Source organism: Lactuca serriola, chromosome 8 (assembly GCF_051521515.1).
Source record: "Lactuca serriola cultivar US96UC23 chromosome 8, Lser_US96UC23_V15, whole genome shotgun sequence".
Classification (NCBI taxonomy): domain Eukaryota; kingdom Viridiplantae; phylum Streptophyta; class Magnoliopsida; order Asterales; family Asteraceae; genus Lactuca; species Lactuca serriola.
Genome location: NC_136415.1, coordinates 119,099,593 through 119,171,681, shown reverse-complemented (window position 1 = coordinate 119,171,681; position 72,089 = coordinate 119,099,593). Strand labels below are relative to the sequence as shown.

The window sequence follows — 72,089 nt, the reverse complement described above, 5'->3', positions numbered from 1 at the left end:
GGAACATAAGCAACAACAAGGTAAATTATTCTATCTTTCATTCAAGTTAAAATTGTTCCCCATGTATGCTAGATAGGAATATAACCTTGGAAATTCAACTTTGCATGATAATTAGACAAACATAGATCCAAGGTTATTAGGGTTGCATGTACACTTAGGAAGTGTTAGAATGCTCAAAATCCATCAGTGGTATCAGAGCCTAGGCTTGTTTGTTTGTTATTTGTGCTAAAAAGTTGAAGAAAGTTGAAAAACTTGTTGTCTGACTGCTGGACTCGTCGAGTCCATGGGGGGACTCGTCGAGTTCACTTGTATCTTCAACCTACCCGTCGAGTAGGTTAATGCACTCGGCGAGTAGGGTCGACAGAGTGCAGATTTTCGACTTTAGTTGCTGGAAATGGATTAGAAACATTACCCTAAACTGTTTTGGTACTTGAAAACTTGTTTTAGATGGTGTAATGTCTTGCTAATTCATTTACAACAACTAGTTATCAAAATTAAAAAGTTTTAAGTGTAGTTTTGATTCATGAAAGTGCTTATGTTCTTGTTCTTGTTCTTATGATGTTTAGATGATCATAGGAATTATTTGTAACCTATGTGGTAGTTTAATTCTTGATCATAATGTGTTTTAATGGTATCCATAACTGGTCCTCAAGTTATGGAAAACCAAAAGTCACTTGGATTAAAAACCATTAAAAGAACACAAGAGTTAGAAAAATGAAGAGTCTTCATTTTATTACTGTATTAAACTCATAAGTTACAAGAAGTGAAAAGTTTTGAAAGTTTACAAAACTTACCCTCAAGTTTTGGAACAAGTAAAGTCAAGCTAAAAAACTTTAGTTCCAACCCTTAGAATTTTAAAAGTTAAAATTCAACCCTTATATTTATATTATTATGATTTAATAATTTTATATATATATATATATATATGTGTGTGTGTGTGTGTGTGTGTGTGTGTGTCTGTGTATTAGAACAAAGTCGTCTTACCGCTAGTACGCCTCATTCACGAAACCGGTCTATAAGGTGGGTATAAGGTTGTTGCCTATAAAATGGCAACTTAATGGGTGTCCACTCTCACCCACCGCTTGCTTGACCGGTGGAGGGTCGTTAGTCGAACGGGTAAGACAAGGACTTATAAATTCTCATTAAAAGTATGATGACTATTATAAAGTAACTAAATGTTTTATTAAATTCCCAATCTTAGTTACTTTAGGAAAAATGTGAATAAGGTGCTAATCCATGAAATTACACTTTACACTTTGTTTAAGTCGTTGGTGGAGCGTGTGTGGCTAACCGGCACACTAACTTGGACTTAACAAGGTAGGTAAAGGGTGACTTAAGGTTTATTATAGTATCGATGGAGCGTGTGTGGTTAACCGGCACATCGATTGAGTGATAAACTTTAAGGGTACCAAGTGATTTGCATGGTTACTTCACACCTCGTTTTGTGATCCTCGGTATCCCAGTCACAAAACTTGGAGGGCACACTCGAGATTGAAACATGCCTTTGAAAAGTTCATTGAATCTCAAAGAATCTAGGAATTTCTAAGAACCAATCAAAAACCTAATATCTAATATTTCGGTTTTCGTGGTGGAAATTGGTGAATCGTCATTCACCTACCTTTCAAATATATTATAACTTGGATTACGGCATACCTCTTCCAAGTTATAATATATTGTGATTGGATCCTAGCCTTAATATTACATTTGGGTGTTTTATTAAGGATTCTCTTAATATCTAAACTAATCTTGTCCTTTTCTTTCAGATGTCTTCAAACAATGCTGCTTCTGGCTCTAACCCTAATAGCTCCTTTACCCTTATGAACTTGTGTGGGAAAGTCACTTTTGATGGATCCAACTTCAATGAGTGGATCAGAAACATCAAGATGATTACCTGCTACGAGGACAAGGAGCTTAAGGAGATTGATGAGACCACTGCAACTCCCCAGGAGACCGCTGACTTTCAGGCACATGAAAGGGATGCTATGAAATTGGCTTGCATCATGATGGCCACGATGACAGCGGAACTCCAAAAGTCTTATGAGGATTTCTACCCTTATGAAATGCACCAAGATTTGATGGAAAGATACCATCAAAGTGCACGACAAGAGAGGTATGAAATCATCTGCTCCATGATAACAACCATGATGAAGGACGGGGAATCCGTCACGAGCCACATGCAGAAAATGCAAAGGTATGTGGATCGTTTGCTAAAGCTTAATGTGAACTTCCCTGAGGAGCTTGCAATAGATATCATTTTGCACTCCTTACCATCGTGCTATGATCAATTCCGCATGACATATCACATGAATAAATAAGAGATCACACTCAGCAAACTTCAGGGACTTCTCAAGACCGCAGAAACAGGTCTTAAGGGGAAGTCGGTTGTTAGCACTCCTACTCCAAACTCTACTCCGGTTTTGGCAATCGGGAAAAGTCGAGGGAAGAAGAGAAAGAGCTCTTAGAAGGGTACCAAGGCTCGGACCCTTGATGGCTCTTCTTCAAGTGGAACCAAGAAAGGTTTCATCACTCCTTCTTCTGACCCAAAAGAGGCTGAATGCTTCTATTGCCATGAAAAATCACATTAGAAGCGGAACTGCCCAAAATACCAACAAGATGTGAAGGAGGGGAAAGTTAAACCCAACCATGCAGGTATTTACACTATCATTTCTAATAACTCACCCCATTCAAAATCTTGGGTCCTTGATACCGGTTGTGGTATTCATATTTGTTGTGACTTGCAGGGACTAAGAAGAAGTGAGAATATGGAGCAAGGAAGAATAAACTTAATCATGGGGAATAGGAAAGCTTTACCTGTTACCAAGATTGGAGTTTATACTTTATCGCTAAGTAGTGGGTTTAATTTAGATTTGAATAAATGTTGTTATTCGCCAGGAATGGCAAGAAATATTATTTCCTTTCATGCTTTGTACAAACAAGGGTTTACCTTTTCGTTTAATAATGAAGTTGGTTGTATTGATGCTTTCTTTAATAATGTTCTTTATTTTAAAGCATTACCTTGTGATGGTGTGTATGAAGCTGTATCTGTTGTAGATAACTTAGGAAATAATGTTTTGTGTATTGATTCTATTAATAATAATAACTTGGATAAAGCATCATTATGGCATTGTCGTCTTGGACATATAAGCAAGAAACGCATAGGCCAACTCCAAAAGGATGGAGTCTTGGAGTCATTTGACCTAAAGTCAGATGATAGTTGCGAATCATGCTTACTTGGAAAAATGATAAAGTCACCCTTCACAGGTTCTTGTGAGAGGGGTGAAGGTTTGTTGGACCTTGTACACACGGATGTGTGTGGACCATTCAAACATGCCACAAGGGATGCTAATCGTTATTATTTGACTTTTACTGATGATTACAGTAGATATGGATATGTCTACTTGATCAAGCATAAGTCAGAGACTTTCGAAAGGTTTAAGGAATTTAAACAGGAAGCCGAGAATCAATTGGGCAGGAACATTAAGATGCTTCGATCCGATCGTGGTGGTGAGTATCTTAGTTCAGAGTTCCTTGACTATCTAAGGGAATGTGGGATAGTCTCACAATTGACACCTCCCAGGACACCACAGTTGAATGGTGTGGCTGGGAGGCGTAATCGAACCTTGTTGGATATGGTTCGTTCCATGATGAGTCGAGCTTCGCTACCAATCTCATTCTGGGGGTATGCCTTAGAGACTGCCGCCCATATCCTTAATCTATTCCCTACAAATAAAGTTGCCAAAACTCCTCACGAGATGTGGACTGGTAAAGTACCCAAACTAGACCACATCAAGATTTGGGGTTGAGAGGCTTTCGTGAGACGCGAGACTCATGATAAGCTCGAACCCCGAAGCGAGAGGTGTATTTTCATCGGCTACCAACAGCAATCCTTTGGTTACCTCTTCTACAGACCTAGTGAAAATGTGGTCTTTGTAGCTAGGAGGGCTTTCTTCAGAGAGAGAGAGAGAGAGTTCATAAGCCAAGGAAACAGTGGGAGGCAAGTTGATCTTGAAGAAATTCAAGAGTCAAGCGATGAAGAAACTTCAAACCCTAGCACTCAACTTGAGGAGGAAACTCCTGTTGAGCCAATTGACAAGTCTATACCTCTGAGGCGTTCCATAAGGATTAGGAATGCTCCTGAGCATTACTATGGATTCCATATTACTGCAGAAGGAGATACACTTATCAGTGATGAGACACTGATAGGTCTGGATGAACCTTACAGTTATGCGGAAGCCATGGCAGGCCCTGAGTCAGCCAAGTGGAAAGAGACAATGGACAGCGAAATATTGTCCATGTATGACAATCAAGTTTGGAACTTGGTTGAGAATGTACCAGGTCGTAAGACAGTAGGGTGCAAATGAGTCTTCAAGAAGAAGACCGACATGGATGGTAAAGTACACACTTATAAGGCTAGACTGGTTGCAAAGGGCTTCTCTCAAATTCCTGGAGTGGACTATGATGAGACCTTTTCTCCAGTAGTCAAGATTAAGTCTATTCGGGTTCTGTTAGCCATAGCTGCATTTCATGACTATGAAATATGGCAAATGGATGTCAAAACCGCTTTCCTTAATGGAAAGTTGGCTGAAGATGTTTACATGAGTCAGCCAGAGGGTTTTGTCAGCAACGAGTACCCTAATAGAGTGTGTAAGCTTGAGAAATCCATTTATGGATTGAAGCAAGCACCTCGCAGATGGAATCTTTGCTTTGATGAAGAGGTCAAGGAATTTGGCTTTTCTAGGAGTGAAGATGAGTCTTGCGTGTATGTCAAGGCTAGTGGGAGTATAGTTAGCTTTTTAGTGTTATATGTGGATGACATACTACTCATAGGAAATGACATCCCAACTCTGCAGGAAGTTAAGTCCTGGCTTGGGAAGTGTTTCTCTATGAAGGACCTAGGAGAAGCTACCTATATTCTAGGGATAAGGATCTTGAGAGATCGGAGTAAAAGACTAATTGGACTTAGTCAGAGTACCTACTTGGATAAGGTGCTAAAGAGATTCAGCATGCAGGACTCCATGAAAGGAGAGTTACCCATCCAGAGCAACACCAGATTGAGTAAGACACAAAGCCCTAGCACTGAGGCTGTGATAGCAGAAATGAGTCGAATACCTTATGCTTCGGCTGTAGGATCGATCATGTATGCTATGACGTGTACTCGACCTGATGTAGCCTTTGCCCTGAGCATGCTTAGCAGGTATCAGGCAAACCCTGGCAAGACACACTGGACTGCGGTAAAGAATATCCTCAAGTACCTACGGAGGACTAAGGACTGGGTCCTTACTCTCGGTGGGAGTGATGACTTGAGAGTTGTAGGGTATAGTGATGCTAGCTTCCAGACTGATAGGGATAATTTCCGCTCTCAGTCGGGCTGGGTCTTTACCCTAAATGGAGAAGCAATTTCTTGGAAGAGTTCCAAGCAAGAGACAGTGGCTGATTCAACTTGTGAATCAGAGTATATTGCAGCTAGCGAGGCAGCAAAGGAGGCGATATGGCTGAAGAACTTCATTGGAGACCTTGGAGTTGTACCAGCTATTAAAGAGCCAATGGAGATTTTCTGTGATAGTGAAAGTGTTGTTGCCTTAGCCAAGGAACCAAGGGATCACAGGAGATCCAGACACATCGACAGAAAATACCAGTTTATCAGACATCGAATAGAAGAAGGACTCCTCGTGGCAAAGAGGGTATCATCGGATGAGAACCCAGCAGATCCCCTCACGAAGGGACTGACTCGGGTTAAGCATCTCCAGCATGCTCGGAGCATAGGGCTGAAGGATGATATTAGATTTAGTAGTCAGATAACCTCGAAATTTGTAAAGTGTAATTGACTTAGATGATGAATAAAAGGTGTTTTATTTATGAGTAAAGTGTTGCTATCTCTTGTCGATCGTTTACTATATTTCTTTTGCATGTTTTGACTTCCAGAATACTTTTGTTTGGTATAACATATTATTAAAACCTCCACAGTCAGTCATATGTCGGAAGTGTTGGATTAGTGTCTAAGTCCATAACTATTTTGGTATGTACTTGACCCGATGGTGCATGGTCCTTTTGGGTTGCCTTCACCGAAGCAACTTGATAGGATGAATTATGGAGAGAAAGGATTAAATATGATTTATTAATATATTATGAGAATAATATATTAAAGGAGAAATCATATTGTTTAATTAATATTAGTCAATAATTAATTGGTAATTAGTTTTGTGACTAAAAGAGATTAATTAAACTTAAGGGACTGGAATTGTAATTATAAGATAATTGCAATTTGGGCCATGGATTGCCTTTTATTATAAGGTGGACGAATTCTATGGGGAAAGCCCATATGAAGTCGTCCAAGGCTTTAAGAAAGGGCTCCATGGGTTGTTAGGGCTTAAGCATCCAAATTAGGGTTTCCTTGTTAGATAACCCTAATTGTCTCACTATATATAGAACCCTTAAGGCTCAAAAACGTGGACAAGCAACCTTCTAGGGTTTTCACACGTTTTGGGCAGCCTCCATCCTCTCTCCTCTTCATCCTCTTGCTTATGGTGTTTGTGAACCATTAGAGGAGTGACACTTGTGACTCTAAGCCTTCCAAAGTCAATTCAAGGAGGAATTGGGATTGTTATTACTACATAACAATCAAGGTAATATCTTAAACCTAATTATATGTTAATATTGATTTCCATATGCTAGAATTAGGGTTTATAGTCTTGGATTCAAAGCATGTACAATAGAGAAATCTAGATCCGAGCATTAGGGTTTGTATGAGCACATAGGATGTATTATGACCAAAACCCATCAGTGGTATCAGAGCCTAGCTTGGTTTCAATTGTATTGATGCATTAGATATCTGGAAAATTCGTTTTTTGGGTTTCTGGAGGCTGGACTCGCCGAGTCCATAGCTGAACTCGCCGAGTCCAAGGTGACTCGACGAGTCCAAGCCTGACTCGACGGGTCAACTCGTCAGATGGAGGTTATCTCGGGATTTCTTGCTGTTTTTGCATTGGGATAGTTACCTTATCATGTTAGATCAATATTAATCCGATTATATGATATATTTGTCCATAATTTTGATCTAATTGAAGATATTTATCAATTAATAAGATAATTATTTCCTTATAAGATAATTGATTAATTATTTTGACTAAATTGATAAATTGTTTTGCAAGAAATCATTAAACAAATCAAATATGGATATTTATGTGATTAAATGTTAATTTGAATTATTTGTTATTTGATGCTTGTTGTTATGAAAAGTTTCATATTTTTCCCTTTAGGTTTTATAGTTTAAATTTGAACCCAAAAGTTTTGTTGTTTTTGAAATTTAAATAGTTAAAACCCCAATGTTTTGAAAAAGGTTTCAAAACATGCCCTCAAGTTTTGGAATTTAAATTTTGATTAATTGTTTAATTTTGATATATATTTAAATTCTAAACCCTAATGTGTTGAAATGTTTCAAAACTTGCTCTCAAGTTTTGGAATTTAAAAGTTGATTAAAAGCTTAATTAGGAATGTTAAATTCTAAAACTCTAGTATGGTTTTGAAAAAGTTCAAATCACACCCTTATGGTTTTATTAATTAATTAAGGTGTATAATTAAAAGAGATTTAATAAATCCATAAAATTTTAGGTTTACAATTTAATTGAATTAAAGGTATAATTGTTAAATTTAACCACATAGTATTTTAAAAGTATTAAAATACACCCTATACTATATATAACATTAAAAGTCTAACATTATATATATATATATATATATATATATATATATATATATATATATATATGTATGAGTAAAAGTCAGTCTTACAGTTAGTAGGCCTCATTCACAAAGCTGGTCTATAAGGGGTGTTTAAGGAAATTGCCTATAAAATGGCGATTGAATGGGTATCCACTCTTACCCACCGCACTCTTGACTAGTGGAGAGTCGTTAGCCGAACGGGTAGGATAGGACGAAACCTTCCATTATAAGTATAATGAAGTATAAAAGTAACTAAATGTTTTCATAAATTCCCAATCTTAGTTACTTAGGCAAAAGTGAATTGATGCAATTCCATGAAATTACACTTTGTGCCCTTGCGAAGACGTTAGTGGAGCGTGTGTGGTTAACCGGCACACTAAATGGTTCTAAGCAAAGGTAGCAACGGGTGACTCAATGTTTGTCATAGTTCGGTGGAGCGTGTGTTGTTTACCGGCACATCGAATAGGTGACTGTAACATGTGAGGGCACCATGTAAGTTTGCATGGTTATTCACACCCGCTTTGTGATCCTCGGCATCCCAGTCACAAACAAGAGGGGCATATCGAGATTTAAACATGCCATTGAAAAGTTCAATGAATCTCAAAAGATCTAGGAATTTTCAATAGATTTAAAACTGAAATTTCTTTTTCGTTTTTCATGGTGGAAATTAGTGAATCGTCATTCACTTACCTTCAAATATTCTGCAATTAGGGTTACAGCATCCCTCTCCCGAGTTGTAGAATATTGTGTTGGGTCCTAGCCTTAGTATTTCATTTGGGTGATTTACTGAGGACTCAATAAATCAACTAACTTGAATTCGTTTTCTCCCGTATTGTAGATGTCAAAGTTTGACAACTATGGTCTTCCCAAATCCCGTGGAACAAGCATTCCACATGAAGATGATATTCCACGATTCGATCGAGGAACAAGAGATCATGCTTCACTTCCTCCTCCTCCTCCGATTATTCTCCCTAACCCACAAGTTCAAAGGCTTGAAAAGTTCAAGATCACTCAAACCCGTTTGGCAAGTAAACATAAAGAAGGAAAGTCGGTGTGTGCACACGTCCTAGGGATGAAGTCACACATTGATAGGTTAAGAATGTTGGGATCCGTTGTCTGTAAGGAAATGGCTGTTGATTGGGTTCTTCAGTCACTTCCTAACTCATATAGTGAGTTCGTAAGAGAGTACTATATGATGAAATACGACGTGACCCTTATAGATCTCACCTACATGCTTATTGCTGCTGAATCAGCAATGATTTGGCGCAATAGAAAAAGCAAAGTTGATTGGTGAATCTGCCTTCGAGACCTCTATGGATATAGACAATGGCAACAAAAGACATGCTATGATCGAAAAGTTTGATCATAAGAAAGGCAATATCTGAAGTGGTTCCATGTCCTGTTCCAAAAGAGTCAATTTGCTTTTATTGCCAAGAGAAAGGGCATTGGAGACGAAGCAGCCCCATTTACCTAAGAGATCTAAGAGATGGGAGAGACGAAACGTATGGCTCTAATATAGGTAAAATCCATTGACTAACTCTTTTAAGCTTCATTCTAGATTCTTAATACATAATGTGATAAGATTACAATTGATGTTTTGTAGAATCGAAGAAAAGAAAGGGAGCTTAAAGGAAGAAGTGAGCAGAATCTAACCATGAAGGAATGGATTTCAATCGTATTTCTCAAAGATTAGATTCTTAAGCTACTACTTAGAGTTAGAATTAGATTGCTAAGAAAGATGTATTAGCATAAGTTTTTCAATGAAATGCATTGTAAGGACAAATTTTTCCGCAATAAAATAAGTTTTGATTTTAAATTTTATTTATTTATCCTTGCAATGGCATGTATGAAAAATTGATGTTAAAATGTTTCTATTATTAGCAATAATGGATTTAGTTCTTATTATGTTATTTATGGAAAGTTGAGAATTTACCAAATAGGGAGAGTTTCTCATCGCCCAAAGTTTCAATTGGACAGAAATTTAGAATCACGCAACTTGGTTGCACGATGAATGAGAAATTTCATATTTGGAAATTAGACAAATTCATTGACAAAGTGTCAAGTGAAGGACTAAGAGATCGAGCACACAATGTTGCGTGTTGATCAAGTCCACCATAAGAGTAACAATGATATTCGTCATGATTTACTAAAGGTTTAGTAAATATGATTATACTTACAAGATTAAGTGTAATTCTGCATTGATTAAAGGGTTTAGATCAATAGCAGAACAAATAAGAAGAATCAAGTAGGCAGAAAGATAAAAGTTTCTCCATTCTAAGAAGAAGGAAGAGTACCTTTTATGCTTTATGATAGGTCTTAATGATTAAGAACCATATTTCAATTGATCCTCTAAGTACAATTGTATGTTTAAGAAGAGGAATCAAGAATTGAAGAAATGGTTAAATCAAAAAGTCAATCATACTTCGTTCCAAAACAAGTCTTAAAGTTAAGATTGTGACATTGAGTGAATAGTATTAAGAAGGTTTATAACATTCATCAATTGTGGAAAGTTGTGATGTCTTGGATAAGACAAAGACCAACTAAGACCAAAATTATGAAGTGTTTTGTTTTGATAAAAGCTACACTAACTCTTGAATATTTGTTTGTCAAGAAATGTTTTGACAAGAGAATCGTATATGTCAAGGAGTCAGTGGGAGTCTTTATAGTCTTGAAAAGTTCCAAGAACAAATTAGATAAACCTTATCGATCATCACTAGCACACGAGTTGAGGTTTACAACCTATCATGATGACATTATTTGGTTTCTGTGCCAATCCAATCGAGTTAATTATGCATGTGAGTTCTATGAGTTCTCATTTTGAACGCATAAAAGGCAAAGCACCTTAATCAATGAAAGGTACATTGATAGGAAAGGGTGAGATGCTTAACTACTTGGAAGACGTGGTGGGCAGCTGTGCTACCATAAGGCAAGAAATCAAGATTAAGAAAGTTCGGTCCATATGAGTTTGAATTTGTCGTAAACTTTGGTTTTAACAAATTCACATGGATAGGAACAAATACACCGTTTAAATCTAAGTGTCATAAGATTTCCTCCTTCATGAAAATGATTGTGAGGAAATGCTTTCACTAAGAGAGATTTCAAGAAGATAGTGATTGTAAAATTGCATTCTCGAATTCAATTATGGTTACGGTATCCCTTTCCATAATTTGAATTGTGGGTTTGACAATTAGTCTTAATTGTTTAGACACACATATGATCTATCGATGGCAAAGGTGTATAAGTTCAAAAAGCTTTGATAAAAGATTATCAAAGCATTAAGTATTAGAAACATGAACTTAAAAAATTCAATAAGTATTGATTTTTGAAAGTTAAGATGTTTATGAATACATGTCGAAGCTAGTGGGAGCATAAGTATTATGTTTTATAATAATCATCATGATAGTGGGAGCATAAATGTTATGATTGTATGATTATTAAGGCACGTATTGCAAGATAGCAATATTAATTATAGAAAACAAGAGTCATACTTTGCAAAGTCGCAATAGTTGAAGAGTTGTTTTGCTATAATTAAGGGAGAGAATATTATGCTTCATTTCAAATCTAAAGGTTTAGGTTGAGAAATGTTAATAAAATTTAGTCAAAGGTACAAAGTGTGTTCTTAAAATTTCGATTATGATTAAGGCATCCCTCTTCACAATTCGAATTTTGAGAACATAGCAAATAAAACATTATGCGTCATGTCCCATACGCTTCGGGTATAGGATCGATTGCAAATGCTTTAATGTTTGACCATTCTAAAATTTTCCAAATGTCGAGCACATTTAGAGGGAAAAAGGACTAGAATCGGTTTAGACTAAAATAATTAAACAACTATCAAAGGACAATCCAAGTTCGACGAGGATTGGTCGCTTGTGAGTAGTTGGAAGCATGGTATTGGATGGACCATATCGACATTACTATGAATAAAAAAGATTCTATTAAGAATGAGTTGTCATATGGAAATTATGGAAATGTTTCCATACCGGATGGACCATGTTGACATCATTACGAATAGATAAGATTCTATTAAGAATGAGTTGTCATATGGAAAATATTGAAGCGTGTCCATATTGGGAATTGAATATTGAAAATCTATGTCTAGATTAGAAACTTTTATGCAAAAAGATGTTCAAAGGAATGTACTTTGAGTGAGAGACATCATATCTAAGGAATTGTCTTGTAACAATCTCCAATAGAAGACTTTGTAATATCATTGACAATAGTCTTTGTGACTTTGGTGCAGTGACATTACGAAAGGATAAATTGCATAGAATGTTAGAATCTAGCATATTCTATAAGTAACAAGAATTTGATATTCTTTCACTTATGGAAAAAGGATTTGGAGTTGTGAAATGAGAATGATTGGAAATGTGTTCAATGTGATCTATTTCACAAAGTAAGAACCATAGGTAAACATTGTGTGCATGCTAGGAGCATGGGACAAGTGTTGTGATTCAAGTAAGAGTTGATTACCCGAAACGACAAATAATGAGTAATCAATATGGTGATAAATAAAAGGTGTTTTATTTATGCTCAAAGGTTTGAGGCCATATGGGATTAGTATTATTCTTGTGTTTCACTTTTCATGTTTTGACTTCCTGAATAATTTAATTGGTTAAGAACAATCAAATTATTCGAACGGGCCACAGTCATTCATATGTTGGAAGTAGGTATGAATGAAGATTGTCATGAATTGGTGTATGGATTGTCTAAAGAGCATTAGACATAAGCAAATGTTTGCTGCAACGTTCATGAGTGCTTATGAATATGATTTGAGCATTGGATTAAACCCACGCTCACTTGGATCGCTCCATGAAATTGTATCACGAGTGATTGGTGAGACGATAACATCTTATATTCTTGAAACTGAGATGTGTGAGTTGTATCTTGCGAATCGGTTGCACATTGATAATATGTAAACGCACTAGTAACTTGGTGTTATAGAACATATTGTTGTGTGTGATTCGGTGCGTGAGTGTAAGCGAGCATTGTATCAAAGTTTATCCATTCCTTTTATTCAAAGTAGGATAAAGGTGATATCTTTGGGCCCCTCGATGGTTTAGTGATGACAAACGTAAATGCTCGGCCGGGCTAGGGCTAATTTGATTTGTTCAATTAGTCAGTCGTCATAAATCAGAAATTGAGAAGTAGTACAAAGAGAATGATTTGAAATCATATCTCATATGATATCTAGAATGGAGGAATATATGATCCCTTATCTAAGGACACGCGTATCTGATAGGATCAGAGTTGACAGCGGCTTTGGAAAGCTACGATTGCAGATCAGGATCTGAAGTCATACGCATAATAGTTGTTAGACTTATCCAAGTGGGAGACTGTTCGATTAGTGTCTAAGTCCATAACTATTTTGGTATGTACTTGACCCGATGGTGCATGGTCCTTTTGGGTTGCCTTCACCGAAGCAACTTGATAGGATGAATTATGGAGAGAAAGGATTAAATATGATTTATTAATATATTATGAGAATAATATATTAAAGGAGAAATCATATTGTTTAATTAATATTAGTCAATAATTAATTGGTAATTAGTTTTGTGACTAAAAGAGATTAATTAAACTTAAGGGACTGGAATTGTAATTATAAGATAATTGCAATTTGGGCCATGGATTGCCTTTTATTATAAGGTGGACGAATTCTATGGGGAAAGCCCATATGAAGTCGTCCAAGGCTTTAAGAAAGGGCTCCATGGGTTGCTTAGGGCTTAAGCATCCAAATTAGGGTTTCCTTGTTAGATAACCCTAATTGCCTCACTATATATAGAACCCTTAAGGCTCAAAAACGTGGACAAGCAACCTTCTAGGGTTTTCACATGTTTTGGGCAGCCTCCGTCCTCTCTCCTCTTCATCCTCTTGCTTATGGTGTTTGTGAACCATTAGAGGAGTGACACTTGTGACTCTAAGCCTTCCAAAGTCAATTCAAGGAGGAATTGGGATTGTTATTACTACATAACAATCAAGATAATATCTTAAACCTAATTATATGTTAATATTGATTTCCATATGCTAGAATTAGGGTTTATAGTCTTGGATTCAAAGCATGTACAATAGAGAAACCTAGATCTGAGCATTAGGGTTTGTATGAGCACATAGGATGTATTATGACCAAAACCCATTAGGAAGTAGGTATGAATCAAGACTGTCATGATTGGTTGTAGAGGTCTAAGGTGTTGGACAAGGCTACAACAATCATGAGTGCTCATAAGTTCTGAGCATTGGAGTCAACCCACGCTCACTGGAATCACTTCATGGAATTCTATCTCGAGTGATCGTGAGACGGTAATATCATATAAGTCTTCAAACCTAGAGATATGATTTGTTACTTACAAGTTGGTTATGCATTGATTGTACGAAAACGCATTGGTAACTCGATGTTATAAAACGTGCTTTTGTGTGTAATTCAATGAGTGGTAGAACAAACATATGAGTCGAAGTTTATCTGTTCCTTCTTGGATTAGAAGCTGATATCTGGGCCCCTCGATGATTTTGTTTTGACCTATGTACCGGGCCCGGTCAGAACTAAGTTGATGTGTTCAATTAAGTTCTTTGTCAAACAAATCGGAAATCGAGAAACAAACTGCTGGACAATAAGTAAGACATTGTTCCATGTATTTGTCCGGCTGATATCTAGAACAGAGGATTATATGATCCCTTATCTTAAATGGCGTACCATCATCTTCTCAGTTCCGAGAGACCTTGAAAGAGCTACGATTGCCGGTCGATTCCTGAAGTACTAGAGTTATAGTTATTAGACTTATCCAAGTGGGAGACTGTTGGATAAGGTGTCTAAGTCCATAACTATTTCGGGTGTACTTGACCCGACCCGGCATGGTCCATTTGGGTTGCATGGCACCATGCAATTGGATAGACTAAATGAGAGAAATAACACTTGGAGATTATTAATATATTATAAGTTCTAATATATTAATAATATTATTTGATTAGTTTGATCAAGAATTAATTTAGAATTAATTAAGTGATCAAAGGATAACTAATTAAATATATGGGTTGATTATGTAAATCATTCATATCTTGTATAGTGGGCTAAGAGGCTCCATGGATTATCAAGTTGGGTTCTACCCATAGGATGCTCCATGGGAGTTACAAACCCATGGGTCATGGAAATGAAGAGTCATGACACATTAGGGTTTACATGGTGTAACCCTAGATGTGTCAACACTATATAAGAGTCCCATTCTCGACTAAAATCGGCTACACATAAGAAACTAGAGGGCTAGGCCGATTTCAAGAAGTGTGTATTCTCTCAAAAGTCTTTCCAAGAGCATTTGGTGTTGTGTGAAGCATTTGAGGCATCACACTTGGGGTGCTAGGCTTACAAGGTTTCAAGGAACATAAGCAACAACAAGGTAAGTTATTCTATCTTTCATTCAAGTTAAAATTGTTCCCCATGTATGCTAGATAGGAATATAACCTTGGAAATTCAACTTTGCATGATAATTAGACAAACATAGATCCAAGGTTATTAGGGTTGCATGTACACTTAGGAAGTGTTAGAATGCTCAAAATCCATCACTTCTTTCATAGATATTAGACTAATCTAATATTTTATTTTTACACTTATTTTTATTCTTAATTCATCTAAGCCACACAATTAAGCATAAAACACATAATACTCAAATAATACATTCTTATTATTTCAAAATGAGTTACAAAGGTTAACCTAGACTGTTACACCATTATTAATGCCTAGTCTAGAAACTCGGGCGTTACAGGGCCCGATGCAGCAGGCGGGGGCCCAATATGTGGTTATGTGTATGTGATTATGCGTATGTGGTAGTTTGGGAAACTCACTAAGCTTCGTGCTTACGGTTTTCAGTTTTGGTTTCAGGTACCTCCGGTAGTAGAGATAAGAGCTCGGGATGATCGCATGACACACACCAAGAAGTTTTAGCCTGGGATGTTACTCTGATAAAAAGAATATGTTTTGAGATGATACCTTAACTTGATATAAACCTTTGTTTATGAATGAAATGACTTGATACTCATGACTTATTTAATGTTTTTAAGAGAAATTTTTGGTCATGATTTTTGGAATATTACACAGTACCTCCCAAGATCAATGACATAAAATCAGGATGTGTACGGTCATGCCTTCTCTTTGCCATGAATCTTTGAAACACCTAAAACCATAAACCCAAAACTGTAAACACAAAGCTTAGTGAGTTTCCCCTAAAGTACCAACACACAACATATAACATATACAATAAACAACATAGTATGGGTCCAATTAACCATCGGGTTGGAATACCCCCAGGCCCTTTAACCATCGGGTTGGATTGCCACATACTAAGGGTCCAATCAACCATCAGGTTGGAATACCCCAGGCCCCTCAACCATCGGGTTAGAATGCCAACATACTATGGGTCTAGTCAACCATCAGGTTGGAATGCCAACATACTATGAGTCCAATCATCATCGGGATGGAATACCCTCAGGCCCAATTAACCATCGGGTTGGAATTCCCCGACTTGTTGGCTTATGCACAAAGCAGAGAATCCTCAGCCACCAATCAAACATGTGCACATATAACAAATAATCATATAACAGTCTACACCTAGTCAAACAGAATTATAGATCACTAAGCATAACAACATCCTATCTACCAGGATACCGATCTAACATATCAGAACAACATAGCAACATCCTATCTACCAGGACACCGATCTAACAGATCATAACAACATAACAACATCCTATCTACCAGGACACTGATCTAACAGATCATAACTGTACGGTAGCATGCAAAACATGATATCAATCCAATGGGTCGACATTAGTGCCTTCGACCCGCAAGTACAGTGAGGACAACTCACTTGCACTGCTGAAACACACAGACGATCCCTGGCTGCTGGCTGACAGATTCCAAGAACTGTCAAAATCAAAACAACACCCAATTATCAATTGGGTTTCAAACCATAACCATAAATCCATACTCAGGGTAAAAAGACCATTTTACCCCAAACCTAGCTTGGTCCAAGACCAAGGTCCAACTCACAACCTGAAAAGGCCCAAAAGCCAAATAACCAACCAAGGCCCAATTATGGCCTAATTTTCCAAATTGGGCCTAAAACCCTTATATGGGCCTTACTCTAAATCCCAAACAAAATTCATAGTCCAAGACACTTATACTCAGATGGCCCATTAAGAACTTAAACACCCAAGACAAAAAGGAAGCCCAACATGAAGCCCAAAAGCCCAAACCCTCCTGACTGAGTATGTGGGGTGTACTCAGCTATACGCTAAGCGTACATGTAATTTGGCTTATACGTTGTGCGTATTGACTTGTATGCCCATGTAATCATCCATTAAGCTAAAACTCCATTAAGCACTTAATGCTCAAGACCAGAAGTCCATACCACAGATCTACTTCTTAAAGAACGTCTAGAACCATAAAGTCATTGTCTTGATGACTTTGCATGCCCCAAAAGAACCCAACATCAAAATAAAACACTATATTTTCACCAAATGGACACCATGTCATGCATAGGGGATTCCAAACCCTAAAAGAGACAACTTTAAGCATATAGAACCTCAGAAACACCAAGAGTGGCAACTCATAGCTCCTGTAGTGGTACCAAACCACTATATCTCATTCTTGGGACCAAAAACTCATACAAACTAGATCTAAGCCAACAATGAACAAGATCAAAACTTTTTAACTCAAACAAGCTAGAAATGAATCACATAATCCAAATCCATAAGCTCATCCTTGATTCACAACCTTGCATCAAGCTTCATCTTCTTGGAAATGACCCAAAAACACCAAAATACACATCATGAGCTCAAAAGTACAACCATGTAGGCTTAGAGATGATTTATAGGGTTTTGGGAACTTGGAGGCTGGTGTAGGGACCAACCCAAAAAGACTTAATGAGATTATATAGGGTACAACTCCTAGAATTAGGGTTTTTCACCTTTCCTTCGTATGGTCCGCGTACTCCTCATACGCCCAACATATGAGATCTCGCAAACCCGATCTGACCCTCGCAGTACGCTAAGCGTACTCAACATTACGCACAACATAATGCCCTTGATATGCGCACACTCCGCGTACTCCCTAGGTACGCCCTACGTATTAGGGTTTTTCCACAAACCCTAACATAGTCCAAATACCATAACTTCTTCGTTATAAATTCGATTCCGTCGATCCTTATATCCATGAAAAGGTAACGAGAATCTCTACACTTCCATCAACTCGTACCTGCCTTACCAAATCCTGAACAAACATCCATTTCCATAGAAGCCCGAGCTGAAACATTACTGAAATACCCTTTGACTCCAAAACACAAACCAAATACCTGAATCATCCAAATTACATTTTCCAACCCCAGATAATTCCAAATCTCAATTCTTTAAGGCTCCCAAGCCCGCTAATACCTAATCCCTTATCACTACTCCAAAATAGGAACCAATTCGAAACAGGGTGTTACAGTTTGTCTTTAAGATCTGTTGCAATCATGAGTACATCGTTTAGATTGATTGTTAGGAAATCAAGATCCAAGATTGTGAGTTGCTTCCAGGTATTTCGAGTGATGTGGTAGTTGCGTAGAAGGTAATCTTGTCTAAACTTACTCAATACCTTCACTCCAAATCCACTGACTTGAGTGATTCGTCATTTCGACCACACTTGTTTTTCTAGAAGAGCGTTTGTGGTGTAGAAAGTACTTAGTCGTTCTCTTTATTCGGATGAGAATTTCCTGATCATTGTCCGGATGCAGTAGAGGGAACTTGACATAAAATCTTGCATAGGGAGATCTTGGCAAGTCAAGTTGGTTAGACTCCGAGACAGGAATATCATAACTCATACATGGAACCATGTGATGTTCGTGCAAGATTCTTTATGTAAGAGTCCTTCTGGACAGAGTGTTGAGATTCTGAGAAAAGGGCTTGGAGAACCCTTTTGAGCTTGAATTCGAAGATTTCTTCAATAGCTATGTTGATTTAATTCAGTGGCCAACCCTCAAACTTTCGCGACGACTTCATTGGGTTAATCGGACCAAAGGAGATTCCCTTGCCCTTTTCTTTGACTGGACCTCTAGGAGAGATTTGAATGAACTATTGAGCAACTGGAGTCACGCTCACTTCGGAAATTGGTAGGATTCACTGTTGAATCGATTGCTAGTTATGGTCAAGATAATCAAATGGATAAAGCCCTTTCTTTCTTCAAGAAAAAAGAACATTAGCACATAATCACTCAAAATTACTTAATTTTGAGTGTTACCCATAACGAGTTTTACATTGATGCATTCAAGCATTTCAAATTAATGCTACGAAATGGTTATACATCATATAAATCTACATTCACTTCAAATTTTATTGGTGTGTGGCCGTGGTGGTTTGGTTGATGAAGTGTTTAGTGTTAAAAATAGGAGAGACAAGAGATATGGGGCTATCGGGTTAGGATTATTTTATTTATTTATTTATTTTAATTAAAATGAATTTAGTTAAATAAAAAAGATAAAAGAAATTAAAATGACAAATAAATCATTTCATGTGGTTCAAGGACCAACCATGTAACTTTTAGAAACCAATGAGACTATTTCTGTTAAAAAACTTTAGAGTGATTGAAGTTGTAATTTTTGGTAAATCATAGAGATCATTTTTGTAGTTTTGTCTTGAAATTGGAAAAATGTTGGGTTGGATGATGATTAAAATCAAAATATGTATTGTGAGCTCAAACCTTTGATACCATTAGAACTTGTAGATTTGTCATTGCCTTGGTTTCAATTTCTCGGTGATGACTCCATGGTAATAAAGAAGAAAAATCTAGATTAAGATATCGAAAAAAGTTGGAAGAGAAGTGTGTAAAATATGAAGATAAAAAGAATATTTATATAATTAAAAAAAAATCGAGGACGAGTGTAAAGAAGGCATGAGATGGGTTTAAAATTAATTTTGACCCATCTTAAATTTTATGATGAATGACTCTATCTTAGTTTTGTTTCACAACAAAAATTAAATATAAATCAAGACATCTAAGGTTCATCTTTTATACTTCACTGGCCGAAATATTTAGTTCTCTTGACATTTATACTCATAAAGATATAACCCTATAAGATTAAATTAAATACTTGATAAAGAAACACAAATCATGAATAATTCATATGTATTTGTTCTCATCGTTAGTTACGCACGCAAACATATCATGCAAGGTAGGGATGAGATTTAGAACCGGAAAACCGGACCGGAACCGGAACCGAATCGGAACCGGACCCGTTAGAACCGGAATATATAGAACCGGGTCCGGTTCCGGGTTTAAAAATTGGCTTTATCCGGGTTCCGGGTAATCCGGGTTTGGGTCCATTGGGTCCGGGTAAACCGGGTCTAAAATCCGGAACCGGTTTTTGGAACCAGAACCACTTTTAGGGCCGGAACCACTTTTTGTGAAACGTTTACAAGATGCATATCTTATTCGTTTCAACTCCAATTGACATACGGTTTTTTCCAACATGTAGTTTAGAGTTTGTACATGATTCTAGACTATAAATTTTTCATTTTTAGTTTTATATTCATTGACTTACAGTCCTCAAAAGTTGAGATACCAAAGCTGAAAGTTTTTAGTTTTTTAGTTTTTTTGTATTCGGTGAAAGTTTTAAAGCATGCATATCTAATTCGTTTGAAGTCGGATTGACATGTGATTTTTTTCAACTTCTAGTTTACAGTTTGTACATGAGTTTAGACTATAATTTTGTCATTTTTGGTTTAACATTCAATGATTTACAGTCCTCCGAAATCGGGATATCAAAACTGAAAATTTTCAACTTTTTAGTTATTTGTTTTTGTACTTTGTATTATGTGAAAATATTAACACAAGTATATCTCATTCGTTTAAATTCGGATTGACATGCGGGTTTTTCCAGAGTGTATTTTAGAGTTTGTACATGATTTTAGACTCTAATTTGGTTAATTGTGGTTTCGTATTCAATAAGTTACAGCCCCCCAAAGTGGGGATATCAATATGAAAATTTTCAAAGTTCAACCCACTAAGTTGTAAGTAATTACCAAAAAATTCCGGTTTTTTCGGGTCTAAACCCACTTTATCCGGTTCCAACCTACCCACTTTGATATTTCCGGGTTTTCCGGTTCTAGACCCACTTTACCCGGAACCGAACCGGAACCGGTTCCTATATACCGGTCCGGTTTCCGGTTCTATAAAATCTCGTTAACCGGTTTCGGGTTTTCCGGGTCCGGGTCCATCGGGTCCGGATTTGGACCCACTTTCATCCCTAATGCAAGGGGTATATCTTTTTTACAATTTTTTTAATATGACCTGATTTGTTTATTAGTAACTAGGTGTAAAATCCGTGTAATACACGATTAAAAAAAAGATTAAATATCAAAATATAAACAATACATATTTTTTAAAATAAAATTTTAAAATAAGGAATGAAAAACATATTAATCGCAATTTATTATCACATCTATTACATTTAATACTTCACACATATACACATAAGTATTATATGACTTTAATTTCAATAATTGAAAATTCTAGAAATTGACTTGTGAATTTTATTTTATTTTAAAAATATCACAAAATGACAAATATCAAAATTTATGAGATTGACATGTGATAAAATTGATCTAGTAGATTTTTTGATTATTTTATTTCTATTCGTTTTGTTTAAATACTAATAATGTTGATTTCTGTTTTCTAGACTCACACTGAAGAATAAAAAAAAAACTAAACTTAGCCATCGTTAGGGAGAACGGAATGGTAGCGGTTTAGTTGAGCGGCTTTGACCAGAAAAGAGAAGAGGGAGCACTGGGAGGAGAGCAAGAGAGAAAAAGAGGGTGTTGAACGGGTTCAAGAAACTGCTGGAGGGTTGAATCACAGTGAAAAATTCGGAAGATGGATTGGGAGGGATGCAGTTTAGGCGGGTTCGACTCCCTCCACAAAAGGTTTGGCAGGTAACAGGAAGGACATAGACGATTCCGTCCTCCCTTAAATGTTAGGGTAAAAACGGACATAAAATTCAACTTTGGACAAAACTGACAAAACCCTAAAACCTTGAGGGTTTTTATGACATTAGCCCTTACAAAAAGGTTGTCATCTTCTTCTCCTTTATTATATATAGAAAACAAGTATAGGATTTAATACAACATCTATTTTTTTTTTTTTTCACTTTGACTTTTATTTTTTTGAAAAATATCAATTGATCTAAGTTTTTAGCGGTATAATATCTCTTTTTGATGTAAGTATATTATTTGAAAATCTGTATGGCAACAAAAAATTTAACAAAATATATTATTATGTTGAAAATTAATTATAATTTTTGTAAAATATAAGAATAATGCCACATAGGGATGTTTAGATCTGACAAAACATAACCCAATACGAAATTAGCAGGTTAGGATCAGAGATTTCAACACGTTTATGTAAACGGGTTGACACGACACGATACGATAATTAATCAGGTAGGGTTAGCGTCAAGACTTTCAACTCGAAGATGACTCGAATATGACCCGTTTAATTATATATTATTTATTATAAATTTCATATTTTTATTATATATATTATATGTTATAGACTTACACTACAAGAAAAATCATAAATAGCTATGGAAAATTACTATGGAATCAAATCCGTTGCTATTTTACTACCTAATATGCTACGGAATGACTTGTCGTAGCTATTTTGCTACATAAATGGTTACGAAATTGTATTATGTAGCTAAATCTTAAGTAGCTACGTAAAATTGTTACATAATCCAAATTTATAGTTATTTACTACGGAATATGTTACAAAATGGTTGATTGTAACTAATTTGCTACGAAAGTGGCTACAAAATTATATTCCATAGCTAAATCTTGAAAGTTGCTACGGAATTAAAATCCGTAGCTAGTTTACTACAAATAATGCTACAAATTTTTTGGTTGTACCTAGTTCTCTATGAAACTTGTTACAAAATACATGTATGTAGCTAGTTTACTACATAATTGGCTACGAAATAAAAATGTGTAGCTAGTTAGCTATGAAATTGGGATCCGTAGCTATTTTGCTAGGAAAATTTGCTACAAAATAAAATTTTGTAGCTAATCTATTATGGAACTTGTTACAAAAAGGTGAATTTGCAAAATAGCTACGAAATCAAAATCCATAGGTAAATACGGAATATTCCGTAGTCAAGTAGTTACGAAATATGTTTCCGTACCAAAATATATAAAATTATTGAAAAAAATATATTAAAAATACACAATTATCTTTGAAAACTCAACAACAAAAACAAAATATTATTTTTAATTGTTTTGAAAATTTAATTATAATATAATGTCTATATTATAAATATTTTAGGCGATTTTTAGATTTTGATGACTAATTAAAAATAATGCATATATTTTTCTAAATATTACCATACACGTATTAGCATATTTCTAATAAACTAGGATAATATAGAAATTTTTTAAAAGTCGATAAAGTATAAGGTGAAATATGAACATTGTGTATTAATAAAGGGATTAATGAGAATTTATATAATAACATTTTTACGAGAGATTGTCATGTTTTCAAACTTTAACGCACAAATACTAAAACAATTACACGACTCTTTTCGTGCAAATAGGAGGACCCATAATATAAATTTTTTGACCAGTCTTATTAAGGGAAAATGGGTAAAATAAGCCTTTTTCCCCAAATCAGAGGTATTCGGATCAAAATTGTCAATCACATGACATGTTGCCGATCGTATTCCTCATTCCTCAGATCACTTACGCCATTATCAATCGCAGCTCCTCTCACTCTCATTTGCTTTGTTGTTCGCCGCCTGCTCCATCAACCGGTAGATTTTTCTCGATCGACTTCATCCCTACCAGGTAACATTCTTCTCTCTTCTTTTTGCTCCATTTTCTCTTTCTATCATCCAATGACTTGAAGGATATTGATCTCTCCATTGAATCTTTCTTCTTCACACATCGTTGCTATCTGGTCGTCGCCGTCGACTGCTGCTTCTTCCGGTCATCTTTCTCATTGACCATGTGCAGGTACTATCCTCGATCCTCCCTAAACCCCTTCCCCAGTTCCTCCTTCTTCACTCTTCTGTGAACTTAGCCGATCATGATTTTGTTTCAGAACTTCTAAATCTTCCAGTGAATTTTGTTTCAGAACAAAAATTATTGTTCGTTACGCATTACATAACATCCCTATATCACACTCTCATATACATTTAACACAGATACACATCTACTGCTCTTTTAAAATGATTTTGTCAACCAAATGGTTAAATGTCATATGACTTTATGTAGAAAATAAGCATACATTGTATGATGAGTTTATTGATCAAAACTAGAAACGAAAACTACATTCTGTTGTGGTCTACTGGTGATAGAATTATGATAACTTGGTGATGAAAACTACAAATGGCTTTATTTCCGTTTTTGTTTCGAAACCAAGTATGTTGATTATTTGACAATGGCTTTTCTGTTTTTGTTTGAATTTTATGTTTCTGGTGCTAATTTAGTTTCATTTGGAGTTCGTGCTAAAGTTATTGTAATATTGTGATGGACATAGTACCATTATTTATGCTAAAGTAAAAACCTGTAGCTAATTTATATCATTATATGTATGTGTGCCTTACCCAAATGTATGATTTATATAAAATGTGAATATCTTCATTATGATCGGTCCTATATCTTGTTTGTGTATTAACACTCTTGTTTAAAATGACTTGAGTGATGGCCTCATTTCTCTTGTATAGACTAATTCATTTAGAAATTGATCATGTTCTTCATTCTATACAGAGATAATCTTACGATCTTTTGGATTTTTGGTTTTATTTACTTGTAATTGTTTTTTATAGTTGATTGGTCATGATCTTTATTGAAGTATCTTCCTCATGTCTGAAAGGTGTTACATATTCTAACAAAAGTAACAACTGTGAACTTTTTGAAAATCTTATATGTTTGTCTTGTTTTCATTCTATCTCTCTCAATCTCTTTCAAATCTCTCCCTCTATCTCTATCTCTTTCCTTATCTTTGCTGCCTTCTCTAATTCTCTCTCCAAGATCCCCTAATATATCTATAGATTGATGTGTATTCCTAGCTAATAAAGTAGACAGCCCCCAATATACTTAGATCTAATTCTCACACCAATGTTTAGCTAGAAACAAAAGTACACATCTTAATAATTCAGATTTTATTAAGATGTTATTGTATTAGGTTTTGTTTAATTGGTTGGATTCAATAGAACAAAAATAGTTTTCTTTTGATAAATTATATGTTTTTTACTGTTTTATGTATTATTTAATTTTCAATGACTCTTCTATATAAAAAGATAAAAATAAGTTTACAATAAATTATATGCTTCACAACTTGTTCTAGTTATTTCATTTAACCCCTTTTTCCCTTCCTAACATTTATTTGAACTATGTTATTATGTGCTAAATTGGTGAAGGGTAAAATGGTCATTTATCATATTCAAATAGTCTTTATGTATGCAATATATATATATATATATATATATATATATATATATATATATATATATATATATTTGGAAAGAGACTATGTATGCACTTTTAATTAAAGGCATGAACTGTTTCAACTTTTTCTTTGTTCTAGGTTCCAATCCAATCCAATCCAATCCAGGTGATAATAAAACTATCATGTTTAAGCTTTGTGCTTTATATTTTATACTTACTATGACATTGTAAGTTGTTATTTTTTTCATTTTTAAATGCAAAAAATAGCAATCTACTTTCATTAAAGTATTTGCATTATACCTTTAGTTTTTGTATTTTTCAAAGTAAAAAGTAGGATGCTAAAATAAATAAGAAAACAAAAGTACATTGGTATATTAAAGTAAAAAGTAGTATGCTTAAATTTTTAGTAAGACATTTCTATAACATTTGTGATCTAACTTATTTATAACTTCCTAGGTTTTTAAAATTTAAGGAAAGATGTCACAATTCTTATTAAGAGACACATTGAAACGAAAGCAACATACAAATGTAAGTTTCATAAAAAAAGAATGTGAAGTTTTAGCAGAAACATGTAGATGTCCAAGCAAAGTTTGAACAGCAACTTGCGCAAGCAATGAATGTCATTAACACATTGAGTGAACATGTCAAAACTTTTATTAATCAATGATAGAATATTATGTATCGAATAATGTTTTACGTTAAATTTGTAGCCACTTTTGATTTTGAAATATGTATTTTTTTTTGATGTATTGGATATTTCTTTTAGTTTCTATAGAAATGTTTTGTTATTTTTAGTTTTATATTAATTGTATTTTTGTAAATTGATATAATAAGTCAAAATAAATAACCAAATTTTATAGAATAAATGGTATGAAACGATTGTTATGGAATTGACTACAAAAAAGTTGTTGCGAAATTTGCTACGGAACAAATGGCTACGGAACAATTAGCTACGGAATTTGCTATAGACCAAATGACTACAGAATTTGTTATGGAACGAATAGCTATGGAATTTGCTACAAAATAATTAGCTACGAAATTTGTTATGGACCAAATGCCTATGGAATTTGTTACGGAACAATTAGCTATGGACCAAATGGCTACGAAATTTGCTATGGAACAAAATAGATACGAAATTTGCTACAGAATTCATTGTTACAGAATTGTGATGGAAGTGTGTTGTAGTTGAAATGATACGGATAGACGTTATAACAACAATCATAGCAAAATTGCTATGGAACTATAATTTCGTAGATAAACATTTTGCTACAAGAAATCTTACTATGGAATTTCATTGGCAAATTCCGTAGCAACTTCCGTAGTTATTTAGGTTTACCTACGAAATTACATCTTTTTGGTACGAAATTTTTCCGTAGTTATATCGAAATTTTCTTGTAGTGTTATAGTGGGCAGAACTTAAGAATTAGATTTAATATTCAAATTTTCAAAGTTACTTAATTTTAGTCATCCTCACCACCTATCCTTTTTCTCCCAAACTTTAACTCTTTTTATTTTTCCTTCTTAACTTACTATAAATTTTTTCATTCTATCTCACAACTCCAGTGTTTCACTTTTTCCTTTTTGACTCCACAACTCCTACTTTCCAACCTTTAAAATATTTCAACCTAACATGACACAATATATTTATAAGGTCTAAACCTTAACCCGAAACCCGACACGAAATCGACATGAAAATAAACGGGCTGACATGACATGACACGATAATTAAACGGATCGGGTTAGGGTCAAACCATTTCAACCTGTTTAATGTCTTGACACGACATGAACTCGACACGGCACGCCATGTTTTCCAGGTCTAGGGATTTTGTGTTAGTTTAAGGACTTCGTTTTCTTCTTGAAATATTCCTGTAAGAAAAAGATTAGTAGTAAATGTGGTGGTTAAGGCTTAGGATAATTTGTGCGTTTATTCCTTAACTTATTTTTTTAACTCGAAAGGTCCCTACTGTTTGTTTTTGTTATGCGCTTGGTCCCTGTCTTACCCATAAAGACTATTTTGCTATTGATTTTTTTTAATTTATTTAGATAAAAACACCCCAACCCCACCTCCCTCATCTTACTTTACCTACCCCACATTTTTCTTTATTTAAATAATAGTCTTTTTAGGTAAGACAGAGACCAAACGCGTAACAAAAATAAACAGTAAGGACCAAGCGTGTAACAAAAAGAAATAATGAAAACCTTACAAGTTAAAAAAATAAGTTAAGGACCAAACACGTAAATTACCCTAAACCAAAAGGATCATCCGGTGTAATTTATTGTAAAGAAATTCCATAGGTAGGAAAATTTTCTTAATTTTAAATTACTTTAAAAAAAGTTACTTAATCTTCAAGGTTATTTTTGTCCTTTTATACGGGTGTGTTCCGGATCCTGGAGGATGCGACCGTTCGCGGACTCCAAACCAAAATAAAAGCAGAAAGAATTCATTAATTTACGTCCGCGATATAATTCCCTCTTTTGCCCGGAGATTCCTTTCACCACGCCGTTCTTCCTTGTCGCAAAAACCCTTCCCTTGGGGTTTTCGGAACCGATTGATTCGCAGTCTTTTTAGGTTTCATTTAACACATCAATTTGTTCTATTTGTTAGTCGAGCTATGGATGCTCGTAAGAGAGGGAGGCCTGAAGCTAAAGCCAATGGCGGTGCAAAGAAATTCAAGCCAGGTTGGTTTTTTTCTTTTCAATTGCACTCGATTTGTTAATTGATCTATTCGTATATCTAAGTTTGTATCTGAGGTCTTAAATTTGCTACGAGTATCTCTCTTCCTTTAGTTTATGCTTTTGCGATCACGTTTTTGTGTTTTTATCTCTTCGTTTGAGATTGAATGTTATTGGATTTTTCGTTTTCTTTTTTGCCTTTAATTGTTAAGAAACAGTCTGATCTTGAGAATTTTTTGATCCTGGTGAAAGATGAGCTCAGTCACATGCGATGCGGCAAGATAACAGGGTGTTATTGATTTATAACCGGCCATATCACTTATGTCCTATCTAAACACTAATTATTCATTTCTTGACGCACAATTTTGTACTTATACTAGGTACTTTGGATTTTTAGCGTCATATATTCATTGTTCTTCATGTAAATACGGAAAATATTATACACTTTGAGATCCAGTGTTATGGAAACTAATATACAATTCATTAAAACTTCAAGTGTTCAACAATCAGAAAGTTATTTGTGAAAACAAAAATAGAAACAGATATATCATTAATGGCTTGGAAAGTTATCACAAAAGATTCAAGAGTGCACCCCACTTCTCTTTTCCCCCTTTATCTAGTATGTAAACAAAAGATTGCAAGTGTAATCTAACAAAAAGAAAACACCTAATGTATTGTAACAGAATCGAAGTTGGTGGGAAGCAAATCAAAGCCTTGTCGTATAAATTTTATAATATCGTCCGGATTTTATATGAATATCGAAATTTATAATAATAATAATAATAAAATAAAAAACAACATAAAAACAAAAAGGGAAAAAACAAAAAAAGAAAAAGAAAAAAATGATGTCAAATTAAAAGGTTAATTAGATTAATGTTAGTGGGTAAAATTAGTTAAGGGGCTAAAATTAAGTCTAATTAGGTAATTAGGTCAACATTAGAATGGAGTGGAGTTATAAAAAGCCAAGAAGTAAACTTTCTCTAACGCTCCAGAATTACCAAGTTGAATCTGTCGGTGTCATTTGAATTTTTTGTTTGCAGGGTTGGATTTTTCGGCTCTTACACAATTACCAAATGGAATTTGCCATTTTTGCCAGCGTTAGGCTGGACAGAGTGGAAGCTGGAAAGGGGGTGAGGGAAGCTTCCCTCACTCTTGAACACCATTCCTTGGGTGACGGAAACATGGCGCGGGAAAGAGGTGGGGGAGGGAGTGACGTACTCTCTCTTTTTATGCTATTGGACAGGGTTTTTTTTTTTTTTTTTTTTTTTTTCTTTTTATTCTTTTTAATAGAAAAGTGAAGGAAGGCTTTCTATTAATTCCTTGGCTTTTAGGTGAAAGAAAGGAAAGTGAGGAGAAAGAGGATATAGCACCAAAAGTGAGGAGGGAAGAGTCCCTCCCACACCCTCCCTCGGGTAGTTTATACTTGCACATTTCTTTAACTCTATTGCTTACTTTATCGTCGATCGATCATTTTGGTGAGATTTTCTTTCTACTGATATTGAAAGTCTCTGATCATCTAACCCGCTATGAAAGTATGTTAATTTGTTTAGATGTTCGCCAGCAGTAGTTTGTTGTTTGATGAGTAAATATCTATCGTTTTTTCCCCGATTTGATGAGTTGCATTAAAAATTGGTGCATTGTTTTACGAATCTTATGTGTAGGTTTCTTTTCCAATTCGATCAAATCGTTACAAATTTGATTTAGGTTCTGAAGGAAAGTTCAATTCTAGTGAAAATTGGAAATCTATCCTTCCAAGACGACAATGATGTTAGGGTTCACCTTCACTTAATCTGCTAGTAGAACTGTTGAACCATGAAATATATTGCAAAATAACATGCAGATCAGGAGATTATTACCCTTCGTTTACTAATTCCATTGCTCCATTTCCCCCAAATCAATAACATCTTTAGATTACAGACAGTTCAGGGGGTCAATTGGACTTTCAGAGACCCAATTGTTGAAATGTATCTCTATTTTGAATACTATTTCTTCAATTAATCTTTCTGCCTTTCAGGGATGGCTGTGGTACTAATGGGTGTAAGCGGTGTGGGGAAATCGTGAGTTTCAAACTTTCAATCTTTCTTAAGTCTTTACAATGATCTTTTTCAACATTCTTTGTAAAAACTCTAAAGTTTTCATTATTTATGTAGAACAATAGGAGAATTGCTTGCGAAAACTCTAAACTGTAGCTTCATCGATGCCGATGATTTTCATCCACAATCAAACAAAGGTACAAAAAAGCTCTAAAAATCTTCAATTCCATCATGTTCTTTTAGTACCAAATTCAATAACACTTTTACCAAAAACTAACGGTTACCCAAATGGTGTCTTAAGAAAGAGAAGATGAAGAACAGGATCCCTTTATCAGATGAAGATCGTATCCCATGGCTTGAAGTGCTTCGGGATTTATTGAATGCAAGCTTGGTGAGTGGCAAGATTGTAATTCTTGGGTGTTCTGCCCTTCAGAAAAAATATAGGGACATTCTTAGATATGCTGACCCGAATTTTAAGAGTGATTATTCGTGTGAAAAATGTGTTGTGAAGTTTGTTTTGTTGGATGTTGGGGTGGAGTTGCTTTTGAATCGAGTGGCGAAAAGAGTGGCAGAAGGGAACCATTTTATGCCTGCTGAATTGCTTCAGTCGCAAATTGATTTACTTGAGGTTGATGTGTCTGAAGGGATACATAAAGTTGATGCTTCAAAGAGTCCTCAAGATATTGTTGATGAGATTAAAGCGTTGATATTGTGATCTAAAGTATATTGATGTTGCTGTTGGTTGTATTGTTATTATTCTACAACACCAATTATTTAACTCTAATACATGTATATTCCATTTATGTTTCACTAATCAAAAAGTAACTTTAAATAATGGGGAAAATATTGTATATTTGGAGGCAAAAACATAATACTGAATTGTAGCGTAAATCGATCTTAGGATTGTATCTTTATAGATAGATTGAATGGAAAAAAGTAGACCAGTTTGGTGCTATGTTTCTTTTGTCATAATATGAGCGAAATTAGACCATTGTAATCCTATTTTTCATCATACACCCAAAAATCTAAATACTTATTTACAAAATGCATTATTTATTTATTTATTTATTTTTTATTTTAAACAAAAATGTGATTGGTTTTGTGTTTATAAACACATGATGAATTCAGTAAAACTATCCAAATAAAATACAATCCCACAATTTTGTCTTTATTTTATAAATGAAGTGCAAACTGGGAACATTCTTTCTAATAAATGAAAGTTTTTTTTTGCCACTTGTCACTCTTACATTAATTTGGACATATGTTATTTTTTTTTTTTATATTTTTGAATAATTTTTTTTCCATTTGTCATTTTCTCATTTTTTATCTTTTCTTAATTTACAAATCAAATCTATATATGAATTAATAATTGCCTTAATTAAAAATAATCAATAAATTATAATATTAGTACTTATATATTGTATTTAACTAGGTGTGAGCCCTGTGTATTACACGGGTTTATTAAAAAAAGTTGAATATAAAATAATAAGGATCAAGTTTTTTAATATATCTACCCTAATAAATAAAAATTAATTTCTTTGTTTATAATTGGATTCCATAACATTTTTTGTTTTGAAAAAGTTATTGTATAAGTGAAAATTATGATGTGTAAACATTTAATTATGGAAGAATTGATTATTGCCAAATTTGTAGTTGTACGTTTTTTTGGTATGATTATTGAAATTTAATTTAATGATTCTACATAACATAAATAAACTCGTATAAAATATGGAATTTACTTTTAAATTTAAGAAAATTGAAAGCAAGAAAATACATAACATAAATAAACTCGCATAAAATATGAAATTTATTTTTAAATTTAAAAAAATTGAAAGCAAGAAAATGCCAAGTGGAAAAAAAAAATAAAAAAAAAATCCTACAAAATGACATGTGTCAAACTAAATGAGAACATGACATTTAGCAAAAACATTTTAAACTAAATGAGAACATGACATTTTGGTAGGGATAGATACTCAAATTTCATGTCTTATTTTTTTCAAACACCAAACAAACGAAGATCATAGTGAATGAAAAGAGGACGATCTTTAGTAGACCACTTATATAGGGTAAAGGATGACATATAAATTTATGTGAATGAAATCCAAATCCAAATCCAAATCCAACTCTGGGTTTATCTCATCAATTTGCCATTTGGTTGCCACCGGGCCCTAATTTCTAGACTTGACATGATAAATAATAACATGAAAACAGAAATACATAATCCATATAGATGAAAAAACACAAATTTACATCAAATCCAACTTTGATACCGCAATCTCTTCTCTAGAAGAAGAGTATGCAACTAATATTAAAAAGCAAATCAAAAGCCCACGCTGAGTCTATCAACGGTATGCTCCTCCGGTGCCATATCCACCAGCGCCTCCACCAGTTCTTGGGTTATTCCCGGCAACAGTCTGATCGGTGCCGGTATTCCTACCAATCGGGTGAGACCCAACCACCCCTTCCACCACATCTCCAGCCGGTTGTCCAGTTCCATGTCCAGGCAACGCTGACATCTAGTGGCTTCCCATGGGATGATCGGTGGCTCCGGTGGCGGAATATGAGTGAGTTCCGGTAGCCTCCACCGCTTGTCTCTACACCGCGTTTTGGTCACGCTCTACTTGCTTCTCATACTCGGCTTGATCCATCCTCGCCTCCTTCTTCTCTGTTGCCATTTCCTTTTGCGTTGGATCATGTGCAGTCATTCTCTCACCCTATACAAAACTGCAGAGTTTAGTAATTATAGAAACAATAGAACTAAAAAGCAACGCAAAAATGTTATGAAGGGAACCTTTTCTTGCAGGGTGGCTTTGGTCTTTTCCATGCCGGACTTGGCGGAGGCAGCCACGTTCGCCGCCGTCTCCTTGACGGATGCTGCTGCATTCTTCGCTGTCTGCATATTAGTTGTTGTTTTTATGAATGATTGGATAGATATTGTTATGTGAGGAGGTTGAAACAAGGCTTTAAATAGATATTGTGAAGTTGTGGGCTTGCTGCCACGTAGCACAACAAGAATACGTGGCTTACAAAGACTTGTCGACGCCTCTCGTTCTGACATGTTGCACACACGTGTTTTTGATATTTTTCTTGTAATATTAAATCACTGGTTGTGAAGAAAAAAAAATATTAAACAAAAGTTTATTTGAATTTGAAATTTTAATCATAATAAGATTAAAATTAAAAATTAAAAAATAATAAAAAAACAAAATAAGGAAAAAAAAGTTACATAAGAGGGTGGAATTGGAAAAGAAGGAAGAATACTTATAACATTAGCCTTTTATTGGTATATTTTTAGATTTTATAGCTATTTCCAAGTCAGACTTTAAGTTTTGTTCTATTTCCAAAGTTATGATGTTTTAGTTTTGTTCTATTTCCAAAGTTATGATGAAAAAAATGGATTTTATTATTTTTCCGACGTAATATTGAAAAATGTGTTTGGAAAAAAGATGTTGTAACCATTGAATAAAAATCAAAATGTGGCTCCTAACCACCACCATCGAAGCCATCACCAGCACCATCACTGTTTATTCCGCCGACCACCATCTTGAACAAAATGAGATTGAGAGATAGAGAGACAGACAGAGAAACTCGCTAACAACAAGATCAAGATGGAGCAAGAAAGAAAGATCGAGACTAAATGATGGCGACTTACCTACGACGGCTCGCCTGAAAAGAATCAGATCGAAAAAGAAACAAACAGAGATAGTCGCTTGGTTTAGTAAGGTCAAGGTGTGGTTCGACGAGGCGGTGGTTGACGTGGTATGGCGGCGACGATCGTTCGATTTCGACTATTGATAGAAATAAAAGCTGAAAATTTTGTGAAATTAAACTAGGGTTTTCAGTTAAAAGGAGTAATCAGTTAGGTTTGGGCTCACAACTTTTTTAAGTTTTTCTTGATAAAATTTAAATTTTAATCATTTTATTTAAACAAAACGTTTTCTCAAATTTCGTTTTTAATAATAACAAACTAATCTAAAAGAAATACATACATATATATATATATATATATATATATATATATATATATTAATTTAAGTCTTTTTAATAATACAATAATTAAATAATAAAGGTAATGTAATAATTATGTTAAATTATTGACAAAAACAAATCAAATGATTAGGCTAAAAAAATAGACTATTAGAATAGAGTGTCTATAACAACACCCTTACTTCTTTACTGCTCCATGTGTTTTGGTCAAATTAGCAAGTTTCGTCTATTTTTCAAAATATCGACAAATTGCATCCCCGTGGTTTCCCGATCTTGCACAAATGGTTCTTGGGACTTTAAATCTAACATATTAGCTATTAATTTTATAAACAGAACCATTTTTCCCCATTCCAAAATAATTAAAAGACTGAAATATAAGGACCAACTCACTGAAAACTCTAACTAAAGAGACCAAATAAATAAAATGTCTAACCTAATATCTATCTCTTTTACCAACACTTACCTACGACACAATCATTGTCTCTAATCTCCATCGCTACAACACCCTTAACTCCACATCCATCCATGCAAATCCATTCTCCATTTCTCCCCACCTCCATCACTGTCATCAGTTACCACCAATTATCCACAACCACCTCCCTGACTCTTCCACCACTACTCCTACCTTACACTCACCATTAGAGGTGTTAGTTATTGTATATAAAGATGACAGAATGGCGTTTCATCTCCATCAACCATCACAACCACCTTATTGCCCTTCAACCAATGTTCATAACCCATAAGCATTATCGCCTCAAGCACCATTCTACGACAATTGTCATTGGCTATAAAGATGGCGAAGTACCCTAATTCACTCATTGTCTTTATACCACCACATCATGTTGGTGATTTTAGTGTTATCAACTTATTTTGATGTAATTATTATTAATAATGAGATAGGCCGAACTCTATTTACTAACCGAGTTTGGAGGTGTGAGGTGCACACTCAGTGTGATAAATCTGAACTCGGGAATACAGGGGTCCAGGGGCAGCGCTTTTGGGTGTAGGGTTCCAAAGGACTGCTGTGACATCCCTAATTTCACGGCCATAAAAGACCGATTTGTTTATGCTTTGTTTTTTAAAATCAGAGTAATCGTTTAAAGAAAATTGTTGCGGAATTTGTCCCCAAAACAAAATATGATAAGAATTTATCAAAACATTTCTTAAAGAAAAGTATTTTCATTATATAACAAAATCTCGGGATGTCATGTTCCGAAACAGACACATAAGCATAAACAAAACTTACATTTATTTACACTAATGATTTACATCTCTTTTAATCTCTTAGTGAAATATGTCTTCGTATTGATACCTGTGATACAAAGAAAATTGAGTGGATCAGGCTTGGGAGCCTGGTGAGCATATAGGGTTTTCAACCCACAATAATATAATTATTATATTTAATCATCAAACAATCAACCCAATTACCCATCCCCATTATCTTCTTTTAGTCTTCCCTAAAGATATTATCTCAAGGGTCATCTCCTATATCATATTTACTTCTCATCTCCTTACATCGTATTTGCTTATATGTTTGTTCCTACAAACTTTTCCTAAGGATCATCGCCTACATTGCATAGACAATACTAATTCGGGGATTACTCAATGTTTTAAAAACCGGTTTTTTAGTTGAACCAGTATAGTGACCGGTTCACGGTTCAACCGGTTTAACCGGTTCGACCGCCAGGCGAACCGGTTTTTCTATTTTTCATGTCATTTTCTATTTTCCTACACATACATACTTATATAAATTATGAATTTGATGTTTAAAAGTTCAAACATTTAAAATACACATAAAAATAATTTGTAAATGAATCCAAATACATTAAAATAACCATAACCATAAGTTTTAGTGTTTACATAAATCCATATACGTCAAAAAGAAAATAAAATATAATACTGAAACGAAATATAGTTTTAGACAAATACAACCACATCAAAAAACTTTATAACGTTAATTATATGTTTTTATTTAGAGAAAACTCAATAGATTTGGAAAAAAAATCACCTAAGTTTAGTATGTAAATGGTTCTTTTTCATGTGTTTTTATTCGGTTTAACCGGTTTATTGTGATCGGTTCAACCGAGTTTTTCTAAAAACCGGCCGGTTCAATCTGGTTCAGAAATCAATGTAAAACCGGTGATAATTGAACCGTTCCCTCCCCCGGTTTCCGGTCCAACCGGTTCGACCGGCCGGTTCAAACCGGTTTTTAAAACATTGGAATTACTCCCTCAATATGTGTCTAGCAAGGGTTAGTCTATCATCGCATGAATACGTAGCCACAACATCGTCTGGACTCGTAATTCATAATAAGGGTTAGACTATCATCGCATGAATACGTAGCCACAACATCGCCTGGACTCGTAATTCATAATAAGGGTTAGTCTATCATCGCATGAATATGTAGCCACAACATCGCCTGGACTCGTAATTCATAATAAGGGTTAGTCTATCATCGCATGAATACGTAGCCACAACATCGCCTGGACTCGTAATTCATAATAAGGGTTAGACTATCATCGCATGAATACGTAGCCACAACATCGCCTGGACTCGTAATTCATAATAAGGGTTAGACTATCATCGCATGAATACGTAGCCACAACATCGCCTAGACTCGTAATTCATAAGGGTTAGACTATCATCGCATGAATACGTAGCCACAACATCGCCTGGACTCATAATTCATCACCTATATATCATATCATCACCATTATATCCTCACCTATCTCTCATCATATTTTTTTTATCATACACCAACTATTTCATCTACCCATGTTCTACCCAACATATTTGTAGATATAAATTACATATACATCTTAATTAAAAACTCCTATAAAACATTAATTCAACATCCATCTCAAGTAAACAAACAATGTATAAACACATAGCATGTATTTCATAGCAAATACTTCATATCTATGTGTAAGATGAAAGTGACTATACACTCACACATATAAACAACAATATATATACACACAGCATGTATTTTATAAAATACTTCATATTTATGTGTAAGATGAAAGTGACTATACACTCACTTGATTAGAAGTTGATGACAGCACTACGCCTTGTAGAAGTAGTATTCTAGGGTTGATCTGGAAGATCTTCACAAAAACCGGGCTCCTCGCGGGCAGGGCTTCGGCTCGGGAATCTCACTTCTCGGGATCCTTGGGGCTTCGAAACTTGCTTCGGGGCTTGGGAATGATACCGGGGCTTCGGGATATAATTGGCACGCAAAACGATGCAAAACTTAGAGAGAAAAGAAGAAAATTAGCAAAGGAAATGGCTGATCTCGGGTTCTATTTATAGGCTGCTGGGTCTGGGATTACGCTGGGCGTAATTTTGGAGTACGCTGGGCGTAATCTTCGGATAAGCTTTGGTATGCGTGCCACGATCTTCAAAAATTCATAACTTTCGCATACAAGCTCCGTTTTCGACGTTCTTTATATCCACGCGTAGGTGAGATTATGCTCTACAACTTTCATTTAGACTTTGTTGGCTAATTTTGAGTTTATTTTTATTATATTATTTTTAGTAGGTCGGGACAGAAAAACTCCGTTATAAATTCATAACTTCTTCATCCGACGTCCGTTTTCGCCTATCTTTTTATCGTTTCACTACAGTTGACGAGATCTTCGATTCTCGTTTAGATTGTTTCGGCTAAAAACTGCTCGATCTCAAATCGAGTATTCGAGCTGCATACCGCTAAGTTGAAACTTAGAAAAATCATAATTTCCTCATACGAAGTCAGATTCGGACGTTCTTTTTATGCACGCTCATGGTTTAATGAAATCTACGAATTTTGTTTAGGTCGCTAAGGCTAAATATCAATCTAACGTAAATTCACTTTTTACGTCATTCAGCGTCGTGCCGGTTCTGTCGCGAAACTTCGACAGGTCATAACTTCTTCGTTATAACTCGGATTTCGGCGTTCTTTATATGCACGGAAACCTTGTGACATATACTACAACTTGGTTAAGTTTATTCATTCTAAATAATCTTCTATCAAAATTCATTTTTGACGCTTATCGTCTCCTAATTGATTAGCTCTGATCTACGGGCGTTACAACTGCAGCTCCTTGGTGGGGTTTAGGGGCAACGCCCCTAGCAGGGTCCAAATCTATTCATAACTAGTCTGAAAGTTTCACTTTAACCCCCGATTTCCAAAATTTATAACATTTAACTCCTTGCGCTAATACTCTGTGTAACACCCGAAATCAGAAAGGTCAAGAAAGGAAAGGAAAACCATAAGTTAAAGAGAGTCAACTCGTCGAGTCCAGGGAGGAACTCGACGAGTCGGAGCGGGATCCGGGTCATTGAGTAAGTGACCGACTCGGCGAGTCAGCGAGTGGACTCGCCGAGTCTGGTCTGGGCGAGAAAAACCCTAATCCCAGAGGTTGTGCCCTATATAAAGCACATTATAACCCACCCTCAGCCTCTTTGCTCCCCTTTTTAGTTCCAGAAACCCTAGAATTGAGTGAGCCTTCATTATTTGAGAGATTAGAGCCTTGGAGGAGAGAATCTTGTAGAGGGGCTTGAAGATCAAGAGCTTTGCTGTAAAGGAGTGGTGTAGATCTGGGATTTACTTCAGTTGGAGCTTTCATTTGAGGTAATAGTCTGTTGTTTGGGCTTATGTGCATCTAGATCTATCTTATGTCTGAGTTTTGGGCATTTTGAGTATGGAGATCTATTTCGAGCTTGGAGTAGATCTGAGGTTGCTACCTCAGATCTAGGTTGGTATTAACCCAGAAAGTCATAAAGTTTAGGCCAATAAGTTGTTGGTGAAGCCCCTTTGTTGCAAACCCTAGCCCTAGAGTGTTCTAAGCCTATAACTCCTTGGTTACACGTAAAGTTTGCCACTTTACGTGGGGGTTAGGCTCTAGAGGAATGGATCTATGGATTTGAGCCCCTGCATGGCTCGAAAAGCCACTATATGGATTAAGAACTGAAGAGACTCGGCGAGTCACATGGGTGTACTCGGCGAGTTGTATGAACATGAGCATGAACTCGGCGAGTTGGAAGAACAACTCGTCGAGTCTGTTGAAGATTGCCTTGGAATCGGCGAGTCTGTTCTTGGACTCGGCGAGTCTGGTCGCAGAACCTCAAACCTTTTCTGGTTAAGCCTCGAATCAGTAAGTCGGGAGGTGACTCGGTGAGTTGAGCAGGATGGGACTCAGAGATCGTTGAACTCGACGAGTCTTGGGGTGACTCGGCGAGTTGAGTCGCATTATGAGAGTTTCAGAATATAAGGACTCGACGAGTTAACGGGCTGACTCGGCGAGCAGAGTCAGTTTGGAGGGTTGACTTTGACCAGGACTTTGACTTTGACAAAGTTGACTTAGTTGACTTTTGGAGGACAGTTAGACTAAGTGTTATATTTGGTATTAGTAGATCGGGGAGTTTTTGGAGCAGTAGTTCGAGAGTGTCTGATAGTAGTCCGAAGGGTATCAGCAAAAACTCTAGCAGTGCAGGTGAGTTTCCTTCCAGTAGGAATGGGTATAAGGCCACAATGCCGGCCCGTTTAGTTAGTAGTAGTTTCCGGACTTCGGTCCGATGCAATAGTTAGTATGTTTGATGCCTTCGTGGCTCAGACAGGATTCATGTGTTATGTGTTCCGGGCTACGGCCCGATGCAGTATGTAGTATATGTGTTCATACTAATTGATATGTTTATGCTATGCTATGTTGAGTTAGTTCAGGACTGCGGTCCTATGCAGTTAGTCCGGACTTCGGTCCGATGCAGGGGACAAGGTCCCAGTCAGTTTCTGGACTTCGGTCCGATGCAGGGGGCAAGGCCCCAGTTAGTCCAGACTTCGGTCCGATGCAGGGGACAAGGTCCCAGTCAGTTTCTGGACTTCGGTCCGATGCAGGGGGCAAGGCCCCAGTTAGTCCGGACTTCGGTCCGATGCAGGGGACAAGGTCCTAGTCAGTTTCCGGACGTCGGTCTGATGCAGGGGGCAAGGCCCCAGTTAGTCCGGACTTCGGTCCGATGCAGGGGACAAGGTCCCAGTCAATTCCGAACTTCGGTCCGATGCAGGGGGCAAGGCCCCATTTAGTCCAGAATTGGTCCGATGCAGGGGGCAAGGCCAGAGTTAGTCCGGACCTCGGTTTGATGCAGTGGGCAAGGCCCAGTATGTGCTTTGTATGTTTGTATGGTATGTGGTAGTTTGGGGGAGCTCACTAAGATTCGTGCTTATGGTTTTCAGTTTTTGGTTTCAGGTACTCAGTTTTCAAAAGAGGAGCTCGGAGAGATTGCAGTGCACACACCATAGTCAGTTAGCCTGGGAATGTTTTACTTTGAAACTATTTACATTTTACTTTTATAACTTGCAACAACCAGTCACAAGGGTAAAATATGAACAATTCAACAACTTCGACCATATATAGTGCACAAAAAAATTAAATGTGAACAAAACTAATAGTTCGTTACTATCGTGAGACAAAAAGGAGATTATAGTGCGACTTTGGAGAATGAAGAGGGGGATGAAAGGGGGAGAAGTTTCAACCCTCAATGACTATGAGAGGGCTATACATCGAGAAAAAACGCAAATATCATGAAAAACTAATATAATGTTTCTAGACATATTAGACGATTGTAAATATGCAAAAGGGTAGTTTAGTAATTTTGTAGATATAAAGCTGTAACCACTTGTTCTAGGAGTTTTCTTGTACATATAGAATAACAATTATCATTTTTCAATTGATGAGAAATTTTTGTTTATATCTCTTCTCTCTATCTCTAAATACAAAATGGTATCAGAGCAAAAATGCTTCTAATTCAAGCTTCACACCTCTGATTTTCTAAGTTTTCCAATTCAGGCATATTTATCTTCTAAATTAGATCTGATTTGAAGATTCTCATTTTCCTTTCACAACAGATTCATTGATTTCTTCAAAAATCAAGCATGTCGACTTCAAATGCAAGCAATTCAACTTCTTCTGAAGTAGTTATGTCTCCAATTGACGATCGATTGCATCCATATTACCTTCATCATTCATATAATCCAAGTTATGTTCTTGTATCTTAGCCTCTTACCGGAGATAATTACTCTTCATGGTGTCAAGCAATGTGGATTGCTTTGTCTATTAAGAACAAAACTGGTTTTATCAATGGATCTTTGCCTAAACCTTCTACATCAAATTCTGTCATGTATAACAATATAAGTCATGGATACAAAACAATAATTTGGTGATATCATGGATTTTAAATTATGTATCCAAAGAAATCTCTACAAGTAACATGTTTGCAAAGATGACTCGTGAAATATGGAATGATTTAAAAGAGCGTTTTGAACAATCCAATGGACCTCGTATATTTCAAATTCGTAAGGAATTAGTCAATCTAATTCATAATCAAGACTTAGTTGGAGTGTATTTCACGAAATTGAAGTCCTTATGGGAAGAATTGTCAAATTTCCGACCACATTGTTCATGTGGTAAGTGTGAATGCAATGGTGTCAAGGAAATTGAAAAGTTTTTCAAAATGAGCAAATTATGAATTTCTTAATGGGATTAAATGATTCCTATTCACAAACAAGAGGTCAAATCTTTCTCATGGACCTGTTACCTCCTCTTAATCGTGTTTTCTCTCTTGCCACTCAAGAATAAAAACAAAAGTCCTTGTTTACTAATAATCACAACTCCATGGCCTTTTTTTTGGCTAAAATTAATGTTTGAAAGCCTCACGTTGGTAATCAACGCAAAGAACGCCCCTATTGCACTCACTGCAAATTTGCAGGACATATTGTTGATAAGTGCTACAAACTACATGGCTACCCTCCTGGATATAAATCAAAGTGAAAAACTGCTTGTGTTGCTGTATTCACTGGAAAAGATACTTCCACCCATGATAGGCTTGAATTGGACAATGTTGTTCGAGGTTTCGTACAAGCTAAGTGTCAACAACTCATGTCTGCCCTTACTAATCACATGATTTCAATTAATCCAAACGAAGAAATTCCTTCAGGTAAATATGTTTCTTTGGCAATTCACAATGGTTTTCATTCACAAATTTGGATTATCGATTCAGGGGAAACACATCACATATGTTACGACATCAATTTGTTTATCAATAAACAAAAAATCAATCATTATATTGTTACATTGCCAAATAAGATGGTAATTCCTATTCATATTATTGGTGAAGTTCGAATTGATCATCTTTTCATCCTTAAAGATGTCCTCTATGTAACAGAGTTTGATCTTAACTTGATTTCAGTTAGTTCACTAACAAAGATACAAAATTATATGATCAAATTTACATGTGATCATGCCTATATTCAGAATGTGAAGCATCATAAGATGATTGGCAGGGCTAACCGTATTGAAGACTTGTATGTTTTGAAGAGTACTAAAGCAAACGTGAGTGCCATTTCTCTTGATACTTGGCATCGGCGTTTGGGACATGTATCCAATAAATGTATTATTTCTATTAGAAATCAATTAGAAAATGTAACTGGTACTTCAAACTTTCATGAACATTGTTCTGTATGTCAACTGGAAAACTAGAAAAGATTAGCATTTCTCCCTTTAAACAATGTGTGTGATGAAAATTTTGCTTTAATTCACTGTGATATATGAGGACCTTCTAAAGTTCCTAGTTCACAAGGGCATAAATATTTTGTCACGATTGTTGATGATCACAGTTGGTATACTTGGATATACTTGCTTAAGTAGAAATCTGAAGTCCAACAAGTTATTCCCAGGTTTTATCAACTGGTCTTTACTCAGTTCAATAAGAAAATAAAATTTTTTCGTTAGATAATGCCCAAGAACTTGATTTCTTACAATTCTTCACCGAAAAGGGCATATTACACCAGGAGTCTTGTGTGGAAAGGCTACAACAAAATGTTGTCATTGAAAGGAAGCATCAACATCTTCTTAATGTTGCTCATTCACTTCTTTTTCAATCGAATGTACCAATCTCATTTTGGACAGAATGTATACTTACAACCGCATATCTGATAAATAGAATACCGTCTGAATTCTTAGGTGACAAAACCCCTTTAAAAGACTTCACAGTAACAAGCCATCTTACTCACACTTACAAACTTTTGGATGTATCGCTTATGTATCAACATTGGTTTCACAAAGAAACAAAAATTTTCAATTCTACGAGCGAAACCTTGTGTATTCTTGGGTTATCCACCTCTCATGAAAGCTTACAAGTTTCTTGACATCACTTCACATTAGATCATATATTCACGGGATGTTATCTTCCATGAAACGATCTTTCCTTTCAAAAATACCAATTTGGTTCCATCAAATGATTAATTATCTAATGTTGTCTTACCACTTCCAAATGATGACTTTATAACCATGTTGTTTTCACCAAATTCACATGTCAATCCTAATAATTCCAAAACTGATCCTATTCCGGTCGATGTTCCAGTCGAATATGTTGAACCTTCTTTAATACGTTCTTCACGTAATCATCAACCTCCATCATATTTGCGAGATTTCCCTTGTAACATGGTCCAAGTTGCTGCTTGTAAATATCCTTTACAAGACACCTTATCATATGATCATATTTCATCAAAACACAAGGCTTTAGTTATGGCTATTTTTGCTAATTTTGAGCCTAAGTGTTACATGTAGGCTACCAAATTTAAAGAATGGTGTGATGCTATGCAATCTGAGTTGTAGGCTATGCATGACAATCACACCTGGTCCATTGTTCCATTGCCTCTTGGTAAAAATTTTGAGGGATGTCGATGGGTTTATAAATTAAAATACGGTGCAAATGGACAAATTGAATGTCACAAGGCCCGATTGGTTGCAAAAGGGTTTACCCCACAAGAAGGCATTGACTATTTCAACACTTACTCACCGATAGCTAAAATGGTCACAATGAAGATGTTACTTGCCATTGCTGCAACAAATTCATGGAATTTAGTACAAATGGACGTCAATTATGCGTTTCTAAATGGAGATCTTGACGAGGAAGTGTATATGGATTTGCCTTTGGGTGTTTTAACTCAGAGGGAACATCATAGTTCCAATACCCCATTGGTCTGTAAATTACACAAGTCCATATATGGACTAAAACAAGCCTCACGACAGTGGTTTGCTAAATTCTCACAATTCATGCTCAAAATTGGTTTTACTCGATTAAAATCTTACTACTCCTTGTTTTTCAATGGTTCGGGTAATTCTCTTGTGGTATTATTAGTTTATGTGGATGATATAATAATTACAGGCCAATCTTCTCAAGGGATTCAGTTGTTAAAACAAAGGCTACATCAAGAATTCAAACTAAAAGATTTGGGCAGTCTTGGTTATTTTTTGGGACTTGAGGTAGCAAAGTCACAACATGGTATTTTTTTCACAAAAGAATTATACTCTAAAGCTACTTGAAGATGTGGGTCTTTTAACAGCCAAACCCCGACACACTCCCATGGATCCTAGACAAATCCTCCATAAAGATGTTGGTTAGGTGCTTGATGATCCAACAAAATATAGACGATTGGTTGAGAGGCTTTTATACCTCAACATCACAAGACCTAATATCACATACGCTGTACAACAATTATCTCAGTTCATGTCTAAATCGAGAGATACTCATCTTGATGCGGCTAATCATCTTTTACGTTACTTAAAATCTACTCGGGGTCAAGGAGTATTCTTTTCAAAAACATCTTCTTTTCAGCTAAAAGCGTTTTGTGATTCTGACTGGGCCTAGATACCAAAAGATCTACAACTGGTTTTTGTATTTTTCTGGGTAATTCACTCATCTCATGGCGATCTAAAAGGCAACCAACAATGTCCAGATCATCTGCAGAAGCAGAGTACAGGGCAATGACTTCAACTTGTTGTGAATTAGTCTGGTTAAAACAACTTCTTATGGACTTTGGTATTTCCCATTCTATGACGACATTACTTTTTTTTGTGATAACGAGTCAGGTGTCAAAATTGCATCTAATCCAACTTTTCACGAACATACAAAACACATTGACATAGACTGTCATTTCATACGAGAAAAAGTCGAGGACAACACAGTCAAACTCATGCCTGTTCGCTCTGAATTACAGATTGCAGACATGTTTACTAAACAATTACCAACTTCAAAGTTAATTCCTTTCATGTCCAAGGTTTCTCTCAAGAGCATATATTCTTCAGATAAAGATAAAGCTTGAGGGGGAATATTAGACGATTATAAATATGTAGAAGAGTAGTTTTGTAATTTTGTAGATATAAAGCTATAACCACTTGTTCTAGTAGTTTTCTTGTACATATACAATAGCAATTATCATTTTTCAATTGATGAGAAATTTTTGTTTCTATCTCTAAATACAAAAGACATGATCTAAGAAACATCCAAATCCATGAAAAAAAATTAATTTAGTCTAACGTTTAAAAAGATATATTCACCATTAAAATTAAACAAAAAACATGCATTAATGTCATGTTCTGTGTTTCATAAATTATCGGTCATTTTACACAAATAAACCAATGAGGATATGTTGACAATCATCTAAATAAAAAAGTTGAGATTTGAGTAATCATGCCATTATTGCACAAAGTGAAAGCTTCCATATAGATTCATTTTTGAACATTTGGAAACTACTGATGATGATGTCATTGGAAAATTTTGAAAATAAAGATACTAAAGGTGTTTCTTTCATGTTTTTTTGCAACTAACATGCCTAATTAAGACTACATAAATGGCATGGACTCCATACTTATATTTTTACACTGTGTTTAGCATAATATACAAGATATTTTCTTCAAAAAAAATCACTGGTTAATTTCTAGATGATTAATGATTGTTATTTGAAGTTAATTTTTTTAATCAATGGTTTTTGTTCATGTGCATTTATACCTAAACATTATAAAATCACTAATATTTTAAAGTGAGGTTTCTTAGAAAAAGGAAATTTGTTATATTATATAAATATTTGATTCCCGGATTTATTGTTTAATTCCAGCTTCGTCACGATGCACAGTAGACAAGTCTTCTTTCCCAAATCCCCCCTTTCCCTTCTTTTTGAACATGATACATGCCCATCGGCAATACATATACATCATTCACAAATCACAGACTTACGTTTCAAGTGATCAAAACCCATGGCCGATACAAGTCAAACGGAAAGGGTGTCTTCCGAATGGGACGATCTAACGGGGAAGGTAGTGTTGGTGACCGGAGCGTCATCTGGAATCGGCCGGAGCTTCTGTGTAGATCTGGCGAACGCCGGTTGCAAAGTGATCGCGGCAGCACGCCGTGTAGATCGGCTGATATCTCTCTGCGATGAGATCAACGGAAAAGACCTCATCGATGACGTTCGGGCAGTGGCCGTGGAACTTGACGTCGCTGCTGAAGGTCCCGTGATAGAAGCCTCCGTCAAAAAAGCATGGGACGCATTTGGGCGCATTGATTGTTTGATTAACAACGCTGGGGTTAGAGGTGCGTAATAACAAAGATTTAATCGATTCAAGAGGCCATGATTGAATAAACTAGTTTGGTTTCTAATCTTGATAAGTTTATCCTATATATATTGACTGAACATGTTACTTCAAATAGAGGTTTCATGATTATGATTATTTTCAGGAAACGTGCTGTCTCCATTGGAGTTGTCTGAAGAAGAATGGAACAGCACCATGAGAACAAACTTAACAGGAACATGGTTGGTAGCTAAGTACGTGGGTAGATATATGTGTGATGCTAAACATAAACATAAACATAAACATGGAGGATCAATCATCAATATCTCATCTATTTCTGGTCTTCCTCGTGGAGAATTACCTGGAGGTCTGGCTTATGTGTCTTCGAAGGCAGGTGTTGTCACATTGACCAAGGTAATTAATTAACCTTTAATTCAACTTTTATAGATATATTATATATATATATATATATATTTGTGGTGATATTAATTAAACAGGTAATGGCTATGGAAATGGGTATGTACAACATCAGGGTGAACTCGATTAATCCGGGGATTTTTAGGTCTGAAATCACAGAAAGTTTACTGAGCAAGAAGTGGCTGAATCAAGTGGTTGAAAAGATTGTCCCCTTAGGAACATTTGGGACTACTGATCCAGGGTTGACAAGTCTAGTAAGGTATTTGATCCATGATTCATCCAAGTACGTCACTGGAAATACGTTCATTGTGGATGCTGGTACTACCTTACCAGGTGTCCCGCTTTTTTCTTCACTTTAGAATCTAGATAAACCCACCACATTATTGTACATCAAGTTTCAACTTTCAGGTCGGATACATTTTTAATTTGCATGCACGGCGGAACACGCGCGACCAATAAAATTAATTAGGGATGACAAAATGAAAACTCCAAAAATAAGAAGCATATATATTTATAATTTAATTACATTGTCGATGTCAATCATAATATAAGTTGATTTTTTAATTAGTCCATTTATCATTTAACTTTTTGATAAAAACTGTATATTTCGTTTTAGAAAATATATGGATATTATGTTTATGGAATATGAATAAACGCATATATCATTATTATGCATAACAAATATTTCATTGTTTTAGATTCATGTTCATAGATAAAAGAATAATAAACTGAAATGATTAAACATAAGTATATTATATTGATTATATAATTCCATAAAGAACTGTACATACTTGACACAATAATAATAAAAATAAATTATCATAAAATTCTCAATATTTTCAGAAAAGTTTCAATTTAGTCAAAATTTATTTTTTGTACAGAAAAATCTTAATTATTTTATTTTGGCTCAAATTAACAAAAAAAATCATTTCTTTTTTCTTTTAATAGGAAATGACATATTATCGTGTAAAATCAAATAATCGAGACTTTCTGTTCAAAAAATAAAATTTGGGACTTTTCTGACAATTTCCCAAATAAAAAAACAAAAGGTTCTATACTTATAGGCTTCAACATTGATAGCACATCGAATAGGAAAAACAACCAATAGTCTTTCATAGAGCATATCGGTTCACAATATCACAAATTATAAAAACTTAGTCAAAGAGAACAACGAGAGATTGAAGCTGTTAAAGAAAGTAATGAACATACAATAAGACCCCAGAAACAAGATGGGCAACGAAGAGCAAGAATATTCCAGTAGTGACTTTCGTCGATTCTAAATCAACGACCATCGACTGGAGAGGCGCGGTTAGGGTTTTATAAATTTTACTGTTTAGGTTTCTTTGATCTATCTCTCTGCTTTATAAAAGAATAAATTGAGTTGGATGTGTGGGCTTTTGTTTATTAGAAGAGTTTAATTTTTTATATTTATTTTGATATTTTGATTGTATGTCAATTTTGATATCAAGTATTTTAGTATGCCACAACTAGCAATTTAGGGCTTAGATTGTGATTCTTGTACAAAACCATTTCCACTATGTAACCTTATTGCATCAAAATAGTGAAATTCAAACTACAATGTGTAGTGACATAAGAACATGGTTTGGCATGCGGAATTAAAGATTGCACAATGAACATGGTGATTTCGGTGTTTAAGAGATGTATTGAATATGTATGGTATTACAAAAAGGGACATAGATCTACATCTACATAAATAACACACACTTACACACTCACTTTTTACACCTCTAAAGCACACCTCTACAAGTGGACTAAACCCAGCTTATATAGAGGTGTTTACATGTCTCTCTCTCACTCTGTATCTTATGAGTCAAAAGGCTAATGCACTACATGCAAGTGGGTTTTACAAAAGTCAACACATTACAAAGTCAAACATGAATAACTTTGTACCCTAACATTCTCCTCCTCAAAGTTAGGAATGGATGACCCACTTCAAATCTCCCAAAATCGAGCAACTACGCGATCCGAGCCTCAAGGGTGACACATGTCGAAACAAACTTCAAACCTTCAATTCTTCCATGATTCTTCAATTTGGTCTCTAGGATGTGAGACCATACAAACCGAGCATCAACGAATGATCACGAGTTTCTCACACTCCAAATTGATCACCAAAAGTTGAGCATAAAAACACACCCCAAAAATCTTCAATAAAACCAAACCCATTTCGAAAATAAATCACTTCCAAACTTCCAATTGCATCATTTCGTAAGCTTCAAAAATTCAAGGTCACTTCGGTCTTCAAATCCGCTTAATATGAACAATTCAAGTTCGAATTTCCATATAAATTCCCCCTTTTTATAATCGAAATTTGATTATAAAACCTTCAAGGAAAGAGAACGTGCTCTATTCGGAATTTTTCGTGTCAAAACTCCCCCTTAACATGTGGCATAAACTATGTGCTTTAATCCGGAAAACCCAAAAAATCTTGAATTTTTAGCTTCGTTCACAGACCGCCTTTGACAAAATTTCTCAAAAATGGGTAGAAATTGTCAATTTCAAAATTCTGCAATGATCTGGTGCGCCTGGACTTGATCGATGAAAATTATTGGATCACAACAAATGGGTTTTTCAAGAAAAATTTGATCCAACGAGACAAATGATCACAAATAAAAAACATAACGCACAAATTCCATGAAATTAAGAGAGATCATAGAGAGAGACTCACCAAAAATGCTTCAATTGTGACAAATTTTGCCAAACCGAGAATCGTTCTTCAGCAAATCACTTTGATCATTGAAGACCCGCTCTGATACCAATTGTAGTGACATAAGAAAATGGTTTGACATGCAGAATTAAAGATTGCACAATGAACATGGTGATTTCGGTGTTTAAGAGATGTATTGAATATGTATGGTGTTATAAAAAGGGACATAAATCTACATCTACATAAATAACATACACTTACACACTCACTTTTTACACCTCTCAAGAACACCTCTACAAGTGGACTAAACCCACCTTATATAGAGGTGTTTACATGTCTCTCTCTTACTCTCTATCTCATGAGTCAAAAGGCTAATGCACCACATGCAAGTGGGTTTTACAAAAGTCAACACATTACAAATTCAAACATGAATAACTTTGCACCCTAACATAATGTTATATAAATTCATACATGCATACAGTGAGAATCAAGTTGAAATAGCCTTTTGCAAGCTCAAAACTTGATCCAATAACTAAGCGCAATCAATTTTGGGCCTTGGCCAAGAATTCTCGGCCAAAAACCCTCTAGGTCGAAAACACATTTCATTTGGGCCTTATAGGAACGAAAACTCTCTTATTGGGCCCAAAATAAACCCAAAGGCCATACACACCTTAATGGGCCAAAACCCCTTTCTTTTGGGCCTTCCCTTGGCTGAAAACTCCTTATTGGATCCAATTAAACCCAAAAATCCCATGTTCACTTCAAACCTAAAAACCCTTTAAGCACATAGGGTGTTTTCGGCCACCCTAAAACCGATAACCATTATATTAAGTTGATGAATCAGTTAAGAAATAAAAAAAAAATGGGAAAAAGCTTGCGGCCTCATTTTTATCCCACAAACAACTAAGCTATGGACATCATACTTCCAAGCAAGCTTCACATCAAACATCAACAAAGTAAACCCATCCTTTTTCCCCCTTATTACTTGCGTCTGATCACCACAACACACACACACACACACACACCAAACTCTTTTTTCCAACTCATTCTCAAGAACTTCCTCCCATTCCTCTCTAAAAAAAATCATGTGTGGGTGCCAACTTCAAGGATTCTTATTCAAAAACTCATAAACTTGGTAAGTTCCTTGTAAAACTCTAAGAGCTTATATACATGTTAGTGTTAAGATCATTCCATTTAGATGCCATTTTCGTGTGTAGCTTCTTAGGACATCACTCATTTTCGAGATTCCCTCCAAGATCAAGGCTAGGATCGAAATTTCTTCTCTCTTCTACTTCCTACCGCACGAAAAATACCAAGGTGACCTTCATACCCCCATCTTTTAGTGTTTTTCTTACTTTTCGGAAGTCAAGTCTCATTTACCCTTTGGATAATTACATGCATCTTAGTTATGGGTTGAGAATGGAACAAGTTCTTAATATAAAGGTTCATAACATGTGTTAAAATCATAAAGTAAATGTTGACAACATCTTGGTGTTATAAAAGTGTTGTGGTCATGATTGTACACTCAAAAATGGCGAACATATGAGTGTTGTGCTCAAACATGTTTAACACTTGGACATATGCATTTTTCAACTCTTATACTCTACACAAATATTTGAATATAATAAATTTCAAGGTCCTTATACGTGTTTCATAATAACCATGACTTATTGGAGTCACAACCAAATGGAATATTTTGTATTACAAAACTTTCAAACTTATTATGGTGTGTTAAACAAACCACAAAGCTTGATTATTTTGCTAAAAATAATTTTTATTAGTAAAATAGTCGTCACTATGTTCTCACTATTTTGATGGTTTAAAACCTAAGGTATTATGTTATTTCCACAACATATATTACAATTAGATATGTCCATTAATGATTATTTATAAAAAGTGTTAAAAATAATTTAACCAAAATGGTATACAGAAACAAAATCTATGACAGAAAAATTTGCATGCCATAATCTACATATCATAGGAATTTTAAAGCATGAGTAATAAGTTGTATGTCATAAAGTTTCAAAACGTGTGTCATAAAAATTCAGTCATAAATTCACACTAGTAGTGTCATTTTCATCACTCAACAAGGGGAGTCAAAGTTCGTGTAAATCAGTTAATGCTCGTGTGAGACATTCTCTTCACCGTACCTACCTAGCATACACCTTAAGTCCTGCATTATAACCAGAGTCTCCTGGAGGGAGAGCGAGACCTTTGTGTATAAATCTATACGGGAATGACAACCCCACACCTCAGCTATTCGTTACTGTTAGACGGGCCAATCTAGGGTGACAAAAGTCTACCAGCTCCGATGCTTGAAGAACTTCGTTCAGGCCTATCAGTCAGATTAGCATGGTTATAAGAACTCACAAAGGGATTAACATACTATATCGGTTTATGAGAAGCTTACATTTCATTAGTTTTTCTAAAAAGATATAACTACAAACTATTGCTCAGTACAACAATTCTCACACACTTTTGGTCTTAGGGTTTAAGACTACAGTTTGTCATACATTAGAAAATATTGGATTTTCTGGGAACATACCCTTTAAATTTACGAACAAAAGAAAACAAAGGACATGCATGCATATATTCATAGTTTTGGAAGGAGACTTACAAACCATTTTCATAGAAAGTATCGGATTTTCTGAAAGTACTACGAGAACTATTCTAAACAAGTATAAAACAATTTTTATACAAAAATGCTTATGAACTCACTAACTTTTTAGTTGATGCTTTTCAAAATGACTTGTATTCTCAGGGAACTAGTAACAAGTAATTAGCCCTGATATGAGATCAAGTGGTGCAACCTTATGAAAATTTACTTTTTTTATCACTTTTGTGTAACTGATGAACAAGTACAATATTTAAACTATGTAAGTATGTATTTTCAATGAATGTCTCTTGGAACGCTAAGTTTCATTCATATTCAGCAGTTGTGATACTATACATTGATGTCATCCGCCACCGGACGTTTCCGCCGTCGTGGTTCGGAGGTGTGACAGATGGTATCAGAGCATTGTTTATAGTGAACTAGTATATCTCACCATACAAGATATACAACTATAAATACAATGGGACTAAAACACTTTGACTAAAAAATATAATTTTCTAAATATAAGTATTTTTATAAAAGTATACATACATGCATACATACTACGAACAATGTTTAACTAAGTACATTATAAAAGTAGTATGATGAGTTGAACACTACGGGTAGGCCTCGTGATATTTAGTTAGACCTTGAATAAATATAGCTTGATCAACTATATTTATTCGAGGTGTAAATAGCATATGTTGTGAAATAGTCGTAGTAAACGACGCGTCTACACTTACCAACTGTACATGCAATGGAACATTAGAATCAAATGTAAAGTTTAAAAATACTATAGGAGTATTTTAGGATACCATATAACCCCTGCACTTAAATCTTCTACATGTTTCTTTTACCTCTATTCTCGCACAGGCAACATGGCTGAATTTCACCACGAAGACCCCTACTACCCTGCCGTAGTAGCCAACGAATGGATCGAGGAGGAGCCAGAAGAGGTTCATGAGGAAAACCCAGAAGTGGGCCCTGAAGAATACCAAGAGATGGATTATAAGGGGAGGATTCTGATGAGGAGTCAGACAAGGATGAAGGCACCAGAGAGACCCTTAGCGAGCCTTATCCTTCAGGAGCAATACCGAACCAGCACGTAGAGCACGAGGACCTTACCGACCGTCTACGCTCCTTAAAGGAGGAAGTGGCCACCATAAGACAACTCATTGCAACTGAGGCTAGGGCAGCCTTAGTAGAATAGAGAGCAGAAGAGGTCACTCGTGAGATGATTGAAATGGCTGGGCACCTTGTGCGCTATTTCGGCATATGAGAGTCACTACACTACTCGCACTATTTCTTAGGTTTATTATGTCTTTCATTACCATTAGTAGTAGTAAACAAAGAGAGGTACGCCCTACAAGAACCCATGTAATCCGAATCAACTAATTGTATTGATACCTATATTCTCTTTTGATAAACCTAACGATCGTCTAATACCTACTACTACTTATTACCATAAATACATCAAAGGAATGTAGATCGAAACATTTAGAATCATACAACAAAACACGTGACTTATATATGTGTATACATAAATGTATGTCAATAAATATAGACGAGATACAACTAGAAATGACCATAGTTGCTTACGAGCTCGATTCTCATCATGCAAAAAAATCATGTCTTCCCATGGAAATAACCAGCACACCAGCGAAACAACGATTCTATGGATAGACTCTGCTACATTTCAAGCCGTTGTAACAACTGATCGATTTATGTTTATAGCACAATAAATTGTACTAAATATGTTGAATTGATGTATAATTGTCGAAGAATGGCACTATTTTGATGAAATGTTGAACATTATGTGTAGGAAACTACTTAGTGCTAAAGTGGGTAGAACCTGCAAGAAAAACGAGTAAAAGGAAGCTAACAAGCGTGGGAGACGAATTGCTAAAGGAATGAAGAAAAATGATGTTGAGAAATTTGACCACTCTTCAATGTTTTGATCATATCTCAATATCCAGATCTCCGATCGACATGAATGAAGAAGTTCTGAAAACTAGAAAAAATTTCCTACAACTTTCATGTTTTTTGTTTTTACTGATTCTACCGTTTTCATAACCAAAAATGGGAAACAAAGATGTGGGACGTCTTAGAATGTGTCTAAGATGCCCCTAGGATGACTAGCCATTTCAGACCATTTTCAAGTGCAAATCAAGGACGACAGAAAGCCTATAAAACGCCACGAAGGACGCCCATACGTCCTATATGACGTGTAAGATGCCCACTATGACGCCGATGCGGAAAACAACTCCGAAAATCAGTTTTTCAGTACCTATTCAAAGGAGATTTAACCCTAATCGAAATTGGACTTCTCCCTTGCATTTTTGCACAGTTTTGGAAGGTTCCAAACACATTCAAACCTTCTCCAAATGCGTTTTTGATCATCAATTTCTGAATTCAAGGCTACAAATCATCAAATTCATTATCATTCAACGTTTGATGATCGTTTAACCGGAGAATCTACATCAATTCCATCAAGCTCTAGATTTGATTACTTCATCCCCAAGGTTTCATTGTTCCATAGCTGATGGATCATTAGACTTCGTTGGTTTTATGATTTCAAGTTGGTTTGTGAATTTTATTATAAGTTCCATTGTTTATATTGAAGTTGTGTGTTTTGTTAATCATATGGAAGGCTAAACCACCTAGGTTACTTCCGGGAATGTTGTAGGATGTTAGGATGAACACGTTTTGATTATTACTTTTTTTTGAGTCAATTTCAGTTATTGTTTCATTCTTAAAGTTATGATTTTTTACTTATGGTAATTACAGTTGGGTTTTCTTATTGTGTGATATTGCAACTAAGATAGTGTATTGTTAATTCACTAATCATTCTGAATTCAAGTAGTTTAGGAACTAAGATGATTAGTTGAACCCACATATATTATTTCGAATTTGTAGTATTATATACTCAACATTGTAATAGGTAATCGTAAGACACATTATCGCTAAACCAGTAGTTGTTCCTAATCCAATTAGACATAGGGAGTAAGACAACTAGTTAGGATAACATATTGTGTGCTAAAAGTTATTTGTTGCAAGTTAATCAACCTTAATTATGTCTAGGTAATTAAATTGGAATTTAAGGGAAGAAAAACGTGTAAGTCCAACCATCTGTACAACTGAACTGGAAGTATCATTTTTTTTTCTCATTGATAGTAGTATGTTTTAGTAGTTCTTGCATTACCAAGTTTTTAGCTTTTTCATCAACTTTTAGTTTAAATAATTTCATGACAATTTCTAGTAGTTATTCATTAACTATTCTAACACAAAGTTTGACCAAAACCTCATCGTGGATTCAACCCTTTCTTACCCTAGCTATCTAGTATGTGTGAGGTTTATTTTTTACCGAGACAACAACATCGATCAAAATTTGGCGCCATTGCCAGGGAGATTGTGCACTTAAACAATTGTGTTGAAGTAGTCATTACTTTTTTTTTTTAAAATTTCTAGTTCCGAATCTTCACTATTTTACTGTTTTTGTGTAGGGACTGTTGTGAATAAAGGAATACATTTACATTAACCAAGATATGTGGTGGGGGAGCGGAAATCCGGGTCAAGATCAATACAATAATGATCCATACAATGAGTCATATAATGATGATCCATACGATGATCAATATGATGATGATTGTTGGTGGATTGGAAATTCATCTCAAAGCCATCACCATGAATCATCTTGTTTTCCAGACAACCAAGAATCAAACAACTCTTCATTCAACAAAAATTTGGATCAAATGTTGGACATGTTGAATGAAACCTTCAACAAAGAGGAAGACAACTCCAAGTCAATTTCAGTTATTGAAAAACAATTAGAACATATAGCCGAGCAACTAAATCAACAACCTTCAAACAATCTTTCAGACACTAAGTTAGTGAATGAGGTAACTTTTCTATGTAGTGATAAATTATGTGATAACAAAGTGCATAAACTTACACCACCTAAACTTGAGGTTGTGGTGGAGGGTTATCTCACTTTAGATGATAATGATACTGAAAGGATGTTTGACATCAAAGAAGCTGTAATTGAATTGGAAAAGTCTAATGAATATTTCTTGAGTCGGAAACATCCAAAGTTGGGTAGGGGCCCATGGAGGATAATACCACCCCTTACCCAACAACTTTGAAAAAACTCAAACCACAACTTCTTAATGTAATGGATTCTAAAAGATTGTACAAATACAAACAAACAAATATAATCATTAATCGTCGCTTTTTGGAAACCATCTATTCTCAGATTAGTTGTTGGGAAGGTGCGATTGATATGATATTTGGAAACCATAAGGTGAGATTTCTTTAGTTTGGACCTACTAATGATTCTCTAATCAGTGGCGACTTGTGTGTAATCAATACTATTCATGATAATATACATGAGCATACCGTAAATATGCTCTCCGACACCACCCTCGATTTGGAGAAAATTTGCTCATGTAATAGGTCAAAACCATTGGATAATAGCACAAGTAAACACTTGAAAAGAAGGTTACAGAACAAGAAGCATGATAACACATGCTCCCAAAAATCAAACATGAAAGTTTTACATGATATCAAGCATCGATTAAAGAAGTTTACTAGAAGGAAATATGCATTGGACTTCAAAACAAGGTCAAATCATTCTCATGGGAAACTTAAAGTTACTAAAAGTAAGATAAATGACTTCATATTTGGATTTCAAGGAAGCCAACTAACATATGATCCTCTTTAGACATCGTTCCAGGTAACCCGTTTGGCTGAAGACGTTAAACTTAGCTGTTTCTGAGAGGCAACCAATGAACTTTGTGGGTAAGTTCACTGAAAACCCTCACGACACTTCACTCGTCCACTAGGGGTAACCTAGGGGTTTAAAAGGCTTGGTACGTTTCCAGACGAAAAAAATTAAGCATCGAATTTTCACCAAACGTTTTGCAAATTAAAAACCATAATCATAAATTGCTCCCTCTTCCGAATAAATCATATCATTCATAGAGAAACTAAAAATCCTTGCAGGGAGCTATGATGGCTTAGTGTAAACACATGGTCATATATAATTAAGATTCTACAGACTTAGAGTGCGCGATTCCGCCTTAATTCTTGTTCCTTGTCCGGTTGTGGATTTAGGGTAGGGCCACTCAGTCGACTGTCATTTCAATCCTAATTGTATACGAATAGGTTACACTAAACTATTATATAGAAACCTAGTAGGAAACATACTATGACATTTCATTATCATTTATCAAGATACTCGTACTGCTAGTACACCCTAATTCCAGAAAAAAATATTCGTAGTAGTAATAACAAGGATGAAATTGGTAGCGTCAAAAGCGTGTACATAGAACACACTATCATTATAAACAATCATCCCTTCCAAATCAATCTAACATCTGTTACAATAAGAATTCCAACGTCGTCATTTCAGGCACAACAAAGAGACCATTCGCCTTACCCGACCGATTAACGAAACTCTCTCAATCTATAACGACAAACCTTTGAATCATCTCTTGCATCTATACTCATAAGTACCTATGTAAAAGGTACCACGCTCTTCCCTAGCCACAGTAGAATTTGGAAACAAGAAGCAAAAAGACCTCAAAGAAATCTCAGAGATTTATAATCTCCCCAAGATGTTCCCGAAGTCCTATCGGAAATACCATCCATGTGCCAGGTTGAGTTCGGAAATCGACACGATTCTTGGAACCATTCCTCTAGCCAAGTTCCCAATGCCACTTAGCACCATCATGAACACAAAAAGTGTCCAGTCGATGGAAGGACCTAATAAGTAAGGAAATTATCAGACCAAGCCTAAAACCTTAGAGAGCAAGGGCAACTTGCCGATACGACCATTGACTATCAAGAGTCAAACAAACCCATCATCAAGGATCAACATACCCTATTCTGAATAAAGGCCCTATTCAACCAACTTCAAGGAACAAATGGAAGTCAACATACTACTAGCTCAGAATTTTCGTAGGAAGAAATTCCTGAGGCAACCTAAAATTTTTAAGGCCAATACACTACACACAACCTTAACTTTGGGGACAATATTATTCGCCTTAAGGTTTAGAGACACTACTTTTGGGGCGTTAAGTATACAAATCCTGAATAGCCATGACCATCCATTCACCTCACCATATAGGACGCAAATGCAGACCACCCTGTGTTGGGCTGAGAGGACCAACACACAGCTAGCCGAAGGGCAAGTACCCGGCGACACTGTCATCGGCCCCGAAATCACCAGAGAGTCGATCTAAGAGATCGTCCAAATTCGAGTATGAGTAGAGGCATCTAGAAACTGACAAAAGAGCTATGCAAGTAAGCGACAGAAGCCCTTGGAATTTCAAGTCGGTTATTGCGTACAATTAAAGGTCTCTCATTAGAAAGGGATGATACGCCTTGGAAGCATGTTAAATTGAACCCAAGATACATCGGACCATAGAAATCCTTACTAGGATTGGTCTGATGGCTTATAAACTCTAGCTACCGCCTAAACTCAACAATGTACACCCTGTCATTCATGTGTCGAACTGTAACATCCTAAAAGTTTAAGACCGTGTTCTTAAATTAATAAAGTTAATAAATTAAAAATGATTTATATGGTTAAATCATCAAGAGATAATCATATCATTAGTTGATATGTAGTTTGGAAGTTTAGAAGTGAAAATAATAACATTTTAAAAGTTAAAGGACCGAAAGTGCCTAGTTAGGAAAGTAAATTGACCTAAGGGGTAACTAAAGTAATGAGATGGACTAAAAAGGTTACATAATGCATGGATGTGGGATTATTATGTAAAAACCTAAGTTAAAATCACAAATATTGAGGTTTAGTGAGATTTGGACAAAAGGAGCGAATTAGAGGGACCAAATGTGAAAATTATTAAATAAATGTGCACTCTTTTCATTTCCAACCAAGGGAGAACGTAGAGAGAATAAATGAGCCTATGAAATGGCGATTCAAACATAAGAAAAACCCTAGGATTCAATCTCAAGCTTTCTTGGTTCATTTGGTGCAAGTTGTGAAGAAATCAAGTGAGTTAAGGTATATTTTCTTCCTCCCTTAGTATAAAATTTGAGTTTCATCTATGGATTGGGTGTTATATACGATTTTTATCTCATTTGATGGTTAGGGTTTGGTTTTAGATCCCCCCTTGAGTTGTTTTGATAATCCCAATCTGAATCTAATCATCCCATTGATGGATTTGAGGATTTAGGTGAAAACCCTCTTGAACCCTAGAAATTGAAATTGGGGATTTCATGTTTATATGTTAGATTGGAATGGATTTAATGACCTAGATGATGTTTAGAAGCAATAAATCCAATTGGAATGCTCAAACACATCTATGATGGGAGAATGTTGCATAAACAAGGAATTTAGATGATTTTCGGGAAATTATGATGAAACAATGGAATCCTTTGAATATGAGCATTTGATGAGTATATGATACTCATAATCAAGAGTTGGTACTAACAACATGATTTGAATGCAATAACATGAAGGATTGAGTGATCTATAGTTGAATTTATGGAATAATTGGCCACAAGGGTATTTTGGGAAATCTAGGGATAACTATATGTTGATTGACATATAAGAAGTGGATGACATTCATGAACATGAATTGACACTCTAGATAAGTTATTGGAACATTAACATGAAGGGTGGGTAGTGAAGTTCTATCTCCAACGATTGTTATGACCCAAGGGCAATTTTGGAACATGGAATGGAATTGAGAATTCCATAGTTAGATTGGACATTTTCAATGAGATTAATGGGTTTTTTATGTGCTTGAGAACATCTATTTGAGTGTTCAATAAGTTGTGAACAAGACTTGTGAGCTTTGGAATGTTCAACTGAAAAATGGACTAGTTTACCCTTATTTTAAACACTTTAGGATCATCATGATCTAAAGGTTTCAATGAAAACTTAATGGATTAAGCGGAGTGTTTTAAGATGATAAAACACCTCCTAAACATGTATGAGAACCTAAATAAATGGTACAAAGTGAATGGGAAAAGGGTCTTCAAGAACTATGTAAAGTAGGGTGTTATTATGAGAAAAATAGAGCTTTGGGTGTGTCCAGACATGAAAAAACGGCCTGTGTAAATGCAAGGTTTAATTTACATGGCCCGTGTAAATCCCTAATTTGGAGATTTTCTTGTTTCCTTCATACCTTTTGCACTCGGATTTATGCGTGGTTTTCGCCTACGTTCATAGTTTTTTCATGAGAAATAGTATGAAGCAATAAAATTTAGTATTTGAGCCTTTGAGGGATATTTTGGTCATTTTAATGACTTATGTCTATATATGGTGTAGGTAGTATTCGAAGAGGGTTGCTATAGGGAAAAGAACTAGAAGAGCACTAGCTAACCTATGTGTAATTGAGGTGAGTACGTGTTGGCATTTTACCCACTTTGGGGTACATGGAAAAATGATTTTATGATAATGAAATTCAATGCTTTGATATTTGAAATGTTTTGAAACGAAAGCGTCAAAAGTTTTTGGAAAGGGTATTTTGAAAGAGTGCCTTAAAGTAAAGAATGTTTTTGTAAGAAAAAAACTTTTTGGAAGATTTAATGTTTTGAAAATATGTTTTAAATGTTTTTGAAATATAGATGCTTTACTTTTGAAATGATTTTATGATACTTATGTATGAAATGTTTAAAGCATGGAAAGTAATGAAAAGAAATGTGAACTAATGAAAAGGAATGGAAAGTAATGAAAAGAACTGGAAAGTAATGAAATGAAAACTGCTCGGGCCATGATACCTCGTAAGAGGCACTAGAGGAATCTATCGAGGTGGCGCCTCCCCTTTGCGATATAGATGTCCTAATGGAAATGATGCCTTAGTGGATTGATTTGTTCTTTCCACCTTGGTCTAGACTTGGGAGTGGTTCCTTTATTGGACATAGACCCTAAGTATACAAATGGCAATGGTTTAATACCGAAATTAGCCCTTAATGATAAAAGAAAATGAAATATGGAAATATGGATTTTAAAATGAAATGAAATGATATTTATGACATGTTTGAAATGAAATGCATGAAAATGTTTTGTGGTCTAAAACTATGTTTTGCAAAGATGAAAAGTTTTTGATAAAAGAAAATGATAAATGTTTTGGGTCTCAAACCCATGTAGCTCACGAGACATTATTGTCTTACGTATCTCTTTTTAATGCCATGTATCTCAGGTTATACTTAAGGAGAGAGAATGATATATGGAATTTAGAGGTCAAGTGATAGAGAATGGAGTGGAATTTGTTAAGTTCCTTATTAATTATATTGACTTAATTCTTATTTGCTTTCTATGGTTGTATTAATGCTTAATGGTAACACCCACTATTTTAAATTTGTAAATGTTTTTGTGGGACCAGTTTTTGTTAAATGTGGGTTAACACCCGAATGTTTTTAAAACCATAACATATTAAAGTTTTAAAAAAAATTTGGGGTGTTACACGAACCTTAAGAAATCCTTATCTGACGAGACTCTCGTTGTCCCACTTGATGAAATTGAGGTGAATGAAAACCTCCATTTCGTTGAGGAACCAGTGGAAATTATTGATAGAGAAGTGAAACGAAGAAAACAAAGTCGCATTACCATTGTGAAGGTCCGATGGAGTGCCAAGTGGGGACCAGAGTTCACCGGGGAATGCGATGACCAAATGATGCAGAAGTACCCTCGTCTTTTCCCTAGTTCTTGAAGGCTACTTTAGAACGAATTTTGGGATGAAATTCCCTCTAATGGGGGAGATGATGTCATAACTAGCAATTTAGGGCTAAGAATGTGATTCTTGTTCAAAATAGTGAAATTCAAACTATAATGTTATATAAATTCATACGTGCATACATTGAGAATCAAGTTGAAATAGCCTTTTGCAAGCTCAAAACTTGATCCAATAACTAAGCCCAATCGATTTTGGGCCTTGGCCAAGAATTCTCGGCCCAAAACCCTGTAGGCCTTTCCTTTGGGACTTATAGGATCGAAAACTCTCTTATTAGGCCCAAAATAAGCCCAAAGCCATACACACCTTAATGGTCCAAACCCCCCCCCCCCCATTTCTTTTGGGCCTTCCATTGGCTAAAAACTCCTTATTGGATTCAATTAAACCCAAAAATCTCATGCTCACTTCAAACCCGAAAACCCATTAAGCACATAGGGTGTTTTCGGCCACCCTAAAACCGAAAACCCATCTATTAAGTTGATGAAATTAGTTGAGCAATAAACAAACAAAAAAAAAAGAAATGGGAAAAAGCTTGCCACCTCATTTTTATCCCAAAAACAACTAAGCAATGGACCATCATACTTCCAACCAAGCTTCAGATCAAACATCAACAAAGTCGACCCATCCTCCCCCCCCTTATTACCTGCGGCCAATCACTACAACACACACACACACACCAAACTCTTTATTCCAACTCATTCTCAAGAAGTTCCTCCCATTCCTCTAAAAAAAATCGTGTGTGGGTGCCATCTTCAATGATTCTTCTTCAAAAACTCATAAAATTGGTAAGTTACTTGTACAACTCTATGAGCTTATATACATGTTAGTGTAAAGATCATTCCATTTATACACCATTTTCATGTCTAGCTTCTTAGGACATCACTCATTTTCAAGATTCCCTCCAAGCTCAAGGCTAGGCTCGACATTTATTCTCTCTTCTTCTTCCTACCACACGTAAAATACCAAGGTGAGCTTCATACCCCCATCTTTTCATGTTTTCTTACTTTTCGGGGAGGGGGGGGGGAGGATACAAGTCAAGTCTCGTTTACCCTTTGGATAATTACATACATCTTAGTTATGGGTTGAGAATGGAACAAGTTCTTAATATAAAGGTTCTTAACATGAGTTAAAATCATAAAGTAAATGTTGACAACATCTTGGTGTTATAAAAGTTTTGTGGTCATGATTGTACACTCAAAAAATGGCGAACATATGAGTGTTGTGCTCAAACATGTTTAACTCTTAGACATATGCATTTTTCAACTCGTATATTTTACACAAATATTTGAATATAATAAATTTCAAGGTCCTTATATGTGTTTCATAATAACCGTGACTTATTGGAGACACAACCAAATGGAATATTTTGTATTACAAAACTTTCAAACTTATTATGGTGTGTTAAACAGACCACAAAGCTTGATTATTTTGCTAAAAATAATTTTTATTAGTAAAATAGTCGTAACTATGTTCTCACTATTTTGATGGTCTAAAACCTAAGGTATTATGCTATTTCCACAACATATATTACAATTAGATATGTCCATTAATGATTATTTATAAAAAGTGTTAAAAAATAATTTAACCAAAATGGTATACAAAACAAAATCTATGACAGAAAAATTTGCATGTCATAATCTGCCTATCAAAGGAATTTTAAAGCATGAGTAATAAGTTGTATGTCATAAAGCTGTAAAACGTGTGTCATAAAACTTCAGTCATAAATTCACACTAGTAGTGTCGTTTTCATCACTCAACAAGGGGAGTCAAAGTTCGTGTAAATCAGTTAATGCTCGTGTGAGACATTCTCTTCACCGTACCTACCTAGCGTACACCTTAAGTCCTGCATTATAACTAGAGTCTCCTGGAGGGAGAGCGAGACCGTTGTGTATAGATCTATACATGATTGACAACCCCACACCTTAGTTGTTCACTACAGTTAGACGGCCCAGTCTAGGGTGACAAAAGTCTACCAGCTCCGACGCTTGAAGAACTTCGTTCAGGCCTATCAGTCATATTAGCATGGTTATAAGAACTCACGTAGGGATTAACATACTATATCGGTTACGGGAAGCTTACATTTCATTAGTTTTTCTAAAAAGATATAACTACAAACTATTGCTTAGTACAACAATTCTCACACACTTTTGGTCTTAGGGTTTAAGACTACCGTTTTTCATACATAAGAAAATATTGGATTTTCTTGGAACATACGCTTTACATTTACAAACAAAAGAAAACAAATGACATGCATGCATATAAACATAGTTTTGGAACTACACTTAAAAACCATTTTCATAGAAAATATCTGATTTTCTAAAAGTACTACGATAACTATTTTAAACAAGTACAAAAACCATTTTTATGCAAAAATGCTTATGAACTCACTAACTTTTTAGTTGATGCTTTTCAAAATGACTTGTATTCTTAAGGAACCAGTAACAGGTAATCAGCCCTGCTATGAGATCAAGTGGTGCAACCTTATGAAATTTTACTTTTTGTCACTTTTGTGTAACTAATGAAAAAGTAAAATATGTAAACTATGTAAGTATGTATTTTCAATGTATGTTGCTTGGAATGCTAAGTATATCTCACCATACAAGATATAAAACTAAAAATACAATGGTACTAAAACACTCTGACTAAAAAATATACTTTTCTAAATATAAGTATTTTTATAAAAGTATACATACATGCATACATATTAGGAACAATGTTTAACTAAGTACATTATAAAGGTAGTATGATGAGTTGAACACTACGGGTAGGCCTCGGGATATTTAATTAGACCTTGAATAAATATAGCCTGATCAACTATATTTATTCGAGGTGTAAATAGCATATGCTGTGAAATAATCATAGTAATGACGCGTCTACACTTACCAACTGTAAATGCAATGGAACATTAGAATCAAATGTAAAGTTTAAAATACTATATGAGTATTTTAGGATACCATATAACCCCCACACTTAAATCTTCTACATGTTTCTTATACCTCTATTCTCGCACAGGCAACATGACTGAATTTCACCACGAAGACCCCTACTACCCTGCCGTAGTAGCCAACGAATGGATCGAGGTAGAGCCAGAAGAGGTTCATGAGGAAAAACTAAAAGTGGGCCCTAAAGAATACCAAGAGATGGATTATGATGGGGAGGATTCCGATGAGGATTCAAATGTGGATGAAGGCGCTGGAGAGACCCTTAGCGAGCCTTACCCTTCAGGAGCAATACCGAACCAGCATGTAGAGCTGGAGGACCTTACTGACCGTCTATGCTCCTAAGAGGAGGAAGTGGCCACATAAGACAACAACTCATTGCAGCTAAGGCTAGGGCAACCTTAATAGAACAGAGAGCGAAAGAGGCCACTCAAGAGATGATTGAAATGGTTGGGCACCTTGTGCGCTATTTCGGCATATGAGAGTCACTACACTACTCGCACTATGTCGTAGGTTTATTTTGTCTTTCATCACAATTAGTAGTAGTAAATCAAGAGAGGTACGCCCTCCAAGAACCCATGTAATCCAAATCAACTAATTGTATTGATACCTATATTCTCTTTTGATAAACCTAACGATCGTCCAATACCTACTACTACTTATTAACATAAATACATCAAAGGAATGTAGATTGAAACATTTAGAATCATACAACAAAACACTTGACTTATATGCGTGCATACATAAATGTATGTCTATAAATATAGATGAGATACAACTAGAAATGACCATAGTTACTTACGAGCTCGCTTCTCATCGTGCAACATAATCATGTCTTCCCATGGAAATAACCAAAACACCAGCGAAATAATGATTCTACAGATAGACTCTGCTACATTTCAAGTTGCTTTAATAGCTGTCGTGACAGCTGTCATGGCATAACTCAATGCTAACAAGACAAATGAAAATGGAATCGTTGTCGACAATTCCAATCGTAGTAATAACCAAGGGCACCAATGAGTAGCTGCCTACAAAGACACCCCAGACCATTAATCCAAGAGCATGAAATGAAAGCCCTGGAACGGAAAAGGGGGCAGTTCGACTCAAGGACCTACCAAAAGGCAATGAGCTATAGCAACCCATACACCCACTGACCCTACTACCTCAACACCGAGAAAACCATATGTTGGTAGCCTTCCAAAATGCAACAATTTCGACTTCCATCATAATGGAGTCTGTGACAACCGTCAATTTCAGTCAAGTCAAAGTCAACTAAAGTCAACAAGTCAAACCGGTCAACTCAATTTGCCGTGAGTACTAGAGTTTACGTTATGTAATTTCTAAACAACTCTCTATCCTAATGAGAGATCATAAATCGAAAAGTGCGTACATCTAGATCTCCTTAACCTAAAATGGTGGTACGTGGAGAGCCAAACCGATAAAACAATGTTACATACTAATCGGGAGTATGCAAGATCCTTAAACAAGGCTTAACGGGGTTTACGGACCTTGCAGTGCGTAGCCGGACACTCAAAAAGGTCACCAATGAAACCTCTCTCAATCGTTTTCACTCCATCTCTTCGTATCAGAAATCTCTCCCAAATCTCTCTAAGTATGTGAAATCTCTCCCAAATCTCTCTTTGTATGAGAAATCTCTCCAAGAATGTCAAATCTCTCCCAAATCTCTCTAAGTATGTGAAATCTCTCCCAAATCTCTCTTTGTATGAGAAATCTCTCCAAGAATGTCAAATCTCTCCCAAAACTCTCTAAGAATGTGAAATCTCTCCCAAATCTCTCTTTGTATGAGAAATCTCTCTAAGTATGTCAAATCTCTCCCAAATCTCTCTAAGTATGTGAAATCTCTCCCAAATCTCTCTCTGAATAAGAAATCTCTCCAAGAATGTCAAATCTCTCCCAAATCTCTCTAAGTATGTGAAATCTCTCCCAAATATCTCTTTGTATGTGAAATCTCTCCAAGAATGTCAAATCTCTCCCAAATCTCTCTGAGTATGTGGAATCTCTCTCAAATCTCTCTCGAAATCTCTCCCAACTTTCTTTAATCACTCGGGGCATCCCGACCCTCGAATTTGGCGAAAATAGCCCAAAAACGGAAGTCTACGCGAAAAACGGACCTTAGGAACCGAAACCCCTCTTAGGAATCGAACCCTCCTGATGAAGAAGGCTGCTGATCCGAACCGAAGGTACTGTTCATTAACCGAACCGAAGGTACTGTTCACTACTGTTCACTACAGTCCGTTCGGTTCTGCCATTCTAGCCTCTCATCTCCGAACCGAAGCTCACTTTCGCTTCTGACTTCGGACCGAGCCTTCTGACCGAACCCTCGCCTTCGCCCTTTGCCTCTCGCTTCCGGCTCGTGCCTTTCGTTCCGACTCAGCATCAGCATGGACCGAGCCTCGGCCTAGGGACCGAACCTCGGCCTAGGACCGAGAGGTCTCGCTGGGAAGCACTTTTCTCCCGGTTTTCAACCAAATTTGCGTTTTAAGCCCGTTTTTAATTATTTTAACGCGGGGTTTTCGCCCAAAATCATATTTTAACATAATAAACCTTAAATATTCACAATTTAATCATATTTTCATAAAAATCTTTATTTAAATAATAAAAGCAAGTGGGTAAAGTACAAAGAGGTGGAGTGTTGACTTTGCCTTATTTTATGACACAAGCAACCCCATACCCACTCCATGATTGACCCACACTCCTCCCCACCATACCTTGTCACTTCCTTGTACTTTTTACCCCTCTCACAAGCCATCCCCACGTTCTAGGGCTGGTCACTCAACCTCTCTCCTCATTTTCTTCAATCACTCTCATTCCACCAAAGATTCAACTCCAACTTTTTCTCTCCAACTTTTCTCTCTAATTCAAGATCTCAAGGCTGATCATCAAGTGTTCTTCCACTCTTGGTAAGTGTAATCCATCCTCCTTGTGATTTTTACACTTCATTCTACTCAAATCATTGATAGCTTATACAAACTCCATAACTATGATGCTAGATTCTCAAAAATCTTCAAGGCATCTCCAAGTGTTCTTGAGTTAAACATCTCCATTCTTCAACAATCATCTACTGAAAACACTTAAGGTGAGTTCATACCCCCATATTTTAATGTTTTCTCAAGTTTTTAGGGGGGGGGGGGGGGGGGGGGAATACAAGTTAAAACACCAAGAACATAACTACACTTTTCTAACAGCCTTCATCAGAAAAGTTCAACCCCATTCACGGACTGTTTTGGACCACTTAGACATTTTAGTTTTCAAAACTGTTTTAGGTGTAAATAGTTCCAGTTCTTAGCTTTAAAATGACTACTTGCACATCTCCATACGATTTTTCTACAATTTATGGCGATTTTTACAAATCTGCCTATCATTTCAAACACCAATCCGGACCAGTCTGTGATTATGGACTTTTTCACCCAAGTTGGATGTCATTAAAAATCATGATAAAAATTATGAGTAAACTAGACACTTTTTGGGAACCCTCAGAATTTACGGATTTAGTTTTCAGCTTCGTATGACTTTTCTATGAATTTTCAAAAACAGTGTAGACAGGTTGAAAATTTGTTAACAGCTTATAACTTTCATAACACTTTGTATTATGTTGAGCAAAGTGTATAACGATAAGTTCCAAATATTGAATGTGTTTCCATGTTAGTTTATCATCATAAACTGAAATATAGTCATTCATGATAAGATTATTCATTCATTTAGAACACGTATATTAAGCTATAATGAGCATAGTTTATGGATTCATAGCATTAAAGCATTCATAAAAGAATTCTTATACATTACAAACGTTTTGGATAAACTATAATAGGTATAGTTTATGTATCATTTACTTCTCAAACTTATTTACCAAAGGTTTTCCGTTTAGTTCACGTAAATCTGTTAATGAATAAATTTGTGAGTCATTCCCTTTGGGTTACTTCCAAAGTAACAAAGTCAAAAAGTCCTGTAAATTGTAACCAGAGTCTCTTGTAGGGAGAACGTGATAGTTGTGTATAGATCTATATTGGGTTTGACAAACCCACACCAGAGCTGCTCGCTACAGCTAGACCGGTAGGTCTGTGGTGACAAGTGTCATTTAACGGCGACGCCTGAAGAACGTCGCATTACGAGGCCGTCAATGTCAAGTATGGTTACGATAGCTCACATGTGGTATTAACAATCATAAGATTTACGGGTTCTAACTTTAAATTAGCGAGTTATGTCTATTTAGCTCACTGAAATTACTTTAAGTATGGAAAAATACTTATACGCCTTCATATCAAAAAGGGTTTTATGTCGATTTAAAATCACTTTTTACATCAACAATTACATAATTTATTGTATACTTTCGGTCTTGGTATTTAAGACTACCCATCATTCATTACGGGATTTTTCTCACATCAGAAAGGGTTTTATGCCGATTTAAAACCACTTTTATATCTTTAAGTATGACAAATAGTTGTTCATTTTCGGTCCTGGTATTTAGGACTACATAACTTTTGTAAGGAAAATATTGGATTTTTCTTGGTATCATACATCTCTTTACAAAGATCGATTTTCAAACTCTTATTGTCAAAAGCTTATGAACTCACCAACCTTTGTGTTGACACTTTTCAAAACTACTTGTATTCTCAGGAATTCAGTGAAACAGGAAATCAACCACGTTTTGAGGATGGGACGATAAATCGTCGAACAGTTCATTTTGTATCATAATGTAATTTATTTGAATCATGTAAACATATACTTTGGTGTAACCTTTTCAATTATATTTATGATGGTTGTATTTACTTTGAGCACTATTATACTCGTTGTTGTGATACTCTACATGAAGTCCTCCACCCCCGGACGTTTCCGCCATCCTTGGTTTGGGGGTGTGACAGATTGGTATTAGAGCACTGTTTATAGTGAACTCAATATATCGAACCACATAAGATATACAAACTATAAATGCATTGGGACTAGAGTCTCTAATTTTATGTTTTCAAAACAACTATACTTTTAGAAATAAGTAGTTTCTTATTAAAAGTATACATGCATGCATACATACTAGGGTCAACATCGTTCTAGAACAAAACAAAAGTAATGATAGTTGGATATCACAGGTAAGCTCGGGGATGTATGGTCAGTCTTGGGAGTGGCATAGCCTGATCAACTATGCTCGTCCGAGGAGTGATTAGCACATGCCCAAGAATGGTTGTGATATGGCAACAAGTCTAAAAACTTACCAACACTACCACAATGAAATACCATAGGGGTATTTGGTGTTATTATAATTACTTATCTGAGAACTAAATAGATTTTTATCAATAGGTCAATAATTGCTTAGTGGATACATTAAAATTATATGTATCCAGGACATCATAGACTTAGAATCTGTGGATCTTTGGTTTACTTCCTGTTCTCGTTGGATTGGGGATTTAGAGTTAGGGTCGCTTATTCGAAGGTCTATCCTGTCCCAAATACATATGACTAGTATGCACTAAACAATGTATTGGAGTACCTGATAAAGATCATCTTATAATTATCTAAGTAGTACATCTACTTAGTTATTTCTTATATCCCCATTTCTCGCGAAGATATCATGGCTGGATTTCATCCCCACGACGACCCGTACTACCCTAACCACAACAATACTGAATGGCTCGGAGAGGAGCCAGAGAACGATCACCCAATCCCTGTGGATGGTCACCAAGCTGAAGGCCTTGCTGACGGTTCTAACTCCGAACCTGAAATGGTGAACCTATCCTCGATGACCCGTGTTCCCAATCCCAATCCTCGACCGGCTTTTCAAGGCCCGATGCCTCCTTGGGTAGAGTGCTTGGAAATCTGGAGCGAAGAGCAAGACCAACCTATGTCGTTCAATGGAGATCGAAGCTTCTACAACATAAACGAAGGAACCCCAGCAGATAGAATTTTTCCAATCCTGGTCCGTAGAGTTGCCCGAGACGAGATTCAGGGCAGAACAACCCTCCATAGTATCGCAGAGGTTGATGCAAATGCAAGAATACATACAATCCGCACCAATCGCCTTGAGCACACTCGTGAAAAGTTTGAGGAAGACTATGAAACCCTGCTGCAAGCACTGGCTGAAACACGAACCGATGTCATAAAACTCCGAGTACGCCAGAGGGTGTACGAAAGGCACATGCTTGATATGGAGCGGCAGCTAGCTGAACTGAGAGATCACAAGAAAAATGACCGCCGCCAGTAGTAGATGCCTTACTTCATTTCATGTTAAAAAGGAATCGTTTTCCCTATCTATGCCCTATGTGGCATTCCCTATGAAACTATCTTGTACTGTAGGTACCTTTAGTGAGGCCTTTAGGCGGCCAAGATACTCCTGCTTTGATATGATGTAAGACCCTCTACAAGGTCAATTTTCCCTAATTTGTTACATCTTAAACATCAATGACGTATCAATCAGCTGAATTCTGTGTCACCTTTTTGTTCAAACACTCCCATCATGCTGCCATAGGAGCCTGCCTAAAACCCACTCTATTCAAGTTGTAAGACTAGAGTAATCTAGCTCCGGAATCGTCCCTGATCTTCTCTCCAAGGTTGGATCATGTTATTCACCAACCAATGGAACCCGGTTTCAAACAACCAACATCAAAAGATCACTACCTGAACTTACTTCTACTATGTATTAGGACTGCGTCATAAGGATGCAGGTCAAATCTTCGAGAACATGCTCCAATTGGTCATAATAAGGACCTAGCCTGGGTCAACTATAAGGCTCCACTTGGATGCAGAACTACTAAAAATTCATGGGTTACCATATAAAGACTCCCGTTATGAATTGTTTTCAGAACGCCCTTAACGACCAAATTACGTTACAAATCGATATAAGATAAAACTTGGTTAGAAACTCACGACGTATAGCCATTCTAAAAACTCATTATCATCTCACCCTTAAACATTTTGTTGAGAAGTTCCTTCATCATAGACTTAGGGGTGCGAGCATACCAACACTAATGCACCGGGTCGCATCAAAACTCCTCAGCCAAGCGTGTTTGGACACACATGATCCTAAGGTGGGTAAAGCATGACGCCCGTATGAAACCTACCCCTACCCACTGCTGTAACTCCATTTCAAGAATGTTAGCGGAAACACTAGGAATAGTACAGTAACGTGCAAAAATTTATATGCGTAAATATAAATCGTTCGGATGCACTTAAGATAATCATTTCCACTAACGAAGATGTTTTTCCATCGTGAAACAGAGCTATGTCTTCACCAAGAGGCAACCAACCAACTAGCAAGGCGCCAACTCTACAGATAGACGCTGCCACTTTTCAGGCTGCAGTCACGGCAGCCGTGGCAGCCGTCATGGCACAGTTCAATTCTAACAACGCCAACAGAAATGGTAGCGGTACTGACAATACAGATTGTGGTAACAATCAGGAGCACCAACGGGTGTCCGCCAGCGAAAATACCTCAGGCCACAAACCTACGAACAAGAAGCGAAAGTTCTGGGACAAAAAGAAGTGTAATCTAACTCAAAAACTTGCTGGAAGA

The 72,089-nt window shown here is 35.8% G+C and overlaps 2 protein-coding genes and 1 pseudogene across 4 annotated transcripts; 2 read left to right on the top strand and 1 right to left on the bottom strand.

Moving 5' to 3' along the window:
- The first annotated feature begins 27,614 nt into the window (after positions 1-27,614).
- Positions 27,615-30,717, top strand: LOC145068140 (gluconokinase-like). Of its 2 annotated transcripts, XM_079015119.1 has the most exons (6): positions 27,615-27,855; positions 28,890-29,046; positions 29,181-29,324; positions 29,864-29,906; positions 30,000-30,079; positions 30,188-30,717. In XM_079015119.1, exons 1-6 carry the CDS (start codon positions 27,793-27,795, stop codon positions 30,595-30,597), a joined length of 897 nt encoding a protein of 298 aa, XP_078871245.1. In that variant the 5' UTR covers positions 27,615-27,792; the 3' UTR covers positions 30,598-30,717. The 2 variants fall into 2 exon arrangements, with proteins under 2 accessions (XP_078871245.1, XP_078871246.1); XM_079015120.1 differs by lacking the exons at positions 28,890-29,046; positions 29,181-29,324 and having other exon boundaries at positions 27,624-27,855; positions 30,188-30,692.
- Positions 30,718-32,012: 1,295 nt separating this feature from the next.
- On the bottom strand, positions 32,013-32,806 carry LOC145068714 (uncharacterized; annotated as a pseudogene). Its single transcript, XR_013689081.1, has 2 exons — positions 32,674-32,806; positions 32,013-32,596 (listed from the first exon to the last, which is right to left on the bottom strand). The product of XR_013689081.1 is annotated as an uncharacterized LOC145068714 (transcript).
- Positions 32,807-45,804: 12,998 nt separating this feature from the next.
- LOC145069462 (uncharacterized) lies at positions 45,805-48,248 on the top strand. Its single transcript, XM_079016395.1, has 3 exons — positions 45,805-46,274; positions 46,419-46,666; positions 46,750-48,248. Exons 1-3 carry the CDS (start codon positions 45,938-45,940, stop codon positions 47,026-47,028), a joined length of 864 nt encoding a protein of 287 aa, XP_078872521.1. The 5' UTR covers positions 45,805-45,937; the 3' UTR covers positions 47,029-48,248.
- The last annotated feature ends 23,841 nt before the right edge of the window (positions 48,249-72,089 follow it).

What these genes read in the sequence shown, in the direction of transcription:
- LOC145068140 (XM_079015119.1), top strand. Translation starts at nt 27,793, where the DNA reads ATGCTCGTAAGAGAGGGAGGCCTGAAGCTAAAGCCAATGGCGGTGCAA. An exon ending in TGCAAAGAAATTCAAGCCAG is followed by an intron (nt 27,856 to 28,889) that starts GTTGGTTTTTTT and finishes TTTTGTTTGCAG; the next exon opens with GGTTGGATTTTTCGGCTCTT. An exon ending in TCATCCACAATCAAACAAAG is followed by an intron (nt 30,080 to 30,187) that starts GTACAAAAAAGC and finishes GTCTTAAGAAAG; the next exon opens with AGAAGATGAAGAACAGGATC.
- LOC145069462 (XM_079016395.1), top strand. Translation starts at nt 45,938, where the DNA reads ATGGCCGATACAAGTCAAACGGAAAGGGTGTCTTCCGAATGGGACGAT. An exon ending in TAACAACGCTGGGGTTAGAG is followed by an intron (nt 46,275 to 46,418) that starts GTGCGTAATAAC and finishes GATTATTTTCAG; the next exon opens with GAAACGTGCTGTCTCCATTG. An exon ending in GTGTTGTCACATTGACCAAG is followed by an intron (nt 46,667 to 46,749) that starts GTAATTAATTAA and finishes TTAATTAAACAG; the next exon opens with GTAATGGCTATGGAAATGGG.